The 70,320-nt window shown below is 39.9% G+C and overlaps 7 protein-coding genes across 10 annotated transcripts; 3 read left to right on the forward strand and 4 right to left on the reverse strand.

Moving 5' to 3' along the window:
- The first annotated feature begins 702 nt into the window (after positions 1-702).
- On the forward strand, positions 703-1,831 carry LOC128262284 (uncharacterized). The gene is made up of 2 exons (XM_052996451.1): positions 703-1,026; positions 1,079-1,831. Exons 1-2 carry the CDS (start codon positions 826-828, stop codon positions 1,430-1,432), a joined length of 555 nt encoding a protein of 184 aa, XP_052852411.1. The 5' UTR covers positions 703-825; the 3' UTR covers positions 1,433-1,831.
- Positions 1,832-4,301: 2,470 nt separating this feature from the next.
- LOC128262286 (uncharacterized) lies at positions 4,302-5,226 on the forward strand. Its single transcript, XM_052996454.1, has 3 exons — positions 4,302-4,591; positions 4,800-5,057; positions 5,116-5,226. The coding sequence occupies exons 1-3, from the start codon at positions 4,434-4,436 to the stop codon at positions 5,138-5,140; spliced, it is 441 nt and encodes a 146-aa protein (XP_052852414.1). The 5' UTR covers positions 4,302-4,433; the 3' UTR covers positions 5,141-5,226.
- A 1,464-nt stretch (positions 5,227-6,690) lies between these two features.
- On the forward strand, positions 6,691-41,449 carry LOC128262269 (uncharacterized). Of its 4 annotated transcripts, none has more exons than XM_052996431.1 (4): positions 6,691-7,177; positions 8,852-9,380; positions 36,381-38,354; positions 39,913-41,449. In XM_052996431.1, the coding sequence occupies exons 3-4, from the start codon at positions 36,442-36,444 to the stop codon at positions 41,108-41,110; spliced, it is 3,111 nt and encodes a 1,036-aa protein (XP_052852391.1). In that variant the 5' UTR covers positions 6,691-7,177; positions 8,852-9,380; positions 36,381-36,441; the 3' UTR covers positions 41,111-41,449. The 4 variants fall into 4 exon arrangements, with proteins under 4 accessions (XP_052852391.1, XP_052852392.1, XP_052852393.1 ...); XM_052996432.1 differs by having other exon boundaries at positions 6,691-7,084; XM_052996433.1 differs by having other exon boundaries at positions 6,691-7,079.
- Positions 41,450-64,395: 22,946 nt separating this feature from the next.
- Positions 64,396-65,364, reverse strand: LOC128262288 (seminal metalloprotease 1). The gene is given in 2 exon segments (XM_052996456.1): positions 64,396-65,329; positions 65,332-65,364. Coding segments are annotated over 2 exon segments (783 nt in total). The 5' UTR covers positions 65,353-65,364; the 3' UTR covers positions 64,396-64,567.
- Positions 65,365-66,361: 997 nt separating this feature from the next.
- LOC128262280 (seminal metalloprotease 1) lies at positions 66,362-67,312 on the reverse strand. The gene is made up of 2 exons (XM_052996448.1): positions 67,019-67,312; positions 66,362-66,966 (listed from the first exon to the last, which is right to left on the reverse strand). The coding sequence occupies exons 1-2, from the start codon at positions 67,218-67,220 to the stop codon at positions 66,413-66,415; spliced, it is 756 nt and encodes a 251-aa protein (XP_052852408.1). The 5' UTR covers positions 67,221-67,312; the 3' UTR covers positions 66,362-66,412.
- Positions 67,313-67,719: 407 nt separating this feature from the next.
- On the reverse strand, positions 67,720-68,617 carry LOC128262277 (seminal metalloprotease 1). The gene is made up of 2 exons (XM_052996445.1): positions 68,372-68,617; positions 67,720-68,309 (listed from the first exon to the last, which is right to left on the reverse strand). Exons 1-2 carry the CDS (start codon positions 68,586-68,588, stop codon positions 67,762-67,764), a joined length of 765 nt encoding a protein of 254 aa, XP_052852405.1. The 5' UTR covers positions 68,589-68,617; the 3' UTR covers positions 67,720-67,761.
- Positions 68,618-69,346: 729 nt separating this feature from the next.
- On the reverse strand, positions 69,347-70,208 carry LOC128262279 (seminal metalloprotease 1). The gene is made up of 2 exons (XM_052996447.1): positions 69,983-70,208; positions 69,347-69,918 (listed from the first exon to the last, which is right to left on the reverse strand). Exons 1-2 carry the CDS (start codon positions 70,191-70,193, stop codon positions 69,374-69,376), a joined length of 756 nt encoding a protein of 251 aa, XP_052852407.1. The 5' UTR covers positions 70,194-70,208; the 3' UTR covers positions 69,347-69,373.
- Between the last annotated feature and the right edge of the window lie 112 nt (positions 70,209-70,320).

Below are 70,320 nucleotides of genomic sequence, written 5' to 3' on the forward strand. Positions count from 1 at the left end.
AAACCGGAAATATATGGAAGTTTGGTTTTTGGCCAGGAAAAGATTGCCTATGCTAAGCATTTTCCATTTTCATTAAAAAGCCCTATGTGGGAAATTATGTATAAATAAGAAAACCCAGCTTTAATTCAGCTTAAAAAGAGTATAAATTTTAAAGTTAATATAATTAAATATTTATTTGCTAATTTAAATTGGAGTTTTAATACTTAATGATATAAAAGGAAGACAGATCTAAATAGATTTTTTTTTATGTTTAAAAAGTCTTTGAAATAAAAATATGAAAATAAAAATGTAAATACTTAGGAACCTTAAAGAGTTTTAAAATGGTTTTTAAAGTGATCTGTTAAACTTAACATTTAATCACTTAATTTTTCGCGATTTCCTTCAAAAAAAACCATCACATTAGTGGAAGCAATGAAAACCTTTTGTCGGGAGCGGGAAAGACAACATTTCCTTTTGCGGCTGGCCAAATATTTGCATTAAATTTGGCCAAGTGGCAACGTTTATTCTGCTATTATACATTTTTTCTGTTCCGCCGCTTTACTTGCTTTCAATTGCGTTTTTTCTACCCCTTTTTTTGTGCCACGGCACTTGATTTTCTCATTCTCTATTTCCTCTTCATTTTTCTTCGCTCTGCCAGTGTGTGTGGGGGTATTTTTTAGTTGTACAACAATTTCTTTGTTTGCTCTGTGCTTCGTGGCGAGTTAATTTTGCATTTCCGCTCATTTAACTGCATTTCCACTGCTTACCACCCCCCACCACCCCGTTGCCATGGGCCGGCTCAAAGTGGCGTGAAGTTGTTTTGGCCGCAGGAAGTTCATTTGGAGAATGGGCAACAGAAGCGAAAGTCATATGAATTTCCAGAGAAGAACAGGCTATGAAGTGCCACTCGGAAGAAGCAAAAAGATTTCGACTTCAGTTTATAGCACTCAACCACAGGAACAGTCAGAGAAGCGCTGGAAATATATTTTGCAAGCCAACATGGAGCAAGTTGCCAGAAAACGTAGAAGTCCGTTTACACAGGATAATGTGAGTATCATAAAAAATTCCATCCACCAAAAGCTAAGCCATATCTCCTTAGAAACCTGTGAATAAACGGACCTGCAACTTGCCAACCAAAACACCGCCCTCAACACTTGTTCAAACCGTTAAGAAACCTTTCCAGAAGTTCTCTTCAGATCTGGCTAATCTACCGCCAATTCCTGCAGTCGATGCTTTTGAACGGGGATATCAAGTGGAAACTATTTTGGATATGGTACAAAACACCTTCAAGGAGTCTTTTTTATACATAAAATTTAAGGATCTCTCTGAACCCGAACTGGTGCCCTTGGAGCTGGCCGTGGAACGTGTCCCCCATTTACTGTCCAGTTTCTACCAGGAATACGTCCAAGCCTGGCAAAAACTGGAGCAGCAGAAGCTGGATACTGTCTCATAAATTTAAGCAAGAAATCTCAGACTTAAAACTATAGATTGGAAGAGTGCGAGTTGCGAAACTGCCACGCATTTATGCCGCGCACCCTTTTATGCAGGCTCGCGTCGAGTTTTAAATAATTTTATGCCTATTTGCCTCGTGCATCTCGCAAAATTTCACACCTCAACCAACCATCAAAAGTTGAGGAGGACGTGCGTGCCAGAAGTTTCTGCCACACGCAAATAAAGGATACCGAAAAGGATACAGAAAATGCGGCTACAGGGGTGTAGAGTTCCCTTTTTAAATAGGGTCTTTGCAAGAATGTTTATGGTCTATTTCAGTTAGTATGGTGGTAAGCGTAGATTAGTATTAAAAAGTAAGTTGGTATCCTCTAAAAGTAATTTGAAATTGTGCAAGGGTAGTAATTTGAGTATAATGACATAATTTCTAAAGTTGGTATTTATTCTCTATCTATTTTACTTATTTCAAAAATAAGATAAATGCTTAAATTACAAGTCATTACAATTTTCCATTTATTAAATCATAATCCTTTACCCTCTTTGTCCACTCCACTGCCTGGCCTCATAAAAATACTATGTCAAGCGCAAAATCTCGGGCAAAGCGAGTTGGCGAGAAAAATTACTTTAAGATGCTAGATACAAAAAGCTCGGTGAATATCTGGGGGGGGAAGGGCAAACTGTTTGCATCAGGCGTGTGCTAAAGTGGTATGTGAGTGTGGAATGAATGTGCCGTGGATGTGGATGGGAGTGGAAGTGGAAGTGCGAACGTGAATTTGAAATGATGTGCATGCGAGGAATTCGATTATTTAATATGAGAATTTGATTCAGCATCTCGAGTCCTTGGCAGCAGGTGCACTTCCTCTTGCCGGGAGACTTTGCAGCGACCGACCAGCTGTTCGTCTGCATCTGCATTTTTATGGAAGTGCGGGTGCGCAGTATATTTTCTTAACTTATGTGTGTCGGATTCTGTTCATTGCACACAATGCCACCACTTTCACTGCCCCTTGCACCTAAGTCACTCGGCTCTGGCTTTGCCATTCGCCGCTCCTGTTGCAAGCCAGCTGTTGACTTTATTGTGGCTTGACATTAATTTGTTAAGTGTGCGCCACGGCTGCCTGCCCACGAAGCTGATGCAGCCTCGCACCCAGAAAACCTTGTGAAAGTCAACTGGGAGCGAGCAAAAGTTTGAGGTGAGCAACTTGACTGTCGCCGACATCTCTCCACTGAGATATAATTGTGTAAAATTAGAAAATAACAGGCTATAAGTTTAAATATTCCCCGCACAGAAAGTAAAAATAAATATAAGTAAGCCCACAAATTATTTTAATACTCATCTTATTGAGAAATTTGTTTAATAGTCTTAAATTCATGCAACAGTAGTTTAGTTTTTACGAGTTTTAGCGAACGCTTAATTTTAGATTGAAACACATATATGCTACTAAAAGTTAAAAAAATTTTAAAAAACTCCAATTAATTTCTTTTTCAATAATTTTTTTTGTGACAAATCTTTTTCTCTACGTCATTATTCTCCCGCCTTCAAGGTGAGCCGGGTTCTGCCAGAACCGAAATCGGAGCTGCACTGGTGGTCAGAAGCGGTGGTGTCGTTGATTTTAATTATGCCCAATGCACTGTGAAAATGCTTAAAAATGCAAATTATGCGCCGCAAAATGCAGTTGCATGCAAAATGCTGCCCCATAATTTATGAGCCACATGAAGACCAGACCTCCGGCACCCCGATTGCCATGCGTTCATTTTCTGCATCACTTCCGTTTCCACCCATCCCCTGCGACGGCCATCGCATTATGTTGTTCAACATTCGGTTTGGTGTCATCGACGACCCGATGTGGACTGTTGATACAAGTCGCCTGATATGCGTGAGCACGCCAAAAGATACACTCTCGGGTAAACTATTAAGATGCGATCGTGACCGCAATTGTGAGTGTGTCCTTAGATACTAAACCCTTACTAAACTAAACCCGAAAACACATTATTGTTTAGATAAAAAAGTTTTGGCGGGTGCTACAGAAACAACTAGGTTTTTTAAAGTAATATATATAAAGGTGTCGAAAAATTTGAAAATAATATTATAACGTCGTTTTTCGTTTTATATTAATCGGGCATCCAAACTAAAAATTAATTGTGTATTTCATATTTTTAAAACTCTAAATAGGTCATTTCAAAAACTAAAGAAATTAAGTTTATTTTATTTTTAATTTACATCTAGGAGGTAGTCAAAATAACTTGAGTTTTTTCAAAGCCAGTTATTAAAAAATAAACAACTATTTTTGATATCTAGCAGATGCTATCTGCCTCTATTAATTTAGATTTTTGCAAACGAAAGAAAACGTTATTGTAACTAAATCTAAACGCAACTAGAAAAAGTAATAGCTAAAAAATAATTGTCTGCTAGATATCAATATCGATAAAATATTTGTTTTGTTATGTGACTCACGCATCCATCTCCACACACAAGTCTGAGAGATTTACACCCCAACACACACCCACACACACGCACCAACACTCGCAGTCGGATGCACACAATATTTGTTTAATTAGCCCGTATTAATGTCGTTGCAAAAGCAAACAGAGGTGGCAGCTCATTATGAGCGACGCCAAAGAGCCAATCGGGCATTGTTATTGGCCATTGTAGTCGGGTTGGCCACTAAACACACCCACTCGTTTTGGCTCCTGTGCATTTCCACCGCTGACCCACTATTCGATTTTCATTTTCATCGCCTATTGATTCAGAAACCATTTGCCTCCGCCCACAATAAATCCGCTTGTGAATTCAATTGTGGCGTTTATAATATTGTGCAACGATTGCGAACAACTCTCTGGCTGTTTAATGATGTGATTTCTGTTTTTGTGCGCTGGGGATTATGGCGAGCTCAAAGGTTGAAAGGAATTCACTCTGAGAAACCTCTCAGATCGTCCAGTAGTACACTTCGTTTCGAGTGCCTGTTCACATCGTTAACTCACCTTTCCGAACACAAAACCCAGTCGAAATGGCCTGCAAAAAGAAGACCAAGCTGTGGGAATCAATGGCCAATGATGAAATGAAGACCACCACACAGGCGATGCTCGAGGAGGGCGCCAAGGGGCTAAGAACGATTTCCACGCAGCAAAAAAAGCTGGTCAACTTTCAGTCGTTCAATATGGATGAGTGAGTGGAAAATTCTCTGGTTTGGGAAAACTAAAAGGGTGCCTTCTTGTATGCGTTTTGCAAAGCAAAAAGTGCAGCTAATAAACTTTTTTTTTTACCAAATTACTACATTTTTTTAATTTAAAAAATCTTGCTGATACAGTGCTGCTTAATAAATATAATTTCTAATTTATATTAATTATAATATGACTGCTAACATTTTCCTTAGTCCCCGTTATGGAACAGCCGATGTGGATGACAACAAGGAACCTCCAATGCTATCGAGCTATACACGGCAATATTCCCAGCCATATCCAAATCGTTGTAAGCCCCTTGCTCCGAGCACAGAAACACCCGATCCGGTATTCAATCGCAAGCCCAAAAACGATTTTGAGTTCACTACGGGCCTGGATTTTAAGTTCCTGGATGACCACATGCACAATCTGTCCGAAACTCGCAAAAAAGTCAACTTCTTTAGGCAGTTAAGGTGAGAATTATATTCAGTAACAAGCCACTTAACTAAACTAGTATTTTCTGTTTCACAGAAATCAATCATTCCTTCTGTATTAGCATGCTATATGTCCAGTTACAATGTCTAAATAAAAAGTCTTGATTAATGCGCCTCGTCTACGGGGTAAACAATTTGTAACAATTTGAACCTTTTACAACAAAGTCACGCAACGTGGCTTTTATTTCAAAAGCTTTCATTTGTGCCACGATTATAAATTACCCCCCATTATGTTCCAAGAAAAGTGTGTCAACTGCACTAGCCGATGCCCCTTCGCTTTCAATAGAAATCAATTAATTTTGCATAAATAAACTCGATTTTCAGCGTGGTCATGAGAAAGCCATGTGCTTGACTATTATTAGGTTAAAGCTGGTGCACTTTTCTTGGAATAAATAGCAAACAAATTGCAATTAATAATGCAAAAGGCAGTGAGGCAAGACCGATACTTCGCCACGGGCTGCGGTATTGCTGCCAATTTGCATAAATGCTAGAAGACACGGTGTCCAGTGGGCAGTGGGCAGTGGGCAGTGGGGTGGTGTCAAACTAATGGCAGACTATGACAGCGATCTGATTTATTATGCACGGTAATTAGTTTGGCCTGCTTAGCGTCCAAATGGAAGCCAATAAACCAGGCTGACATGCCGCTGCATTGATTTTGCCGCGAGGAAAGCGCGTAAAAGCGATGGGTTTCCTTCTGCCGTTGTCGCTAGAATCGCGATGGCATGGAGTGGCCAAAACATAACACTCTCCGGCTGACAGAAGCATGAAAGTCGGAATGAATGTTCCGAGGTGACAGCCAACAGAGCAAGGAGCTGCAGTGGCTGTAGCCTGGTCATTGTGACTGCACAAAACATGGCTCGGACACGTTGTCCCAGCGCTGAAGCTCTTCATCAGGATCCCTGCGAAATGGAGCAGTTAGGGAGTAAATTGTGACTGATTGCGGCAGCCGAGCTACGATTTGTTTGGGGTCGAAAGGGATGGCTTGAATTTGGATCTTCAAAAAATGTATTGTAAATTTAGCAAATGGTCGAGAGAATTGTAAATATAAAACGGGCTTATTAAATTTAGCTTATAACCTAAATAGCAGTTTTTAATTACATTTCCGATTTAACAGCTTTTTAAAGTGTTTTTTTTTCGTATAAAGAGGGAAAAGACCTTTTTACATTTTCAACTGTTATTAAAACATATTTTATTATTGTCACTTTTTTGTGAAATTCTCGACCCCAAGTTATATTTTTTGAAGGCAACATATTTTAATACGAGTTAGACTTCTGTTTTAGCGTAAAACATTTTTAATTCAATAATTATGTTATTAGCCACATAAATATTGTTGAAACATATATAAACAAATCAAAATATCTGCAAATTCATCCTCAGAAAGGTCCTGTAACTTGACTGCTAACTTGGGAGACAGTAAAGTGACTTTCTGAAAATCATTCTGCACTCTGATGGAAAATCAGGACCCCGCACTTGCAAGTGACTTGGTCTTATCATCGGTTTTGCGGCAAACAAAAACCAGCTTGGCGACGTTGTTTGCTCGACATTTTGGCACATTCCTGCCAGACGCCTGCTCACATTCGTCAGCCCGAAGGACGAGATTCAGACGAGGCAAGGATGTGGATGTGGCGGCACGGCGGCATAGGGCCAGCAGTCTGGAGCCCGATAAGAGCTGTCCCCCCACTGCTACTACACCACGCACAACTGATAAGGGCCGACACTCACCACGGCACATGGGTCCTTTCACCAACGCGAGTTGTTAAACCAAAACTCACCACACACCAACGAAAGCCGGCTCTCTCTTGTGCGACTGCGTTGCCCTCTCGGGTTATCCTTCGGCTCTGATAAGAGCCAGCTTCGGGCGATGGCCGAGGCCCAGTTCGGGTCACCTGCTGGCGGAGCTCGTTGCCCTAAGTCAGTTCACTCGGGAGCGCGGCGGTGTTCGTTTAGCGGCGGGCCAACGGTGCGGATACTTGACTTGGGCCGGAGCTGCCAACTGAATGTGTGAGGTGCCAGTGAAGACGAGGACGAGTGCGAGTGCGAATCTCGGCAATCGGGCGGTGATACCCATCAGGCAAGCGGTCCCTACCGAAAGATCAAAAGTTCGAAACTCCCAAAAGTGTCAAGTGAAGGCGGCTTAAACACAATAAATAAATACAAAAAAAAAAAAAAAAAAAAAAAACAGGCCTAAAATCCCCAGCTCGTGTGTGCGCATGCATGTGTAATTAATTTTTGGCATTTAAATTGGCCGACATCGGGGCTTTAAATCAATTTGACAAATTTGCATTTTCTGGTGGGCGCAAGACAAAAAAAAAGGGAAGCGAAGCAAGGGCAATTTCATTTACAAATTACAAATTGATGTGGCGCCCGTGGAAGGGCCCGAAATACAGCAGCAATCAGGGGTCGTCAAAGGGGATGGAGGATAAGAGGCGAAGCCTGCCAAATGTCCTTGCAGCGGCTCCCTTATTCTGTTTCTGAAATCGTTTGTCTGATAGGCAGCAACGTGTTCGGTTCGGCGGATTAAGTGGATTATGGGGGTCGCCTTGAGGATTAGTTCCTCGGAGATGTTCGGGCTATCAATCGGTGGAGTGTCCTTGTCAAGGCAGCTTTTAAATTGGGCAGCAAGCATCGAGTTTCATGGGCGTTTTGATGCTTAACAAGTGGATCCAATCCAAAGTTCATGTTTTACATCACGACTTTGGGGCTCTTCTCTTAAGTGTTTTTCACGATCACATTATATTTTGCGGAACTTGGAAATTTCGTTCTTATTTTGGTAGTTTAGTTTTGGTTGTGCTTATTTTACATAAGTGACAACTTACTACTTCTTCCCTAACCAAAGATCAAGTGGTAGGATTGTGCTTATTCAGTTTCTGCTTCCTTAAATATAATTAACTTCGTAAAAGAATATTTTATTCGGCATCCCTGGCAATGCCAAAACTTTATAAGGGCGCACATTAAAAGTCCAGCAATTATTGTTTCCTTCTTCTTTAATTTCTTAACTTAATATTGATGTAACTTCTGTAACTTTTTTCCTGTCTTGGTTAATTTTATGTTTTATACAACAACTGGCCGACATTAAACATTTCTTAACTGAATTAAATACTTTTCTTTCGACATATTTTTACCCATTTTCTGTGTTTTCCTTAATGTGGTGCAAAGAAATCTCGCATTTACACGCGGAAAACAGAAGAAAAGAAAACCGTGGAAAGCGGAGTGGCAGCAAAGAGTAATAATAATAACAAAAGGAATGAGCCGAAGAAAAATGTCTGAAACGTGCCTCGTATGCAAATATTTGCAAAACGCAGACTAATAAGTGGAAGGAAAGCCAGGCGACAGGGTACAATGGGCCAGGTCAGGAAGGAGAAACTCAGAGAATACCGAGGTGTCAAAGTATCCTCGAGCACTACTTTTTTTTCTTTCATTCAGCTGGCGAAATATGCTACTTTTTTCATAAATTTAAGAATCATTTCTCCCTCATTTATAACAATAACAGAAGTCTGTCGACGACCTCGACAGTGCTAAAAAAAAACTCATGTGCTCTCGCCCTCAAAAGGGAAAAATGAAATAAATTTCATTGCATAATTCATGGACCACAGGGGAGCTGGGATGTTGGGGGCAAGACAGCCGCTTGCCATTTTGTATGGTCATAAATCTTTTGGCATATGGGCTGCCATTTCCCATCATCATCAGCAGCGGAAAGGAAATGCGAAATCCGAAAAAAGCACAAACAAAAATATTTTAAAAATTAAATTTTTATTGTTCTCCCTTATCGTTAGCCAAATGCCCATAAACAATTCATCAGAAAGCGAGCAAACAAACGAAAACAAACAACATATATTGTTTACAATTGCCTAAAAGGGCAGGAGACAAGCAAATAAAATAGTTTTCAAATTCATTCCATGACAAGTGGTTAAAACAATAAGCACAAAACGTTTTAAAACTCTATCTCCCGAAACACAAACAATGAACGGAAACACCAGCAATATCAACGGCAGCAACAACAGCAACACCAAGTGCATCAGCAACAGCAACAGCACGGCAGCAATATCAACATCGTCAGCAGCAGCAGCAGGTTCAGTCACTCGGTCATCAACGGCAACAACAACGCTGGCAGCAACTATGTTCTATGGCTAATACAAAAGCTTCAAACAACAAATCGCCAGCAACAACCAGGCCAAAAGTTCGCCAAAGCATTTGATGCTAAAACAACAACAAGGAAAACAACAGCAGCAGCCACATCAACATTGGCAACACTTTTACGAGTTGCAGACTACCTTGTACAACGAATTTTTATTATTGCACAAGGTAAGCCCCCGACGCTCTTTTTTTTACATTTTACTTAGACTTTACTGTGGGGGGCGTTAAATTGATGTCCTTGGTCACCTTTGGCTGGCAAATCGAGCAGCAAAATTTAATGGAAGCTGTTCCATTTTTCAGGTGCTGCCAAAACCTGACCTATCGCAATTTCAGATGAGTTGGGAGTGCAAAGAAAGTTGTTCGTTTTGGAAAACAAGTTAAGTGAAGGAGTGGGGCAGATGGGATTAGCAAAGGGTTTGACAAAACAGTGTTATGTTTTTACTTGTAAATATTAAATAGTGAATTTGGACTGGGAGCTGGCCGCTGTCATTTACATTGAACAGTTTTTACTTACTTAAAATATAACTTATGTTCGAAAGAAGACAAATATCTTTAAAAAATGCTTTCAAGGACGAGTGTCAATATCTTTATATTTACCTAATCAGAAAAAGTCTATATTTAATATCTTCTAAAATATTTTAATAACTTTTTTTCATAAGAAAATTGTACGCATTTAAAAAATTGTAAATCTGAAACCTAAATCATTTTTACACTATTATTTTGAACTCAACTGTATATCCGTTAGGTATTAATTGGTAGTGTTTCAATCATTCAGCATTTAAACTGCATAAAATATGTTATGCATTCAAAATTAGACCAATAGCGAGTATTTATATCGAATCATACTTCCAAATGTAAAACCAATTAAAGCTGTGAATATTGCATGAACATTATTTTGTTTTGCTTTTTAGACATAGAAAAGGAAGCTATGATATTTTACTTTTCTATGGTCTCTGGGGAGAAAGCGTTAAGTAATAATTAAAGTTCTTGTCCCAAAACCAGGCCAGCAGCCCTGACTTGTCGACCCCTTTATTATGTATGTGCCCCAAACTAGTGGCCAAAGAAAGTGCTTTCACCGCAGAATATTGGCCCAGGCAATTCACTCGCTCGCAGCTCAATTAGCTCCCTCATCCGGCAGTCTGTGGCTGGGATCCGGGGAAATCCCCGTAATTAAATGCAAGCCACATGCTTGGCTGACTAACCCACATCCTGCAGCAGCAGGACCACCGCATTCACCGCCACATTCCACTCGAACTCAAGCACTTGTCCGACATACATCATCTCGCAGGCGGCGAAAAATCGAAAAGAAAATGCTGACAGGCGAGCGAGTGGAAAAAGTTGTTCAAGTTACTACTGCTCAGCTGCCGCTTGGAAATCCCATTTTAATTTTTCATGGCTGCCTCGCTCAAAGTCAAAGCAAACACGAGTCTGAACTAAAAGTGGGAGGGTGGGCCATGAAATGCATATGCATACTGTAAGTCATACTTAACCCATCGCAAACACATTTCCCGGCACTCAACTTGGATTTTTGACTTCGTTCATCTTTCATCTCGTGTCCAAAATTCAAAATTCCCCTACGCTAAGCGTGAAAAATAGCTCGAGATGGGCAAGAGCATCCATCTCCGCTTCCGCCGCTGACCTGCAAGCCGCTCAAATGTTAGCATAGTAAATGGTTTTTATTATTAACTGTGTAAACGTCCATCTTGGAGGCTCCATCTTCGCAGCCGCCTTCTGTTTTTCGCTGGTGTCCAATTTTCATAAAAACGCCGTAACAAAGTTGTTAAAATATTTACCCAACTCTCTCTAAGTGGGCTGCTTAGTTGGTTTTGGTTGGTCATTGGGGCCCACACGGCGTATGCGTTGTAAACACGAATCAATTAAATCATCTGCATGCTTTTAATTAAAATTCTCGTTGAGTTACATAATTGAGTCAGCCCATTTTTGGCACTTTCATCGGGTATATTCGGTCAATGATTTGTGTCATGGCAAATAAAAATTTCACTGTAGAAGTAACTAAAAGTTGATGTGCTAAAGACATTTAAATATGAGTTTAAATCTTAAGGGTAGGTTTTTTTTTAAATAATTAAAGAAAATAATTTTTGAATTTGGCTTTTATTTTGATAGTCTTAAATTTATTTCTTTTAAATATATACTCTCTTTAAATATTTAATTTAAGTAATAAAGATAAAAAAGCTAAATTGACAAAGCTTTACCGCAAAGTTGACGACACCACATTAATTACGAACAAAAATTTTTAATTTTACATTAAAAAAGATGTATTCATTTAATCTAGATATATTTTTTTTTTAATTTATGCGAAGAATTCCTGTAACTTTATAAATATTTGGTTTCTTTTTCCAGAACTGTTTTATTTAGAATATACATAAATCACATTTTAAAGATTGTATGATTAATGGGAAGCAAAAAATCGTTCACCTTTATTTTTAAGCCATCAAAGTTAACACGCTTTTGCCCACTTGTATGCCATGCCCTTTGTGGCCAGCCGCTTTTCCCCATTTTCCCCCCCTTGCACAAAAAGCGCGAAATTTAAAGCTTGAATCTCATTAAAATGGTTTTATTGCCAAGGCAGAGTGGTAAAGGGTTTAAATGGTGAAGGAGGCCGATGCGAGATGCTTCCATTTCGTTAAACATTTATTTTTCGCCCATCCATAGTTTCATTCCAATGGAGTCGACGCTGCGGGTGTCAATTTCATTGCACGCTGCTCACTTTGAAGTTGGCCGAAAGGGGGAGAGAGTGGGGTAGGAAAATCGGGGGAGATACAGTTGCCTTAGCACAATTGAAATCGATAGCAGAGGAGTGAAAAACTACGGGGCGTGTTGGAAAAACCGCTCAAACTCAATTTGGAGACGTCCATATATTTTCCCTCGTCCTCTTTCGGTTACCCATTTTTCGCAGTCGGGGTAACCAATAATTTTCATTCCAACTTGCCATTTTTCGGCGGCTGCCAGACGCAGCACAAGCAGATGACTTCTTGCCGACTTTGGGAGGGGAATTTCCAAAGGATTTCCAGCAGCCTGCGAGTGAAAAAACCGTTTAAGTGGAAAATTACACTAAAATAGACACAAAATGCTATTTGTGGGTGACTGGCCAACGAGCAGCAGGGGTCTTTTATTTCTGCCAAGGGAAGCAGCGGGGAAAGTGCGGAAAATGGGCAAGGGAAATTCCGACCTGTTCCTGACGTCATGTGTTGGCCTTTGCCAGCCAATGCAGTTGGGTTGAGTGGTTTCGGTTAACTGGAGTGGAATCCATGAAGCAAAAGAGCCAGTCAATAAAGACATTTATGTCCACAAGAAGTTGGAAAATTTTGGGGAACTCGAAGTTTCCCTATTTTTATGTCCGTAATTTTGTTAGAAATAAGTCGTCACTACAAAATAATATCAAAAGTATATTTTTTCAGCTAGTAATAACATATGATTTTTGTATTTTTACAGATAAAAATAAAATAAATAGGAGTTTAAAAAATAAATAAGCCCTTTTTAAGTTTCAAGTATTTCTAGGGCGAAAACAATATGATATGTTATAGTTTTCAATTATTGATTCTAGTTTTTGTGTACCCATTATATATTTTCCAAGAGCTATTTGATAATCTTTGTTTCAATAAAAAATTAGTAGTTAAGAAGCAATCTTTTTCAAATATAATTTAAAAGTATTGATTGTGACATTGTTAGCCTTTTATCTCCCTTTCATATTGATCCGTATTTGGATACATTTGATCAGTTTTCTTTTGACAGTACTTCATAAAGTATTTTTCTCGACATCCCATTTCTCACATGTACTTGCAACATGAGATGGAAAGAGCCCATTAAAGCATCATTCAGTCCTTCGATTTCCTCGCTGACAGTTCATTTTGCAGTGAGTGACGTCAACGGGGAAAAATTGGCAGAAATAAAGAAAAGCGAGAATGCAAATTATAAAGGGCAAAGAAACCCGACAGTTGGCCCATGAAAAATCGCAGCCGACCCAAAATAGTTAAGGAAAATGTGGGATGCGATGGGGCATTTAATTGTTTTGGGAGTAGCGATGTAGAATAAAAGCTAAAGTGAAGTGCAATTTTAATGTTGACACTTGTCTGCAGTGAAAAAAGGAAGACAAAATGCAGCTGCAACAATCAAAAGTAAATACAAATAACAAGTTTTGTGAGGCAGCCACTTATGCATGTCCCATGTCCCCATGTCCCGTGTCCCAGACAAGATGCGACACTGAAAGAGACAGCAACTGCCGAGGAGAAAGAGACAGAGGCAGAAACAGAGGCAGTCTCGGCTTAGTACAACAAAGCAGACAGACTGTGACTGCACATAAGTTGGGTTGAGTTGAGTTGAGGCAAAGGAGCAGGCTCATCATCATCCTCATCATCTGCAGCCGGGCAAAACAAATCCTTATGCCACTACATATCCTAGTGCGCTTGTCTATGCCCTGGCTTATGACCCGTCTCGCTCGTCCTTCGTCCTCCGATCTCTTCCTGGCAAAGGGACAATGCGATTCTTCTGCACTTTTTCCTCTGCTCGCTCGTTTGTAAGTAAAATCCTTTTGGATCAGCATTTGTATGCCCTTCATAAAAAGGACAACAGGAGAAGCACCCTCGTCCCCCTGCCACTCCTCCCCTATCCCTCAGTACTGAGTAGTTATTTAGGTAAATATGAATACGTGCATGTCTCGGCGAATTGCAAAATAAACCCGGAATGCACTTCCGCCTTAATGCGTTTTGTTTTGGACAGGGGACAAGCCGAAATGGATATTAGTTTGGCTGATCCCGGGAAGTCCTGGTAATGCCAATCCCCCGTAATTGCGTGCCTGCTCCGACGACCCCTTAAACCCGGCCCTGCAAACTGGGGGGCAAATGTGAAAAACTGCTGCAAGTTGCCAGCTTTTACGGCACGTACCGACTGCTGCTCCCAATTTCCGCCAGAAATATAACACCAGCAGAACTTCGCCGGCAAATGCAAAGTGCGGGCCATGCAATATGAATGGCACTCAGCATACGGAAATGATTTCCCAAATGCTGTGGGAATCGGATCGCAACAGGATGCTCAGCTGGCTTTTGAACGTCACGCGTAACTGCTTAATTAGTAATTCGTTGCAATTGGTGATTTATGTTTTTAGTTAGATTAGGTTCTATAGTTGCCAATTCCCAAAAATTAGCCTAATCCTTAGCATTAATTTGATTGTAGACATAGATTTATTTATTTTGCTGTGCAAAGCTAAAAAATAGAATGAACATACATGTTTTTCTTAAAGTACTTAAACAAATATAATGCCTAATTCAAAGCTATATATCTCTGTCATAACACAGTACGCACTTAATCGCTATTTATGGCAGCTGCTGTCTACGCCAAGTGTCCTCTTAATTTTGAAGTTTTCCCACCACGTCAATTCTATTAAATCGCACGCAAGTTGATCAACGAAAAGTCCCGACTGCATAGTCAAGTTAACTTCTGCCGGGCCCGTTTTCATTTCGAGCACCTGCAAAATGGCATCCAGATGGGCGAAGGCTGCATGGAGCAGGGATGTCGTCCTGACTAACTACATTTTCGAGTCACACTCGCACCCACTCCACGCCCGACTAATTCAGGTTGGTCGTGCGTGTTTTAGTTTCTGTGTCAACGTTTCGTCGTAATTTTCCCTATCTAACCGCATCATGGAAATCAAGAGTGAGTGTGTGTGTGTGTGTGTGTGTGTGAGTGGGTATCCTACATCCTGCCGTCTGCTCATCGCTCTCATTTCACTGCTTCACTGCGGGCTTAGAGGCTGCTCGGCTCTCCCAATTAAGTAAAAAATATAAAACGCTGTCAAGGACAAACAAATGTGCATTTTAATTAAATTTTTAGCTTGAGCGCGTGCCATTTCTTGCCGCTCCTTCGTATCCATCCCCAATTTCTTCCTCTCGAGCCATTTAAAAATTTGCGAAAATGCGTTTTGCATGCAATGGGCAAAGGGAATATCAAGTATACGCCATGTAGCCTGTCATAAATCACTTGCGAGAAATGCTACCAAAAATGTGCGTCTGCTAGCCGGGCGCTGGGCGTTTCCAAATGTAACACTAACTGTAACTGTGCCAAATGCCCAAGCACTAAATAAAATGGCTACGTGCAAAGTTTTTGTCCACCAGCAGCAGATGTGGAAAACAGAAAATAAAAATCAAGGAAATTACAAGCAAGCAGCAAAACAAAGCGAGAGGGAAAATAAACAAACAGCAACAAAAGCATACGAAACTCGCCACGGAGTGAAATTCCATTTCCTAGCCAAGAAGTGGAGTGGCGTGAAGTGATAAAGCGTGCCGAGTAAGAGATACATATTAATTGCTCTTCTGCCACAGGAGCAGCAGCAGCAACAACTCTGTCTGTTTTTGTGTTGAAATGCTAAACAGCAAAACTCGTGTTTGCTTCTGTCGCTGGGAAATCTGTAAGCAAGCAGAGCCGGGAAAGCGATGGAAAACCCAGCAGAAAGGTTGAAGTAGACAAGTCCAGATGGCTGTCATAGGGGGCTAGTCTGTCTCAGTGTTGCCAACTGCAATAGTATCTGAAATAATAATTTAAATTGCTATAGTTTTAAATATAGATATTTGAAAGTAAGCGAAACATAAAGTAAGCGAAATATTACCCTAACCTTTGCATATTTTGCTGCTGTGTATTATAAAAGTATAAATCAGTCTTCAAATGATTGAACTCATAAAGTTAAAAAAATATTTTATGGTATACCATACCATATATGGTATAATTCAAAGTTTTTAAAAGTTTAGCCACAAAATTATTTGGCATAAGTAACCGTTGCATGTAATGACTACAATTTTAGTTTGTCATAACTTTTAGTTCAGTATTGGAAGTAAATTTGGTAATTTAAACTGTTTTTTATGTTGCCTAATTTTTATTGTGAGTAAATGTAGCTAGAAAATAGTTAAGTTGTCAGTACTGAAGACTATATTAAAAGGAGGTTTTGCTTAAGACCAAGTTTTGTGCGCTAATTTACGCAGCCCCAAAGTTGACCCTGGACGCCTGATTTATCCCTTAATCCGCGCCGTGATTCCGAGCTCCTCATTTGGCTTTATTTAAGCCCGTCTCTTTGTCGCATCAAATTCAATTCGCCTCAATCAAAACTTATTCCTGCAATGCCTGCCACAAAGCATTTGCTTTCGCACTGGCACTTGGGGCAACTCGCTCCATTGGCCATGTCATTTGCAATTGCATCGTTTGCGAATAGTGGAGCAGTTCCTTTTCGTCCTGCCGTTTGCGGTTTTCCCTCGGCGTCTATCGCTGCAATGTTGTCTTGTTGAATTATAGCGCCCTACGCACTTAATCATTTGCGTTTTCCTTGCCACATCCGAAAAGTTTTAGCATGTCTTGGGCTTAGTCCTGGCTTCAGTTGTTTCTGGCAGGATTCCTTGGCAGCCGGAGACCGCAAGGAGCAGGGCGCGACTGTTGTCCTAGTCGGAGTCTTAGTTTTAGTTTCGCTTATTTGTGTGCGTGCTGCGTGTCCTTGTCAAAAGTAAGCAAGTGTCGCGCGGTGGTTATCTCCCATCTCCGCCCCCCTTTGGGATCGCCCGTTTTTTCGAGTTTCCCGTTTGGTGGGTCAACATTTCACAGCGCCAGCAACCACAATGAGCCACTTGAGGAAAGTTTGCGAAAAACGAAAACGAATTTAACTAAGAACTTTTGACGTTTGGCGACTCCAACCGCAGAAAACATTTTCACTCCCGGGGGGAGAGTCAATAGAACGGACTTGAACGTGGGAGAATTTACACTAAGCGCTTCATGTGTTGGTCATGTGTAATCCTCTGGCAGGATGTGTCTCCATTTTGGCAAAAAGTTTAAAAGATTTACACTTTTCGAGAAAAGTATTTATCTTTGAACAAACAGATCATTTGGAAGTTGTTTATTTAGTTTCCCTGCCCAATTACTAATTTAATTTGATTGAGTTTCTGTTTCTATTTTGACTAAATGGTGTAATTGTATTTCTATTTTAAAATATATTTCTCTTATTTTTTGGAACGCAAGTATAAAAATGATTTTTTAATTTAGTTTATTTTTGTAAAAATTTCATAGCATCAGTTCCTACTTTCATTTTGCTAAAGGTGTAGACAGCTGGACGGCTTTCATGTGCAATACGGGTCGTATGATTAATATTAAAGTTTCCACCAGAAGTGAGAATTAAGCTTGGCCAGGAAAAGTCGGAAAACATAAGTTTTTGCGAAGTGGGGGAAGGGCAGGCAGGCGGCAGTCAAAGACACGCGAAAGGTTGCCCCAGAGGAAAAGCGGGAAAATGTTGCCGACTGTTGGCAACGTTTAAATCAGATAAACACTCGTTGTTTCGCCTTCGTGATGTCGTTTCTGTTTTTCTTGGCATTATGTTGTTTTTTTTATGCGGGTTGGTATGTGTTTGAGTTGGGGTTGTGGGTGTGGCAATCTTTTGCTGGTGTTACAAAGCTTGAGGCGGCAACTTAATTTCTCCTCATTCTTGCTGCCAGGCAAGAAATCCAAAATAAATAAGACATTTGCTGTATTTATTGTTATTGTTGTTACTGGCTGTTTCTGGTGCTGCAGATTTTGTATGCCAGCCCTTCAAAAATCACAAGTTTGGTGAAAGCCCTTTGCCCCAAGTTTAGTGCATGTGGGCGTATTTTTTGCCTGTGTGAGCTTATTAATTCATAAGCTTAGTTCTTTGTTTAACATTTTTTATACATTGCTCAGGAAATTTTCAAATCGAGATGGGGAAAATGCTGATGGTGATGGGATTGTGAATTGATTACAGCTGAGTTGATGCATCAGTGGGAATGAGAATACCCTTTTCAAAAGCCTGTGGGAAATAAGAATAAACATGGCTTTGACTTTGTCGGCGCTTCATTTATTGCGGTGCATTCATTTGAGCAGTTGATGAATTTTCCTGACTTTTGATTTTGAGACCTTTTACTATATTTATTAAACCTTTTCAAGTGATATATTTAAAATAAACAAGTAAAGGTGCTTGTCTTTTTATCGACTTCTCTCAAAAGTGTGCTTTCTAAAATTGTTAGCAAGCCATTTGACTAAAAGTCCAACAATTTAGTCGTTCCATCAACAACTAAGCATCGGTTGTCAAGTTATTGAAGGACATCTGTCAGAGGAGATTTTACAACATCAGTCACGGATAAACTGCTCAGATACAGATAAAGAGACACAGATACAGTCGCTGACAGAGTCGCCTGTCCCTTTCTGGCTTTCCCACACACAGGAAAAGCGATTTCAGGCTTTCCACTCATTGCGCTCACTCAATTGCAAGCCATATTTCAATTTTATTTTATTATCACGAGCGGATACAGCGATATCCTTTACTTTTATTGTATTATAAGGCAGACCTATGGGCGTCCAGGACGTCTCGTCCTTAAACCCATTTTCAACACATTTTGCAGCCATTGTTCCAGTCACCCACACATACTATAATCGAGGTCCCAGGATCTGAGGCTGGCTTTTTGGGCCAAGTTATTGATAGTTATGGCACGCCCATACGCACAGAAGGCCGCCCATTTTTTGATTTGACCAGAATTCACATTTTTCGTCCTTCTCTTCCTCTTTTGTCCATTCTTCATCTCTTTCTCTTGCCAGGCAATACAAGAGTTTTGCATAATTTATTAGGAATATTTAATAAAAAATGCCACAAGGCAAACGCTGACGGCCAGGGGTGGAGAAAAAAGGGGTCGGTTGCCGCTTGGCAAACTTTACGCTTCGTTAGCTTCTGTTTCATAGCCTCTTCTCTCTTGCTCCTTTTTGGTGAGCCACATTTATGCTTTGTTTCTCCTTTTTTACACCGATACACGCTCAAACAAACACACCCGCACACACATATTCGCTTGCATTTGCAATGTAGATTCATTTTTGCAAATTTATGGTGGAAAAACTCACACGACAATGAAAACTGGAGAGGGAAAGCTTTCCTTTCAAGTACAGAAATGTGGTAAAATAGGTGTGAGTGGCTTATATGTAAATGGTAATCGTGTATATTGAAGTAGAGCGCAATGTTCTTTTAAAAAGATAAGGTACTATACAATTTTAAATAAAAATAATATCTAAGAAACCTTTGAAAATTATTTAAATTGTCAAGGAATTGAATCAACTAAATTGAAGGCCAACGAATTTTTATGTTTGTTTTATATGCTGTTACTTAAATCAACGAATTAAAGTTGAACTGGAATGGTAATAAGTTAAAATTATTTGGATTTTCTATGTTAAACTAATTTAATTGGTAATTAAATTAAATTAAATTGTAATACAAGCGAAATAGAATTCTCACAAAAATGCCAACTTGCATTTACACCCTCATTCAGAAATTTCCCCATTCTCCCTGGTTAACTTTTACTTTGTGAATTGATTTTCTTCTGATTTTTCCATAGTTGATACGCAATCGATTTCATTGCGTTGGTAAAAGGTGTAACGCTTTCATCCCCCGCACCGCCCCCACAATCCGCGTGTTTGCAGTCCTTTTAACATAAATCATTGCCAACGAGTCGGGACTTGGTGCGGGGGAAAAATCCTTTCGCATTGATTTGATTTGGAATAGTTGAAGCATGAAGTGACAGCTGAAATATCGCTTTACATGCGCCGCCAACGATGACGATGATGGTTGAACCGCCGCGATGGCAGCCATCGGGAATGGGAATGGGAAAGAGTTGTAATGCTGACAAGCCAGCGTCCCACTGATTAGTCAGTCAGGACTGCATCTATATGTCTCACTCAACACGCCCCTCGGATCCCCCATCGTTTTCACAATCAACTGACATTGCATCATTCCATCATTCCGCTTTACACGCAACTCTGAACTTGACATTCTCCAGATGGCAGCCACACGTTGTTTCAATTGCATTTAGTTTGCCTGGTTATTCAATTCCTCGGCACCTTTGATGTTTGATTTGGTTATAATATTTGACATATTTAACCATTAAAGCATATTATTTGTGTAAAGAACATTTCTAGCTAGCCTTTCAGACAAAGTACTAGTTTAAATGAAAATGGTACTTTACTTAAGTTTTATAATATCTTAATATATGTTTATCAAAACGCATATTTTGGATAATTGGAGTTCTGCTGAATTTTCTTTTCAGTGGTTTTACTTTTGAGTCACTAATGTTTTGCTTTAAATAAAATTATTGCTGGTTTTTAAAAGCAAATATAAGTAAAAATTAAAATTATATTTTACCTTGTTGTTATAATATTTTAATATTTAATATTTGACTAAAAAAAAAGCTTTTAGTTATTTAACTTTAATTATGTTTAATATTCTTGCGATTTTTTCACCCAGCCCTACCAATGGTGTACCAGTATGGGTCAAAAATTAAAACATACCTTTGCTTTAGTTTCTTAAATTTACTTGAACACCCAATGAAAAATCCAGGCCCCATAAAGCCTTAGAAGAACAATAAAGCTTAGCCCCACCGCCGGCTAACTCTTATCTGTCCATCCCTTCTAATTTCCTGATGCGTGCCTTGTCTCGCACAAAGCCTAAGGGTTGGCTAGGGGGCACTCATTAAACCCTCCTGCGGGTATCCTTTATCCCGAACCGGAAATCAGCACGTTTTCCTCGGCAAAAACAACGGCTTTTGGGCAGTTAAAGCATATTTTTGTGGGCAACAAATCAAGCGTGAAAAGTGTATTAAACGCCGCCTTCTTTTTTTTTTTGGGCTTTAAAAATGTTCCGCTGCCTACTTTCTGGGCCATCGCATTAATACCTCGTTTGTCTTGCTCGACTCTGTCATGCCCTTCTAGGGTTTTTGGCAGCTGCTCTACAAATTGGACAAGTAAATGGGGCCAGGAGCAGGCACCACCAACAAATTGGGTATCGGTTAAAAAGAATTGAGTGCAAAAAAATGTTTGAAATTCTAATCTTTTAGTTTACGCTTGACTAGACCGCACACACCGACTCACAGACGGCCTATGCGGTCCTATAAAAATATACACAAAATATGACTAAAAGTAACCAAAACAGTTGCCATTGACTAAGTGAAACGAGGTGATTAAATACAAAAACATTGCCGTTTAAATTGCAGAAATAAAATACCTCACAAAACTGTTTAACTTTTAAAAATGAAAAAGTCAACTTATGAATATAATAAAGTAACAAAGCTTTTTTTTTGTATATTTCATTTCTACTGTATAAATCTTTTCATGCCTATGAAATTCTAGGATAGTGTTAGCCTATGGTTGTGTGCATAGACACGTGTAAAAGCCAAATATTTTGCTAGTCAATATATCAAAAAAATATTTTTTTGCGCGCTTGCGGACTGTGAAGATGAATGAACAGCCAAAATATACTGGAATAAAGAGGGGAAAAAATACACAAAAGGCAAAAAGGATATATGTAAAAGGGAATAAGCGAGCAAACCCATAAAAAAAGCACAGAGAGAATTAAAAGCCAAAGTCGTTGGGTTGAAAATGCGGGGTGCGGCGGGGGGGAAAGGATATAGCCAGAAGCAGTGCTATCTGCATCTCGCTCACACCTCCCGTTCACACTTTGTGCACTGCATTTTGTTTTAAAACAAATACATTTTACGCCGAGACAAACTAACAAACATTAATCAAAAGTTTGCGGCCCGGTCTGAAGGTTGCCTGAGAAAATGGCCAGGAAAATCGGGAAATGGCAAAAGGGGGGAGCGGAAAAGCGGAAAGGGAAGTCCAGTGGTCAGTTGGCCAGCTGTTTGGACGGCCTCGGCCTTTTCTATATTAAAGTCCCCACCGCATGACGGGCCAGCATTTGCAGGCTTTTAGATACAATGGCCAAAGGTCAGGTTGTAATATGGAGCAAACGGGCATCCATGGACGTTGCTGGGAACCGAAACTAGGCCGTCAGGTGCGGCAGGTAGTGATCGCTTTGCTTACGTGGCAACCTGGGACTTGACCTTTGTCCTCTTTTCTCGCCAACCTTTTCTGCCCCCATTCCGTGTGGTAATCTCTGGATTTCACAGGCCATGCTGCATCAAAAACTTGCACAAAATGCTAAAGTTCACAGAATCTATTGAAAATTGCCATCGCCACATTAATTTTTAATAATGGAAAACGAAAAAGTTTAATTATATTTAGATAGCAGATGGGGTCGTACCAAAATAAATTTATCTACTCAACTATTGATCATAATTTAAAATGCTGTACACCTCAAATATATCAATTTTATTGTTAAGTTTAGTCCACCATTTTTATTAAGTACGCATAAGTTTTGAAAGCTCATTTATAATAAGCCCATTTCAATGACAAGTTATTCTTTTTTAAGTTATAAAGCCAGTAATTTAAGCGCGGATAATGGACATTTTAAGAGTTATTCAAAAGTACTTTCCATTGTTTTGTTATTCCGCATCCAAGACGAGAGTGTTTCATACGCTTTCTGTGTAATCAGCGTCATGTTGGAATTGCATTTCGCTCTTTTGTGCATTGCCATGCATATTTAAAAGCCCGTCCACACACAGACGCGGGCATTTGTAGAACTGTTTGATTGTCCTGGCAAAAGCTTCAGGCTCTAGGCACCTGCCAATCCTGCACGACTTTGTGTGCGTGGCACGTGTAAAACGAAAATTGTCCTTGACTTTGCCCCCTTTACGTTCCTTGGGGGAGTTTTGTTTAATTGCTAACACACTCCCGGACACACAAATTAAATTACTAATGAATGCAAATGAATGGCGGACTACGGCAGCAACAACAAACTACTAAAATGTATTTATTATTCGGCAAAAAAAAAATAAATTTCATCACAACCAAAGTGGGTTAAAGGAAAAGCCAAGGACAGGGGTGTGTTCATGTATTCCCCTGTTTGCGCGTTTGCTTGTGCCGGTGCTTGTTTGCACTTTCAATTTAAATATTTAATTAAAATTTCGAGCGCGGATTGATTCAGACAATTAAAACTGGCAGGCTCAGCAAAGTGTATTTAATTTGGGGATGGAAAACGCGAAATGCTTTCGACTAGTTAGTTTATTCATTAGCATAGCCAGGAATGTACAATGAAAGAATGGCGAAGAAATGTTGCATACCGAAACTATACGAAACAATTTATAAATTTAGTGTAATGCGTCTTGACTTTAATAAACTTTGGAATGTCATAGTACAAATCATATCGGAAAGGCTTTATAAATTTATTTAAACGTTAAGCAAAACATAAATAAATTTTAAAAGCTTCTATTTCTTATATATATATATTTCATATCAAATAACACAAAAAACGCATATACGTTTTGCAATGTCTAAGCATTTAAATTTCTTTTGATTGATCACTTAGTTTCTTGCAATTAATAATGCAAGCGTGCAGAATAAATTGCATTTCTGAGTTTTAAATGGCTCAAATGAATTTTGAATTCGCAACCAGATTATTAATTGTTAGATTCAATTATTGTGGCTTACACTTGGGCTGGTATTTGGGCTAATCCCTGCCTTCTCTTTATACAAATTAATGCCCGAAATTGTGTGCGCCTGCCTCTGAATTTATAATTTTTTGTTTACAATTAAATCTGATCCCAGATTGTGTGTATTTGCTAGGCCATAAACATGATTAAAAATTGTTGGATGCCTATCCGCAGTTCAAATTAAACATCCAAGCCCGCAATCGCCGCAAAAAACAACAACAACATCACAAAGCACCTTGCGGCGGTCTACATGTGGGTGTGTGTGTGTGTGTTTGCCGGAGTGGGCGTACGGGTGTGTGGTGTGTGTGTGTGTGGCTTTGGTCCTGTTTGCATTAGTAGGCAAGCTGAACTGCTCCGTTTCGTTTCGCTTTTGTTTTATTTGCATTGTTCTGGGCTGCCAGGACTTTGTGGAGGGAGTTTATTTGCTCTTCGGCTTTTATGCGCGCAAATTGTTTACTCTTTTTAGTGGCTTCTATTGTGCCAGAACACGACGGGCAACAATAACGACTGTCGAATGCTCTGTAAGCTTGGAAAAGGATTAGTTCGATCACAGATAAACCTAAATGGCAAAAAAGCAATAATTTGAAACCATTTTTTAGGTGGCTTTCTGTTGGCTTTTTAACATTTTGGCAAACAAAACTAGGTTTCGAGGAACAATTATGACATAAGGACAGGTCAACAAACTCTAGTTATATAAATTAATTTCAATAAGGGCTTTCTGTGTCATTTAATTACTTTAAATTAATTTTTTATTGAGCCTAAGCCAATGTATTTTTATTATTCTAATATCCTCCTAAAATATATGTAAATTCATTTATTTTTTACCAATACACTCTTAAAAAAAATACATTTAAGCATAAAACAAATTTGTACAAGAGCGTTCAAGTATCTATCGTTCCTAGACTTAAAGAAGGAAGCAATTAAATTTATTGCCTAAATATCAATAAAGTGCTTTGATTTTATTCGATACCCTTATTGCCAACTCATTGTTGGCTTTTTAAATGTGGTTTACTTAACCAAACATCAATGATTGTAAAATTGGCATCCATCTTAATTTAAATAAACACTTGAAATGTATGTTCAAGTAATGGCAATTTTATTAAGAAAATAATGTTTTAATTACATTTTCTTTTTTTTTTTTGAACTGATCGTTCCTTAAAATCTTAAATTAAGCTTCTGCTGTGTACCGAAAAGTGGCCTATCCTGCACCACCCACTACCCACCCACCCCTGTGAACACCCACCCACCTCCTAATGGGCAAACAATGCTGTCCCGTTTTCAACACACCACCCCCACCTCGTCGAAGCTCTTTGGTCGCTCATGAGCAAAGAAAAAGCACTTAGCATCGCTCCTTCTCGCCTCTGCATAATGGCGCATAAGCGGGCCACGCCTCCCGCCCCCTCGTCCGGCCACACCCACACATATGCAGATGCAGCTATATGGAGGAACAACACTTTCGCCCTAATGTCGCAATCGCCGGCTGATGTTTGGCTAGGAAAAGCAAAAGTGCATACAAATGCGTTTCGTTTGTAGTCCCCAAACTGCATTCGCTTTTTATGGTAATGCATGTGGGTAAGGAAAATGCGATTGGAGTTTGGCACTGCGACTTGGCTGTGACTTTTATTGGCTTTTCGGAAAACGAGGGAGGCAAAAATCTCTTTACCAAAAATAAGATTCACACTCAGTTCAAATTCCGATTGAATAAGGAACTAGGATTGATGATAATAAAAATTAAATTAAATTAAATTATAAAGCTTGTGGTACAACGTATAACAACTTAAAATATCATAAGAACCGGCCAACTTTAATAATAAATATCTTATTTTAATCTAATTTCTTACAATTCAGCGGAAAAATATTTCATTAAAATCCCAAGGCTAACGACAATTTTCTAAAACTTTAATAATAAATATCCTATATTAATCTTAATATGTAATAAATACAATATTAATTTATTAACATAATGTTATTGGGTTTCTTGGCATACTCCAATAATAAGATTTATGCCTTTGAAAAGTTTTCTTCGTTTAGCAAAAGTTTTCATTCAATTAGGATATATTTATTGAAATAAAACGAAAACAAGTTTTAATAACTTTAGCATTTCCAGGGGAAAATGAATTACAGCTTGAGCAAAACTTTTCTCTCTCCATCGACGAACAGCTGTTGACCTTCGCTTTTCAGGTCTTTTTCGGGAAAGGCCTCCACTTGACCGAAAGTTAAACCATTATGGCTAATGCACAAGCACAAAAGCAAAAACTGGAGCACAGTTGAGGGAGACATCCACATAAAGATATACATATCTATACACGGAAAGTGCAGATACCCACATATCGATGCTGATGGCCAGCCTGTTTTTAACTTTTGTATGTCGTCTTTGGCATTTTTGATCCAGTGACCCGAATGCCAGTCCCTACATATTCCTGCATGCATATTGACATATGAATACGTAGAATATATGGCCGTGTGCATATACATATTTGATGACCAAATGCTTTTCAATAACAATACAACAACGACAACAGACAGGCACATCGCACAAAGGCCAACAACAATGGCAAATAAACTATATGTATCAGGGAAATCGGGGTAACTGGGAAAATGGGAGTGCTGGGTGCTCGAATGACTGAGCCTGTGTGTGTGTGTGTGTGTGTGTGTGTGTGTGTGTCTGGTCAGGTGTGGCACTCTTTTGTGCCGATGCATCCAGCAAAAAAGTATTAAAAATGCTATATTGGCAATAGCTCAGGAGGCACAGTGGTTGTTGCCAGAAAAGAGCAAGATTTTACTTAAGAATATGCTTTTGGGAGAAACAGAAGAGTTCATTTAACCACGATTTTAATTATAAACTTTTTCCTCATCCCTTAAGAAGCCTCAAATATAAATACATAAATTTTAATAAAATCTCCTCTCTTATCGCTAAGCAAAATAGTCTCACCTCCTTGGCATCAGTATCCAAATTAATTAAAACTAATTGTATTTCAACCATTTCCTTGTTTCAAGCTAATCCACTGTATAAGCCCGAGAATTGAAGTTCACTTCAACCTTTTTCTGTGTTTGCGTATGAAAGAGCAACGAATTTCTCGATTTTATTAAAGCAAATTTTAATTAAACGCAAAATTAAAAACAAATATTTATTGCATGCGTTGAATCTGAGTTGTATGTTCAGCAAGCATATAAAAGCAGACAATGCACTAACGAATTCCCTTGTAAGCCTAATCCACTGTACTAATCCCCCTTAAGCCGCCCATTTCATATGCATATTTAAATACTTTCTGAGCGGACGCTTTGTTGTTCGGCATAAATAACCAAAAATAGAGGTGGGTAAGCCCTTAAATTTATACCAAACTAATGCCAGACCCTGGGAAATGGTTTTCCCTTCGATTCCATCAGCCAGCCAGCAGCGGGCTTTGAGCGGGCTTAGTCGTTGTCCTGCAAAATGTTTTTAGCTTTATCCTGTCGATTGTCGCCGTTAAAGCCATAAAACAGACCGGTTATTATAAATTGCCGTTCGTGGACAGGCAAACAATAAAAAATACTTGTTTTTTTTTGTATTACCAGCTATCCCCCTTTTATGACCATGTTCTATGCAAATGTTTGTGTATTTATTAAAAATAGCAAAGATTTTGATATAATCCGTTGCATTTAATTGACTGCAACAAACAACTGAAAAATGCCATGTGGGTCACCCGAGAGTCCTTAACAGGGACAAAAAGGCGTAAAAAATCGAGAGGCGGCATAGATGGCTGGATTATGGGTTGGGTGGCCAATAATTCATGACAGTGCACAATAGACGGGTGGAAAATCCATTGAAAGGCTTTTAATAGGGCTAGGACCGAGAACTGTATTTATTTGCATTCCCTGATCCGTTACGATTTCAATTATGAGAAATGGACCGAGATGTGTTTGCATTTCATTTCGTCGAGTGAGCTCGATGATGATGATAATCATAAAATGTTCTTTTTTTTACTGTCACTCCCAGCAGAATAGGCAGCAAAACAATGCACGTTTACATATTTACATATTGATATGGAAACTCGCACTCTAATTCAAAGGTTTTAGTATTTGTTTTGTTATTTGAACAATCGCACTTTTGCCATGATTTTTAAAAATTATCGTAAACCTACTTTACTACATTTTTAATTTGGCGACTATTTCGTTTGATTTTAAGCATTTAAATGTATGGATTATATTTACAATTTATATTATTTAAAAAGCATAAATGCCTTTACTATAATGTAGAAGTTCGTCTAAGACTTTGATTTCATACTCTTTGAAATTTGTAACAGTTTAAAAAGCAAAAGCTTTCCAAATTTAAATGTTAATTCTTCGATTTTTCTGGAATGCATAAGGCAACGAATCCTAAAATACTTTCATACCTTGTGGCCATGCGAGAGGTAAAAGTTAAATAAAGTAAGTTTGTTTGCCAGGCAAAAAGTTTCACAATTTAGATCCGAATCCTCCCCTGGTATAAATCCCCAGCAAGGACATCGTTTTGTCAGTGGCAGCGCTAATAAACAAAGGCTTTCACTTGGCTGATTATTGCCATTGAACTGAAAACGCGACTGCCATCGAGAAAATGGGAAATGGGGAAATGGGAATCCTTGACGAGCCACTCCGTCACCAGGAGCAGCCTGCTCCGCTATCTGTTATCTGTTAGTTTAGCTGACACTACATGTTGTTTCAAAGTTTTCCCGTAGCAATCAGCTGGGGGGAGGAGCCGGGGGCTTTCCAACTGCTGATGTTGATGCTGCAATTGGAAAAGTCAACGGCTGGCTGCAATGCCACTGGCAATATTGTCTCTTCGGCTGGAAGGCGTGCTGAAATAAGGGAAATTGAAAACTGAATAGCAGACGGCAGGCAGGTGGAAGGCAAAGGAAATGCAATCAAGTCGGTTACTGTCTGAGTTTTCCTTGTTGCCATAAGAGGATTTCTCACAAGGTTTTTACAAGCTCCTTCTGGTTTAACTTTGTTTGATATCGAAACAGCTTCGATTTGGTGAGCTGTATAATTAATCAAGCGAATCACATAAACAGCTCGATGAAAGAAAGATAAAATTTATTTTTATTTTTATTATTACTATTAAAGAATTCATTTTTCCCCAATTATTGTGAAGAAAATCTTATGTATTGATAATATTATCAAATAATACATTTTTTAACCTTTCCTAAATTTATAAAAACCTCTATTCTGATATTCTTTTAAAATGTATATTTATAAATATTTGCACTTTTTATTTAAATAAGAGATTCTCAACAAAGACAAATTGTTTTTTTAAGGAAGTTTGTGCTTGGCATGCATAAAATCCGAATTCGCTATATTTGATTTGCGCATAATAGCCGTGGCTGAAATTTGTTGACTACAGAGTGCATGTGTAATTTTTACATTCAGTTTCGGTAAATATTTGCGCAACGAATGAAAGTAAATGGCAATGGAATTTGGCATCGCCATTCAGTTGAAAATATTGCAGCCTCTGCCTGTCAGCAACCGCGAACCACCGATTCAAGTGCAAATCGAATCAGCTTGGCGTGAAAACGCACCAGGAAATCGTGGCCAAATAAAAAAAAGGAAAACTGAAAAAATCAAAAAAAATATATATATATATATTATGTTATTATTGAGGTTTAGTGCACTGCGAGCCCTTTGGCATGATGCAAACTGAATTTAAAATGGCCTGCCCTTGTGCGAATTTCCAGGGAATGTTGCCACACTTAGCTGGAGGATCAAATCAAATTTCCGGACTCTGGGATTCCCTGGCCAAAATCCTTTTTCTGCCATTAAAGTTGCATCTGCTTGTCCTCGACGACGTTGCCATGGCAGTTCAATCGAACCTGGACAATTAGTTGAGCTTCTGATGTTGCTGCAGCCTTCGATACCAGATTCTGTTCCCATTTTGGTGATTTCCCAGCAGCCTCGCCTGCCACTCTATTCCATTCTCGGACCCCCACTAAATAATCAATAACTGTCACACAAAACCAATTCTGGCTCCTGGCTTCTGAAACTTTTCGGCTGACAAAAGTTTGGTGTGTCCAAAACAGAGCCAACAAATAAAGTGACGCGCTCTTTTCATTTGTTTTGATTGAGGTCTGCATCTTGTTCGAACAAATAAAGGTGGACGGTTCGATAACTGAATGAGAAATGGAATATTGAATATCAGTCAAAGCAGGTGAAAGTAAAGGAACTGTCTTAGTTAATTTGGCTTGGTGGGGCCAAGCTAATTGGATGTGAGTTGACTAACAATCCACTATTTTCACTCATTTTTAAATTGATAAACATATATTTAATCTAACTAGCTAATGTACCAGATTTATAATAATATTAAATATGCAGAAGAAGATTTTATATGTTTCAGATAGCAGTGAGTGATTAGATGCTTTGAATTGTGCTACGCAATTATCCCCACAATCGACCGGCTTTCCAAAATATCTCCACGCAACGATCTAATTTCTAAAATACATCCCAATGTCAGTTCGCCGAAATTGATGCCTGCATCCCACATTTGTATCTACGGCCATACCATTTGTATCTACGGCCTTGCTTTGCTTACCTTGCGGCAGTTGATTTCGGCTACGCCCCCTTTTGCCGACCAAGAATATGCTGATCAACTTATTCTCCTCTTTTTTGGGCTGACATTTGCACATTTTATGGTCCATGGCCACAATTTAATGTTCGATGTGCTTTGTTGGCCATCTCTTGTCGTTGTTGTTGTTGTCGTCGTCAATGCCATTCACATTTTCGTTGTGGGCTAATTTAATATTGTGCTTTGTATGATTTTCACATATTATCAAGAAGTTTTATTGCGGCAATTGAACACGTTGTCAGAGGGACTTGACTCCGTATCGTCGTAAAATTGAAGCACCCCCAGTATTTTTGGATATTTATGTTAAGGATATTGCAAACGTGTCTTGTTGTGTGTGTGTGTGTGCGTATACGTAATGCGTATACGTAATATGCGGGTGGCCCTGCGGCTCGATTTTGTTGTTGTTTGGGTTGTTTACTTTTATTGGCTTTCGGTATTATTGGTTATTGGAGAGGGATTCGGGGTATGGGGATCGGAGAAGGTGCGCGTGCCTGTCTAGCTGCCTGTTATAATTTAACTTTTATTTCTCTATTTATGGCTTAATAAGACACACGTTCACGAGGTTTGCCATCCAAAGCCAAGGATGCCAAGGATGCTTATCGGACACTAAAACCAACAACTTTTTTACGGCCCGGTAAAGATAAGATAAGATAAACGTTTATTTAATTGCCGCTCACGAAAGACGAAACTTTTACAGCGATGACAAAACACCAAAACCCCCTTAATCAATGGCAATAAATTTATATTTGCCTATGGTAATAATTAGCTCATTGAATCTGCCAGACCTGCTCAAGTGATTTATCATGCTCAATAAGTGTCTAACTCAATGAAAACTTATGTTAGAGCGCTGCTACTTGTGGGACATAAATATAAATTCTTTACCATCTTCAAGAGCCTGAAATTAAGGTGATTGGGGAAAAATTTATTACTTTTCCTAAGGGGAAATGTAAATTTATTTTTATTTATTTGGCCAGATAAGGCTGGCTTTTATTAAGTTGTTTTGCTCATATATATAGCTTCTCAACTTTTAATAGCACAAAAGAAAAGCAGTAATAAATTTCACCCAAGTGCTTTTTTACATCATATTTACTCACGTAGTTTAAACAAAACTACTTATTTTCGAAGCTATACAACATTTTATAATTAAATTTATACTTACATATTTGAAATAAATGAAATTATGTTCCCATTTTTGTTGCAGAGTCAGTTAACAGGAAAAATTATTTACTGCTACAAAAACTAACTCGATTCAGAGGATTTCAAGTAACTTTTTGGTAAAAGAAATTAATTTTGGCGTTTGCTGTTTTATAAAAATGTGTTTATGTTTTTCCAAAGCTCTAAGTTAAATACCCAAACTATAAAGGGGTCGTTAGCATTACTGTTGACCGAGCGGTTAATAAAATGCCGTGACGTTCTTTTGGCATATTTTAAGTTCCCCCTGCAGGAATGCCTCACTTAAAGTCAACAGCAAATGGCAGGACAAATGTTGACAAAGGAAAGCAACAAATAGCAAACAACAGCCGGTGAAGTGGCCCTCGACGAAAACGAGAGCGAGCTAGGGCCGGCGAGTTGAAAGGATGCAGCGTAGCAAATATCGTGGGACCAAGGACTAGGCCTAGTTTTGGATTTCGTCCTGCGAATGCAGCTGACCACAGGTCGCGGCTAAGAGAAAAAAATGCGAGGAAAAGCGTATTTCCCAGGTTGCCAGGCGCCTTCTCCCCGGGCCAAGACTCTTGAGAAATAACGCTTAGCTTCTGCTTTCTCCCTCGGCACTGCTCTTGCTTCATATTTTTCTGGCATTTTTCTGGGAGTTTCCCCACTTCATTCCCAAGTTGTTTTTTCCTCCATTTTTTTGTTTTTAGCTGGTAAAGTCTATTATGCTTGCGAAAATTGCTTTACAGCTGCAAAACAATGCGGAAAAAAAGGTTACACAGCACAAAAAGAAATACACACAAAAATGAATAATGACAGCGAACTGGAGGGAATGGTCTAGAGATTACTTTTAACTCCTTTTGCCTTTCATAGATAGTAATAAGAAACCTGAATGCCCTTCCACAAACTGAATTTGATTGAAAATAAATCAAATTTTCGGAATTTATTGTTTGAAAGCTTTTAAAAAGACTAATTTTAATAGATATAAGGCCTAAACAAGTATAACTTAATTAAATGAAGCTATACATGCAACGATTATCAAGTCTTATTGACTAAATACTAATAACCAAATGCCATAAAAGCAAGCATTTTAATAACTAGAGAGCTAAAACATAGAATACTTAGACTCGGCAAAGGATTTATGAGGAATACATTTATGCTTACGTACGTAGATTATAGTAAGCTCTGAGACATAATCACCGATCCCCGAGTAAGGGTATTAAAATAGAATTTACTATCAAAGTCTCCGAATAGCAGAAGTGAAATAATATTTGCGCCAACCTCGAAAGCGAGGAAATCGGGTAGGGAAGTGCAGCTAAAATAATTTGCGCATAATGAAGCCGGAAGTGTGAATGCAAAGAATACAAGGAAAGAGGAGGAAAGAACTTCATTATCTGCGCCAAGCAGCTCGCAGAGCAAGAAGAAGTGGAAACTCAGGCTTAGTCAAGGCATTCAAGCAGCGAAAATTACACAAAAATCTTTTCTCTAATTAAAGTTTCAGCAAACGAAACGCGGCGCCAAAGTGAAATTAATGGCGCTGCCATTTTGGCCAGACCGGGTTTTCCCATTTCTCCCTATTTGTTTGTGTGTGTATGGCTTTATGAACTCAACGATGGCAGCATTTTTGGCCACTTAATCTGTTCTCTCGCTCGAACTCAGCTCTTACCACTCCTCCGCCTCAACGCCTCGCTGTGTGCGTAATTTATTTGCAATCAATGCGGCCCGAGAGGACATTATTTTCACATTAAAGCAAGGGCTAAGAGACTACCCAAAGATGGCCAAGAAAAATCCGTGCCAAAAACCAGCTCGGCTACCATTTGGCAGCTGTCACATAATACATCTCATACCAGGCAGGCATAAATAATGCGAGAGACTTACGGACTTCTTATATGAAAAGATTGCTTTAAGTTAAATGGATTAAAGAATCTTTGGGAACTAAAGCTTTTTTATAAATAGTATCTTAATTAAATTTTAGCTTTATGAGTGATTTCATTTTGGTTTTTTTACATTTAAAAAAATCTTTAGGGAAAAATGAGTTTAAAAAAATTAAAAAAGGTCTTTTTTGTATATGATTAGAGCAAAATATTAAAATACATTTGTACACATACATACAAAACCTAATAGACTTGTTTATTTAGTCTTGTTATAGATCAAGTACATACAAAACTTTCTATTTTTTGTAAGTGTATGCTTAAACACATTTTCTCTGCAGTGCTTGGCTAAACTATTTGTGGGAATCATCTGTGACATGTGAGATCTCACATTTGTGTGTTGTCATATCCCACGTTAATGCGAGTTTCATTAGGCTGAACGTTACCACCCCCTTTGCCCTCCCTTAATGACGGCCATTGCTCCTGACTTTGTCTGCATGAGTGTGTGTGAGTGTGTGTGTGGTTGTGGCAGAAAGAACTGACTTACTCCATGGAAAGTTTCTCGAACCCCGGGCACGTATCGTATGTCATAAGCAGGGAAAGCGGCTTTCGGCTTTCGGGAGCGGCGACTGCAGCGGACACTGCAGTTGTGCAGTTGGAAATAAAATTATTAACCCCGCTGCAATGCAACATAAATAGGATTAGTGTCTGCAGCAACTGCACAAGGAGAACAAACACGACTTGGACGGCGAAGGAGACGCCGGAGAAAGGCCACAACAAAGGCAGCCAGCCAGCCAACAGCATTTGCATTTGCATGTTGCATACTTCACGGCGTAGTGCTCACATATGATAAACGGCAACGACAATGCCACAACCACAGAACCATACACACACACACACACACACACACACACACACACACACACACACACACTCGTAACTGTGTCTGCGGGTATTTCCCTTTTTCAGTGTCTGCTTCGTACTCGTTTAGTCTTTGTTTTGGCCGGGCAAAAATGCAGCTGAGTATTTTCAGCTACATGGAAAAACTTCATTTCATTTCTGCGGCTGTCGTCCAGTGTATTGACCCCTTAACGCCCTCTACCGAGTCACACACACACATAAACACACACATACATGCATTAGTGACAAAGCCATTCCATTTCACTCACACCCCCTACCATTTCGACACCATAGCGGTTTTTGCAAGCATTTTGTTTGCTTTGCGGCTTCCGGTTTCTGTTTCTGTTACTGTTACTGTTACTATAACTGTTTCTGCTTTGGTTCAAAATCCGGCTTAAACAACTCGTAACCGTATACGAAAATCAACTGCCCTGAGCTCGATTGAGTATATACCCAATCGTTCGGTTTAATTTAAATATGAATGCGGCATTAATTCATAATAATGTCGTCAATCGATCGAATTGGCCGCTGGGTATTTGCAACAGCGCCACTTGAAATCGAATTCCAGTGAAATGCCAGCGGCTACTTAACGAGGTGATTTCTCAGTGTGAAATCTGAGAGAAAGGGCCTCGTGGAAAAAAAATTGTTTCCATTCTCCATTGAACAGAACAGCAATTCGCGTTTTTGCTCTTGTTTTTAGTATTTTATTGTTGGCTTTTATAAAAGCTTGCTCTTGACAATTTTTTATTTTTAAACATATTTTTTTTGGTGTCAAGAAAAACTATTGTACTATCAATTAATAAAACTATTCGATGGCTTAGAACACTCAAGATTTTTCTAGGTTAAATTAGGTCTCAAATGATTCAATGAATATATAAATTTAAAATAATTTAAAAACTTTTAACTATCCGCTTTTTCCATAATATTATCTTTGCTTTATTAGCTTAATGTTATTATTTAAAAAATTAATTTTTAATTATATACCTCTTGTTTGACATTTTGCCGTGCCTATGCTCAAATGTTTCCTTCTTTTAAACCAACTCTTTTTAATTTTGATTTTGATCTTAAGTAACACTGCACTCGGCGAAGCAGCAGGTGCCACGCGAAAGAGCGACCGAGATAGAAACTCACCAGAAATGCGGTTTGGGCTTGAAAAATTAACGCGGAAATGCCAAAATGTTGTGCATACGCCCCGTTGCTTGCATGCAAATTTCATATATTAGGCAAAGCGGGGGACTGTGTCGTGTCGTGTAGAGGGTTTAAAAAGGGGGGAACTTGTTGTGTTTGGCTTGCATGGTCGACGGCCATAATTGCAACATGCCGCAGAAACACATACACACGCGGCGCTGTGGGTGACTTGGGTCTCCGGCCAAGTCAAACAAACCGCGGGGTACAAGCAAAAACAACAAGAAATCAGGAAAAATGCCAGAAAAGGCAGAAAACGAAGGATGGCCAAATTTCTAGTTGTGTTTCCTATTGTGGTGAGGGAAGAGCAGGGAACTCCTATGGCTGTGCGGAAACTCTTGCAAAGTGTTGTTATGACTTAATGTGGCCAACGCGAGTGGCTGTTCTGCAGATGGCACTGTTAGAAAATTTCTTTGAAAGTAGATAGTATTAATAACGAAAAATAATATAATGTTAATGTTTTATTCCAAATGCTTGAAAGACCGTCGAATATATTTTCTAATTGTATAAGTAGCCCAAAAACCTACCTTGTTTAGTTATGGTTTAATTATTGTTAGTTTAGAAATAAAAGTTCACAAAATCAATACAATTTTAAGGTCTGTTAAATTAAACATTTTTTTTTAAATAGAAAAGATTTAAAAAACAAACAAATTACTTATATATATTATATTAAGCATATCCTCAAAATTTGTGTTTTTGTTTTCCATCACAAATTTAAAGTCTCTAAAATTAAACATTTTATTAAAAATGTAAAATATTTTAAAACAACAAAATTATTTATCAATTTTATTAAAACCATATTTTCCTTAAATAAATGAAATTTAAATAGTTTTTCAGAAAAATTGGTATGCTTAATAGCTGTTTTATAAACCATATTATAGATTATATTTAATTTGGGAATATTTTTCTGGTGTCTGTTAGGGACTTTCGTTTTATACCTCATTACTTAATTAATGCAGTACTTTTATTAAGTTCCTGCATTAATTTCAACTATTTTTTTGGTGCATCAAAAAGAATATGTATATGGAGAGCTCCTTTGTATAGCCCATTAAACTGTCCGCAGTTGCGAGTTTACTACAGCCGCACTAACTGTATCCCGTATATTTCGGTCTTCTTGCAGGCCCGAGGCGGCAGGACATCGGCGGAATCCTCATCCGGAATCATTCCAGTTCGAGTATGCGATGGCCGCAGGTAGAGCCGCCGCGACGCCGAGTCCGAATCCGAATCCGAGTCCCAGTCCGAGTCCGAGTCCGGCCGGCGGTCAGGACATAGCCAGCGACAACAGTGCCCAGTGCCGCACGTTGGCCACGAAGGTGCGCCGGAAAGGGCCACGCCCCCAGCGGCGCCTGCACCCGCCCCTGCGCCCCGCCCGCCTGCCGCTGCACCTGCCACTGTGGCTGTGGCTGCTGTGCTGCTGCTGCTGCCAGCTGGGCCAGCTGCGGGCCGAGTGTCCGGCGGTGTGCGAGTGCAAGTGGAAGAGCGGCAAGGAGTCCGTGCTGTGCCTTAACGCCAACCTCACCCACATCCCGCAGCCCCTGGACGCGGGCACCCAGCTGCTGGACCTCAGCGGCAACGAGATCCAGTCGATACCCGACGACAGCTTCGCCGCGGCCCAGCTGCTCAACCTGCAGAAGGTGTACCTGGCGCGGTGTCGCCTGCGCCTGATCGAGCGGCATGCCTTCCGCAAGCTGATCAACCTGGTGGAGCTCGATCTCAGCCAGAACCAGCTCGCGGCCATTCCCTCGCTGGCCCTCTACCACGTCCCGGAGCTGAGGGAGCTGCGGCTGAGCGGCAATCCCATACTGAGGGTGCCGGACGATGCCTTCGGCCATGTGCCGCAGCTGGTCAAGTTGGAGCTGAGCGACTGCCGGCTGGCGCACATCGCGGTGCGGGCCTTTGCCGGGCTGGAGAGCAGCCTGGAGTGGCTAAAGCTGGACGGCAATCGGTTGAGTGAGGTGAGGAGCGGCACCATCACCTCGCTGGCCTCGCTGCACGGCCTGGAGCTGGCCCGCAACGAGTGGAACTGCAGCTGCTCCCTGAGACCCCTGCGAGCCTGGATGCTGCAGCAGAACATACCCAGTGGCATACCGCCCACCTGCGAATCACCGGCGCGATTGTCGGGCAGAGCCTGGGATAAGCTGGACGTGGATGACTTCGCGTGCGTGCCACAAATAGTGGCCACCGACACCACGGCCCACGGCGTGGAGGGGCGGAACATCACCATGAGCTGCTATGTGGAGGGAGTGCCGCAGCCGGCGGTCAAGTGGCTGCTCAAGAATCGCCTGATAGCCAATCTCAGCGCTGGCGGGGATGGGGACACCGGATCGGAGCCGCGAACGGCAGCAGCCACGCAGGGCAGGAAGACCTATGTGGTCAATATGCTGCGTAATGCCTCCAACCTGACCATTCTCACGGCGGACATGCAGGATGCCGGGATCTACACGTGTGCGGCGGAGAACAAGGCCGGCAAAGTGGAGGCCAGTGTGACGCTGGCCGTTTCCCGGCGGCCACCGGAAGCGCCGTGGGGCGTGAGGATTATCCTGCTGGGCGTCATAGCCGCTTTGCTTCTGGTCGGCGGCTCCTCCTTTGCGGCCATCTGTCTGTGTTCCCTGCAGAGGCGCCGAAAGCTGCGACTGTGGAACTCCGTGCCGCCCGTGAGGCGAAGCGAGAGCTACGAGAAGATCGAGATGACGTCGCGGACGAGACCGGATCTGGGGGGCGGGGCCAGCTGCGGGGGCGGCAGTGCCACGGGCGCCGGACTCTTTCACGATGCCGAAGAGCATGGCTATCTGCGGGCCGCCCACACACCGCTCAACGACAATGATGTGGGTCAGGCGGCGGCCATTGTGAATCCGAGTGCGGGAAGTGCCCAGCGGCGGAACGGGGACTACCTGCACGTGTCCACCCACTGCGACGATGAGGAGGAGGACCACCACCCACACCACCCACAGCACCAGCAGCAGCAGCAGCAGCAACAGCTGCAGCAGGCGAGGAAGAGCTCCCAGGGCCATGTTGTCTCCGCATCCGGGGCGAATAATTCAGCGCCGCTGGAGGAAACGGATCTGCACATACCGCGCCTCATCGACATCGGCGGGTGAGTTGAACTACACGGTGCGGAAAAGTGGGAGACTATAATATTAATACTTAATACGAACTCACTATAATGCTTGTCTAAAAGTATGCAACAACATATTTCATAATATTACTTAATGCATTGTCAGAAAGCGTATTAGTTTAGTTTCCATTTTTTATTTACTTAAAAATGGGCTAAGTTAAAGTACCATATTTTTGAAATCTCTTATAAAAGCTAAAAATATTACTTAATACATGGTAGAATGTTTAACAAATTAATTGCATTAAACTTAGTTATTTTAACGTCTCTTGTATATGTTTATCTAAGCCATGTAATGACTAATTAAGAGTTAATTATTTCTAAAATAAATTTAAAAGTGTCTAAAAGTATGCAAAGAACAAATTTAATACGGAATGTCAATGCAAATCATTCTGAATGACGACTTTTTTATTGCATACTTTTAGACACCTTTATAAGTGACTTATTTATCTCACTTTGGCTATAAACGTTTCTTTTCGCCAAGTGTACACCTCGGGCGCCCTTTGTTTCTGTGGTTCTCGTTACTTCGAGTGGCAATTGTCCTGCCACCGGGCGTCCGTGTTCCTGTCAAAGAGCTGTCATGCTCGAGAGCGGAACGCGCCCGGATCTCCGTATTGCGTCCGTATTATGGGCAACACTTGACACTTCCACTTTGAGCTCGAGCCCTGCCATCTCCGCCATCTCTGCCCAACCACCTCCATGCGGCCTCCGCATAAGCGAACGCGCGTGCTAATGACGCGCGAAATATGCGAGCACATCCACATCCAGCATCCAGCATCCCACATGCAACCTCCTTCCTCCAAGACCACATCCACATCCACATCCTCATCCACATCCACGGGCCAGAGAAGTGCTTTATTTTGGGCACACTGAGAACTCACTCTGCCTGATTGGCGCTTGTCACGTGAAAAGAATCCTGCCGCAGATACGACTACGAGTGCGGACAAATGGATGTGCAGCCGGTTATCTTCATGGACGAGGACACTGCCGAATAACGAGCGACTGAAAAGTCAGGCACTCAGCGAACACAGTAGGGATGCAGAAACAGAGGGGTGTAGTATAAAATATTCTGAAAAAGGAGTCTTGCGTAACGAAGAATATCTTATGACCAGAGGATTACAAATAATGTCAGATTTTACAAATAATAATAATCAGTTTTTATTCATTTATCGATTATTTGTAGAGCCGATAATGATGCCAAATTTGGCTTGTCTGTTTAAAACACTACATAAATTACAAAAAACATAATTATCAAAATGGCATATTTGAAAATATTTTGTTAATATTTTAAAGCAAATGTATATAGTATTATAAGTGGTATACAATCTATTATTATTTAATTCTGCCTAAAAATCCGTCGGTGTCACAGACTTTATACAGTTTTTGATGTTTGCCACAGAAAATTTGCTTATATTGCTTTAATTTTGTAAGAATTTTTAAAGATTTTTTTAAAGTTATATTTGATAGGGGTTTTATTTCAAAATCCTAGTTCTGCATAGCACATCAACATAATAGTAATTAATTTTTTTCTCTCCTGCAGCACCGATTCCGCCTCTAGTTCGATATCCAGCCAGGTGGATGCCGCTGCCCGCCTGGGCGGCTATGCCGGCCACACCTGGAAGACCACGCCCATTGCCACCACCAAGATCAACTCGCCGCACAGCAAACCGGCCACGTCTGTGCATCCACCCTCCTCATCCGTGAATCCCCCGGGCACGGGAACGGGTACGGCCACGCCCTACGCCCACTACGGCAATCATCCGGCGGACGAGATGGCTACCTCGGTGTTCTGCAGCGAGGGCCAGGAGAGCGACCTGTTCGACAGCAACTATCCGGACCTGCTAGACATAGCCAAGTATGCGGTGGCCCAGGCGCAGCAGCAGGAGGGTCGGGGGCAGGGCGGCTATGGCCAGGCCACGCCCACTCTGAACGGGGGGCTGTGCACGCTGCCGCGGAAGCTGAAGACCAGCGGCAAGTACTTTCGCAACTCCTCGGACAGCCAGTCGCCGCTGCTGGCGGACAACTCCAGTAAGTATGGCAGCAGCACCCTGGGCGATGGAAGTTTCCTCAACGAGGCCATGGGTCTGGGCAGGCGGTACTCGGCAGAGTCCAGTTATGCGAACTATTCGAGCACGGCCACATACACCGGTGGTGGCCAGCGGGCAAATAGTTTCCTAAACTTGGTGCAAAGTGGCGCCCACAAGGGCAGCCTGCTGCCCGGTCATTTGGGCCAAAAGCCTAGCCTGCCCTCCAGTCCGGTGCAGCATCAGCGCTCGCTATCGAGTGCGGCCACGCCCCTTCTGGACTTCACCGCCCTGGCTTCTCGAGCGGCCGGAGCGGCCAACTCCTCGGTGGCCGCCTACGATTATCATGCCGCTCAATTGGAGCGATTCCTGGAGGAGTATCGCAACCTACAGGATCAACTGTGCAAAATGAAGGAGACCTGCGACACAATCCGGAAGAAGGAGACCCCTCTGCGTGTGGCCATCGGGCAGTCGGCTGCCCAGCTGGCCGACCCCCTGATGTACAGTGCAGCCTCGCACAGCCCGAAACCGCCGGCGGCCAGCAATCTGAAGACGAAGACCCTGCTGCCGGGTCAAACGCCGGATCCACCGCCCTACTGGCTGCACCGCAACGCCATGTTGAAGCGGCTGAACGGGGACGGCAGTGGCGGTTCCAACGGGTCCGGCGGATCTCCCGCCTCTCCGCAGCCCGGACAGGATATTTTCAAGAGCTAGTCGCAAGCATGTACAGCCGGAGGATTGAGTGATGGGGCGGGAGGTAAATCGAAAGGCTTCGGTTCACCGAAGATGGCATGAGCTTGCAGGAATAACAAAGTTAAGAGAAGCTAACAGATTACTACAAGATATAAGAAACTTTATTCTATACACTATTTTTAAATGCCCTTACAGTAATAAAGTAATTTACAAGATATAAGAAACTTTCTCTTATACGTTATTTTTAAATTTCCTTTTTTCCTAAAATTAATATTTTAATTGTCTTTAAACTGTTTCAAGATCTAAATAGATAAAAAGTTTTTAACTTTTTCATAATAATTTGGTTTTATATTATATATTTTGTACAACATATCATGGACAAATCTTGAGAGTTTAACTCTTGCTTTTGATTTTATATTAATTTAATAATTAATTAATAAATAATTTGATGTTATTTTTCAGCAACCAATTAACATTTTCCTTGCTGATAAAAAGAAAACCCAACTTTCATATGCTTTAAGAATCTCATAATTTACAAAACTTCTGATAAAAATTATTTTATAAAAGACAAGTGATTATTAAGCCCATGCAAGCTCCTGCCCATCGATCTAAATGCATTTGTCTGGATAGTTAGTTAGGCCTAGGTAGCTGGAGGAGTTTCAACTGGTTCGATACCCAGCCCCTCTGTTGTATTATAGAAACACTTTTCCACTCTTTATACTCGCTACTACGCAATATTAAACACGATCCCGAAAAGCGGACGACACAGAATATAAGACATTGTAAGTGTATAGACAGAAATCCTTTAGAAATGAAAAACACTATCTCGAATACACCTATCGGAACCTAATTTTAGAATCCCCCTAAAAATAAAGCTCTCGTGTTAGTCTAACTAAAAGTGTTTTTGTACTTTAAGCGATCTCAATATAAACAAGATAATATAGATGACCTAAAAATCATAAGTATGAGTTGGCACAGACTGCAGATCGATAGATTAACGTATTGTTTGATTGTTAGATGTTTGTTTTTCTGTAACGAAGTTCAGGTCACAAATTGCAAGCCAATTAGATCCAAACTCTAAATTGTAATTTAAAACGATACAAAAAACAAAACAAAAAAACGTACTTTAGGGTGTCACTTAACTAAAACTCGAAAGCATTTCACCCAACCAACAAGAGAAAGCAAAAATAAATTAGTTGAGAATTGAAAGAAAACAAAACGAGAAGCCGAGTGAGTTTTTTGGGTTTTACTGGATCGAAGGGGTTAATCGAGGGGCGTGCAAGTGTCCACATCCGGGGTTAAAGGGCAAGTAATTGTCGCTTGTCGTGCCAACATTCGCTTTTCGCGGGGGCGTTGGTCAAGAATAAACAATAATTTCGGAGCAAAAAGTAGGTGGAAGTGGGCGTGGCAGGGACTACCCCCACATGGCGAAGCTACGCCAATTGGTTCAGCGCACATTTCTTTTATTTTTCGCCTCGCATTCCGGCTGCCAAATGAAGTTGTAAAATGCAAATGAAGCCGTCGCCGTAGTCACATGCGCGTTAAAGTTCATGTTCGATGTGATGTCGCCATAAAGCAGGATTAAAACGAATTTATGAACCTTTGGCACGACGGCAGCGACGACATGATAGCCGTTTTATACCACTCCCCACACCATATCCTTCGCACTCCACCGAACACACACACACACACTTTCACACAATGTCGCACAGGGAAAAGGACGACTTTGTCTTTGCGCCGCAGGCATTTGAATGAAAAACGTTGCCTACTTTTCCGGGATACATTGTGTAAAATGAAAATCGCCCTGGCAATCCAGAATCAGGGCCAATGCTCCTGTGGTCTCGGTCATCAATGGCTCATTTGGGCCTTGTGCTCATAAGCTCATAAATATTTAAGGCCCGGTCTTAAATGTGCGTAAGTTGTAAGTATGTTAAGGACAAAGACGATTCATAAGTTTACATGAATAAAAATATGATTTACGATACTTTTACTGATACAAATTATGTAAATATATTTTTCATATCATCATATTCTTTTTTAACATTTAATTTGACTATTTTAAAGCAAGATATAATATTTAAAATAATGCATATAAAACATAAAACAACCAGATATTTATCTTTTTTATTCCATTTTTTTATCAGACCAATTTTTGAGTTTTTATCCACTTTCAGGTTCTGCATTCTCATATACTGTAGTTTATGACTAAACAATTTTGTATGTTTATATTTTAAATAAAAACTTTGTTCTCCAAAACATTCGTTAATTACCGAAGGAAATTATTGTGAACTGAAACAGAGAGAGAGTTCTGTAATTGCATTAATACTTATTATATGACTCGATATGGCAAACATTTTATCAGCTAATTTCCCTTTGTGATCTGAATTTCGTTCCGTTCGCTCTGATTTATACGTGAATAACATGTTATTAAGCTATGGCTGGCTGATAAAACTCCCGGCTGGCTTATGAATTTTGAGCACGCAGACGTGTGAGAAGGCAAAAGTAACCGAAAGTGGTTGGCCATTTAAGCGAGCTCCATTTGCCGAAGGGCGTGTTGGTTAGTTGAAGTCACTTACTGTGGACCGGGCCCAGATCCACGTCCAGCCTTTTGTGGTTTGTCGGCTTCAAAGAGCGAAGCCATTTACATTCCCCCTTTTTATTTTGGGGGGGGGGGGGTGGGGTGGGGGGGGCACCCACCTGACCGCCTGCTGTCCGGCTAAAGCGAAAATAATGAGCCTGATGCTGGATCTCGGCGAGAAGCAGCAGAGTAAAGAGCAACAACGTCGAGAGCAGTCGAGTTCATGTCAAGCTGTCAGTCAAGGTCGATTTCTTGTTGCCACCCCCTCCCTCCCGTTGCCCCGTTATCCTGCCCTGCACCTGTCAGTGGCAGAAAGGACGAGAGAGTGGGCGGTAGAGGGTGGAAGGTCGGCAAGTGCCCTTTTGTCACTGTCTTGTGGCTGCCACTGCATTTTTTATATATGGCCAGGGCAGGGTACTAGGGATATACGTGACCTTCGAATTTTGTGAAATATTTTCAATGAGAAACTTTAAGACATCATATATTTTTATAAAAAATATTAGTAACTTAAAAGTTTTTGATTATTTTTAAACACATTTTAAGGTTGTGCAACTAGTTATTTTAAAATGCAAATGAAAATGGATAACTTTAAAATGTATTTTAAGGACTTAATACAATATATTCTTAAATAAAAACAAAAAGGTGCGTGCAAATATTAGTCTATAAAACACATTACAATTTTTAGGTTTTATTTAGCTTAAGACTTCAAAGTTTTTGATAAGTGTAAGCCTGGCGGTGTTAGCTTTATTTTCCCTGAGAGTTTTTGACAAGGCGATGTAAGAAATTTAAACTGAGTACCAACTAGTTGAGTCCCCAGGCTGATAAAGCGATGAGCGAAGCTTGCGGAGCGATGTGTGCTATGTGTATGTGCCCAGGGAATTTTTCCATCATTATCAGTGTCCTTGTAGCCGCTTCCACATGCCACTTAATGCCAACGCACCAGAAGAGGCAGCGCTCGTCCCACTTTTGCATGTCGTCGTCGTCGTCATCTTGGCGGCCTTTGTGGTGGCGTCACACAACTGCATACCGCCCACAAGCCACCACCCAACCGCCCAACCACCCACCGCTCAACCATCCTACCATCCCCATTGCCATACTTCAAGCCTCCCACAACGGCCATTATATTCAAGCATTTTCGTGGCATAAGTTGGCACTTTAGCACCAGGCAGCTGCTACCTGTTTCAGTTTCAGTTTTTCAGAAGCTCTCTTGTATCTGTATTTGGTTTTTTGCAGCTGCTTTGTTTATTCTTAGCCCCAGCATCAATTCACATTGTGGCCCATTTTTTAGAGGGGACCGACAAAATTCCTGAAATGATCGTCGTACGGATATCGATTGGTCTTTCAAACCCAAAATGCCAATTGATGGCCTTGAGACGGAGATGAATATTTCGTATTACATTGCAAGAAATTTTTTGCCAAATGCCTGTTAGATATTAAAAAGCATAGAATATTTCATGGAATAAATTATTAAATATAAAAAATGTCTTTAAAAAACTGAAATAAAAGTGAGGACTTAACTGAACAAGTAAAAATGATTTAAAAAATTAATTCTTTAATCCAGGGATTTTCAACTTTCGAGGATCAAGCAGTTTATGAAATATTTTTTTTAGTATTATTTCGGCATGCTATACTTTCCTGCCTGGCATTTATTTTTCATTCGGCCACATTGGCAATCGATATGGTAGGAGCAGGAAGGATGCGAAACAGGACCTTAATGTGCTGCTGCCTGTTCCGTTTCCCCCACACCATTTCCCCCCTCCCCGCGTCTTCACTCCTGTCGTCCTTTTTAATGGATGTTGCATTACTTTCCGAGGCAGCTGTACGAACAAAAAACTTTTCCAACGGCGAAAATTGAAAAATAGTTTCGCCCCAGCTAGCAAACGAAACACAGGCGAGCTTGGCAAAAGTTTCACCCGAAAAGTTAATGGCAATTGCATTTATTGATTAGCCCGGCAGGAACGGGATATATCAAGTTTACCCTTAACTGCCACTTGGATTTAATTTTCCTGTTTGGCTAAGCCAACAGATATTGTCCTCTCGACCGCAAGTTCAACAAGTCAACGCATCAATGTCAAAAAATCCGCTGCAGGAAAAAGAATTCGTTGGCAAGAGGGAAAATGGGATCTGGCGTTCAACGCGCCTGCGGTTAAGCGAGCGAAGGACACCGGTGACACAAAACAAACTCAAGCTGCAGTGTCACTGCCACGCCCCTATTTTCCCACGTGCCGCCCCCCTTAAGTGCTGGTAATGGGCGCACTGATAATGCATTAAACAAAGCGGTGCAAAAAGAAGACGACGGCCAAAAAAAAAAAGAATAAATTCTGAGTGCAGAAGGCTGGTGGAAAAATGTCAAGGATAATGTGCCAGTGCTCTGCTGCCGGAAATGAAATGGGAGGACGATTTCAGCTTTAATTTTTTGTTTGCCTGTCACAATCAATGGAAGGCTGCCCTAAATTCATTTAAAAACGCCAGCTAAAATCTCTCTTTGCTTTAAAATGACAGTTTGATTTAAACAATGAAAATTGCTTAAAACCCTTTTTATTTATTAAAGTTTATATTTTTATTTTGTATAATTAATATGAGTACTTCCCTCAATTTAAATGAAAATTACATTCTCAATTTTAAAATGTATATCAGATCATTCCCTTAAAAATATTTAAAACTATATACCGCTTCTTTTGCATACTTTTGCAAAGCTGTCACGAAGTTTTCAAGCAATATTGGAACTCGCAAATAAATTCCTTCAATGCTGCTTCCCAAGTATTTGCTGCTTCGGGCCAATTTAGGCCAATGTAGGCCACACCTGGGCGACTGTCACTCAGGGCCAGAAACCGAGCCAGGCTAAGCTTTCAGCGCTGCCAATTCCTCAATGCCGAGCAATTACAAAGGCAAAAATCCGGGAGCCACTTCTATGAAAACTTTTGCCGGGCGCTTTTGGTTGCAGGCTCGAGCGGATTATGGCCTTGCAGTGCACTTGAAATTTGTTGTTTGCCAGCAACAGGATAATCTGACGGTCATCCTTTTCTCTGCCCATTTTTTGTGTGCCTATCTGGCGCTGTTGTGTGTTCGTATTGGTTTCGTCGCCTCCGTTTTGTTTGAGCTCTGGCGAAAACAAAAAAGCTCAAATTGTGGCCCCAAACTTTGTGCCAGGTTTTTGTCGGCCGCAGTTGTTCGCCGCTTTTGTCCGCGGCTCAGCTGCATCGCCCGGCTTTGTTGGCCAGCTTTTCAGCGGCTTCGTTTTCATTTTCCCGGGGCCACTTTAATTAATCCAGTCGAGTTAAATGCAAGCTCTACCCAAAAAGTGTCAATCAGAGCGGTATCAAGATTGCACTCTTCACAGCACTTTTGGCCAGCGAAAAAATATCCACTCCATCCAGCTAATAACAAAAGGTGGCGGGAAGTGGAATGCAATTGTTACGCTTGAAATTCATTTGAATATTCTGCGCGGGCGTGTGTGCATTTAAATTGAATTTTATGAAATTGTTGCAAGTGCAAAACGCGAAAAACTTCCGTCCACTTCACTGAGCATGGAAAGAACACAGACTTGTGACTACTCTACTCTTGATATTAACTGCAACTAAAATAGGTATTTGACAATAATTACCCTGTTTTCCAGATCTTATCTTTTTGGAGTATAACTAACATAGTATTTTTATTATTATCGGTTATAAATCCTTTTTACTGAGAAAAATAGTTTCAACTGCTTAAAACCCATAATTATCTCTGATCAATTTACTGACAACTAAGATGAAAGCATAATTAAAACCCTTCAAACTCATATACCGAATAACTCATGTGTAAGCTGACTGAATGTTGAGAGCTGCCCACTTTTGAGGTGGGCAAATGTGTTGCGGACAGTTTGCAAATGTAGTAGAAGTTCGCTGTAGCAACCAGAATTGCCGGAAGCGCAACACTCTGCGCCAAAAGTTAGGCACCACCACCCCCACATGCAAATCTTGTTTATATGTATGGACTATATATATCCCCTGCGATACAGACACAATGCAAAGTAACCAATTTCGGAGTTGAATCGTTTAGTGAAATCACTTGAGGCGATTAAAATCAATCACAGACAATCATCGCCCGACAACTAGAGAGGGGACTACATTTTTCCCACCACTTTACGATTTTATTTAATTTGCACTCGAAGCCATGTCGAGAGCTTTCCTCCGTCTGGCCGGTGGGTAAAATTTGATTTTAAATTGGATTTGGCATCGATGAACTTGGGAGTTTGTTTGTGCCGGGCTGGATGCAAAAAAAAAATAAAAGTTCGAGAAACTAACAAAGTCCATTTCCATGCTGCTAGCAAACCACTTGCAGGTGTGAGCCAAAGTGTTCGAGTGTTTGGTCATAAAGAGCCACAGGTTATGTTTTCTTCATCACGGAGAACGAGAAAAATAATCACAACAAACCGCCAGCACTGCATATAAATAACATTTTGTGTTGGAGTGTCGATAAATATTTGCTTTGGGTTGATGAAATTGAGGCAGAATTAAACCAAACAACATTAAATAAATGAAACGAATGGATTTTTATTTGCTTTCTTTGTAACGAAATGTTCCTGCAAAATGAACATCAAGCGTAAAATGATCGAATCAGGTCGGCGTTAATTAAAGGGATGCTTATTAATGTAATAAATTGGGAAGTATTTAAATGAAAAGAAATAATATGTGGCATTTTATATTCAAAAAATTATTTGAGTCATAAAGAAAAATACTAAATTGCATCATAACCGATTCAAAAAACCTATTGCGAGTACAAACAAACTTCATCACTCCATCATTCGCTATGTCATTCATTTATTCAGTTACCCGTCTATTTGTTAATGTCGCTGCGGTCCTACTCGACCAACTTCATTTCAAACTTTACCCATTTTTCACGCTGCCACAATAAATTGTTGCACCCACTTCCCCGCAGCAAAAACTCCGTTTCGTGAACTTTGCATATTTTTTGGTTGACTTTCCAGACATCAAAGAAGCTTTTCGTGGAGTTCGCCGAGCTAAAATGATTTTTAATTATGCTTGGCAATAAAATAGCGCATTTATTTAGCAAAATGTTCCAGAGGAGAGTTTTTTAATGTGAGATATAATTTATATTATGAATCTTTTATAAGAACAATAGCAATGTGGTATAATTTGGACTTTTTGGCAGCTCTCTCTGGGAATAGTTGTATAATTTGCAATTAATCTTATCTAATTTATTGACACAGTGTGGGTTTATATGTTTTGCTGGCTTACCGTCGAGTTTTGCATAATTTATGCAAATTTCGCTAAATCAATTTTTAATTAAAATCCCCACACTAATACTCCCCGTCCCAAGTGCACAAACACTCTCATTCGAGTATCTGTAGCAGCCTTGCCAAAACAAATAATTGAAATGGCTGCACCGAGGGGAATATATATGGCTGGCAAACAAATCAATATGTAGAGCCATCAATCTATCCAACTGTCCATTCAAGCATTTTAGCCATTTCATTCAACGGGTCCAAAGTGTCGGGCGAAACGATAATTTTATTTGCATAACACTAAACATAAAACTAATTTGTTGTCTCGATTTAAATGCCTCAAATGGCCAACACAAAACTGCCGAGAATCTGTATAAATTTACGGATTTGGCTTTCAATTGCCTGACGGCTTGGGTCAGAAAGCGATGCGGACTAAATTGGACGGCTGACAGGTCAACTGGCAATTAATCTCAATTAAAGTGCATTATCTTAATGTAAGCTGCATTCATAATGGCATCTTGAAAAAGCAGCATTTCATTTTCATTTCTAAGCATTTCTGTATGTACATTCCAAATTGGTATGAGAATTGAATGGATAATAAGAATACTCACCAAAGAAAATTTAGTGCTCTGCGCATTAAAACTAACGGTTAGAGATTGATTTAGTACCACCCAAAAGTAAATATAAACTAGTGGTACATCTATTTTAGCTATTTTACCATCAATATTCGCACTCAAATTTTTTTTTTAATTTTAGTTATGGAAAACCAAATAATGACTTTTCAATTTTTTATTATCGGGTATTTTCTAAAGGATTTGTTTAAGAAGTAGGTGAATTGAGGTAAAAATTAGACCGCTTTATATGTTTAAATTTTTATTTCAAATGATTGGCTCAAACTAGAACAAATACAATATGTTTAACAATAATCAGTAGTATACAGTAAAGGTTTAAACGTAAGTAGACAATATTATAAAGATACATTTTAAATTTAAGTTGACAAATCCGAAATAAAGTTGCAGCTTAATTTTAAGCTGACACTATGTTATGAGCCTTTCTTTATTTATTTATATATGTATTTTTCAGTTATACTTCATAAATAAGTCGTGCTATCGATTTTTTAAGCTGTATGACCGGAGGCAATAAAATGTCCCAATTATGGAAATTAATTAGCTGTAAAAATGTACTGCCATTATATTAAACATATGCAGCACATTCATCTTACAAAATATAGACAGAAAAATACGTTTTCTCCACTGACATGTCACTTTCCCTTTGCTGTTGCCTGCAAGTATCCATTTCACTACCTCTCCATTGCATTTCCGTTGACACGTTGACATTTCCGTTTCCGCCAGTCGATCAGTTACTGCAGTTTTTATAGTTTTTATTTAGTTGCAGCTTAGCAATTTTTCGCGCTCAATTTAACTGGCAACCTAATGGGGCGGGCAAAGCACTTTCACTGCCCTTTCGCTAGTCTACGCTTCTGGTTCTGGCAGAATAAATCTCAATAAAATTGAATTAAACTCACAGCCGCCTTATCGCCGAGGTCCCAGCAGCTTTTGGCTTCCATGCTGGGCAATCGGCCATTGGCAATCGCCAGTCGAGAGGTCTGGGCCATGTCGATGGCAGTTATAATTAATTTGTACGGAAATCAGATGCCTGTCGACAATGCAATCTCGGCGACAAATCTGTTTTCAATTAATGGCAAATTGTCGAGAACGTAAAGCTGCTCAGCCAGCCAAGTCTGGTAGCAGAATGGAGAGCTCAAACGAAAAATTCCCCGAAAATAGTATGCACAGTAAAGTTTTAATTTAAAAACAAAAACCATGAACGAGGTTTTGCCCCTCCGATTATTTTCTAACTTTTGCATAACTTACATTCAATGGAGAAAGTAGTCGGCAGGAAATTGATTATCTTAGCAACCCAGATCAAAGTTTAAATGGTTAAACCACCTCAAAACTAACATAAATCAATTGCTGGCTAATTTAAGCAACTTTCCACAAAAATACCAAAACACGACTATTCTGCACAGAGAAAATATTTTGATGATATTTTTTATTTTTAATTTTCATTGGAATAACTAAACTAAACTATGAAATTAAATTAAAAATTAAATTTTGGAATGTTGTTTGTAAGTATGTAATGTAAGTATAAACTTTTATTATTATAATTTATATCTTTATAAAAGGGTACTTGTGCTAAGTGATATTAATTTATGTTTGGATGGTATTAAAAGTGAATTTGAAATGCTTTTATTTTCAGTGTAAAGAATTTCGGATCAAAAATTTTACAGAGTCAGGCTGTGAATCTCAGCCCAAAATGGCCTAGAAAATGGAAAATGTGCAAATGCAAACATTGAAAATTTTGGGGACACAGAGCAGGAGCAGGGGCATTCCGACAGGACATAAGTAAAATACTTAAGATAAGCAAAAGTGATGGGGCGAGTCTGTTTGCCAGTCTGTCCGTCTGCCTGCCTGTGTGGTCATAACCATAAGCAAGGGCCCAGCATACTCGCACTCAAGGGCCCTATTATCGAAAGGGTTACGCAATTACATGATTTCCAGCACCACCCGGAACGAGGGTGAAGGGGGTCGGAGCTAACAAAACAAAGCCAGAGGACACTTCTGACCAGATTTTCAATGTGTTCGGCTCAGTTCGGTTGCTTACATAAATTGTTTACCAATCTGGTCGAAAATCGGAATTTCAAATTTTGCCTACGAAAATTTATGCGCACATTTATACAATTTACATGCGCACACACAGCGGCGATACAAGGATAGCAGCCGAAAAAAAGGATATGCATCTACATTTCATTTCATTTGATTTCGTTTCGTTTCACAGCAAAAACCAGCCCTCAAAAATAAAGCCAACTAGCCAGTCGTCGCCGAAGGCGTTATGAGGGTACAAATGGGCTTTTCTGATACAGGATTTCGTCCTTGGGGGCGGATGGATGATAGGTATTGCCGGAACGAAAATGCCCCGCCAATTTAAGCAGGGAATGTCCGAGCATTGCACCTGAAAGTCTGATTTAAATTGCAAAACTAAACAGCAATCAGCAGGGGAGTCCGTGCAGGACTCTCGAGTGCGTAGGCAAGCAAGATTTGGTCCGGCTGCTTGTCAACAGCGGCGCTGACTGCAGAGATTAAGATGCAAATTCGGGGAGCTGGACAACATCAACATCAACGAAAGCCCCTCGCCGTCCCACCACCCTCCTGTCCCGAGGGCAGTCTGCGAAAACACCTGTATCCCAAATCCTTGCCCAAGCCAATGCGCCCGCAAAGTGCAAAGTGAATATTCATGTTGCATGTCAGGACGTAATACAACATTTGTGCGACATGCAGGATGAACATGGCACAAGGCACAAGGAGCAGGACCAGGCATCAGTACGAGCACCAGATCCAGACAGCTGGTCACGGGGTGGACTTTGAGTTGCCGAAGCAGAAGGCAAAATTAGCCCAGAAACAGAGGCGAATTAGCACCAGATTTGGAATCGAAATCCTGTTCAATTAGCTAAATAAAACACAAAAGAAATATTTTAAGTTTATGAGACATCTTCAACAATATTCTTTTAAAAATGAATGTAACAAAATGTTGTTTTACAGATATGCAAATCAAAAATCCCGGACTTATTGATTTAAAAAGAGTAACTAAAAATATAAATGAAATATTTAAGGTAAATTATTTTATCATTTCTGCAATTTGTGGTTCATCGCTGGTTTCTAGTTACATTTTAAATCAGTCATTAAAAGGTATGACAGATATAATTCAATTTATTGTGCAGTCAGCAAAATGTATCACTCATACCATTGCTGTCTGAGGCGCAATCAAGTCATCAGACAATCTAATCAAGCTAATTTCCGTTCACACATCACAACTCAGTCTTCAAAAGGCTTCCAGGAACGTGTCATGCTAAGGCAAATGTTCGTACCTAAGGGAATAATTTTTTCTTACCCCACTACATGTGATATTTTGGCAATTTCCTTTGAGGACTTGCCGAGATATACATTTTTCCAATTTCAATTTTTATTTTGTATTTTTTTGTTTCACAAAAATCAATACCTAGCCAAGCAATTAAACAAGTCAACAAGGGCAAAAGGGAAATATATCACAACATATTTCCTGGCAAATGGCCACTCATAATTGGCCAGATAAGGGTTGTCCAAGCTGGTTTCTGCTTTCCCTTTTGGATATTTTGCAGGTGATTTAATTGGCATAGAGCTGCTGGTAATTGAAAAGTAAGATTGGATGAAAATGGTCGGAAGCAAACAGAGACAGATTAAACTTTTAATAATGAAAGCTGAGCCCCAAGCATCGTTTCTGCTGCTACTCCAACCAGAATGTGTTACTTTTAAGCCATGTGCATTAAATCATTTTTCACTTTTAAATAATCTCTTCATTGCAATTAATTTAAAGGACATCTAAAAGACATTTCGCCCCAATCCCTCGCCCCCGCCCCGTTGCTTTTCCACTTAATGTCAATGATTGCTGCTGCACTCTGGGCCTGGGCTATCTGCATAAATGTTTTATCATCTCACACCGCCGAGCAACAGCATTTCGCCCGGAGACAAGGACGAGAAGCCTGAACCGCCGGAGGTTGAGTGAACAGCAGTCGGCGAGAAATGGCCAACTCGTGTCAACTGACTTTTAAGCCATATTTAATCCGGCTTGTAAGGGAAATGCGCCCCAGTTACCCGTGCCGACCGATTCACCACAGGCAACAAAACAGCAAAAGTATAAATAACTAAGAGTGAGTGCGAAGGAAACCGAGTAAAAGACTTGTAGATACTCAGCTGCCATTATTAAACTAGCATTCAAGAAAATATAACGAGCAATACAAAGTGTATGCAGACAAAACGGGCTTTAATAGTAATAGTATGTTTTAAGCCCTACCCAAAAATTTAGAAAATTGACCCCTAAAAATTGAATGATAAATAATGTTTGTCTCTATACAAATTTGCATTTGCTATATGTTAGTTAAACTATTTTAAATAGTTTCCAAAAACATTTTAATTATTTTCTAATTTCACCATGTTTATATTAGATTTAAGATTTTCTATCGTTTAAAGAATCGAATTTATATACCAAAGTATATAGTTCGTATATTGATTGTTTTGCAACCATATAGTTACAACCTACTGACTCGCCCAATCAATCCCAATATACCCCAAAATCCCCAATGATGGAGCTACCAAAAAAATAGCAATAACAAGCTGGGTCGGCGGACATTCAAGTTGGACTTGAATAGCTGGATCTGCCTCGAGTCCCCTTTATACTCCAATGTTTGTCCATACATAAACTGTTGCGACAATGTCAACATGCGAAGCTCTTCCTACCGCAAAGATGACAGATGACCACTTCATGAACCCATGCATTTTAATCCTCAGGCGGCAGCTCGGGCATTTTTGGCCTGGCCAAAAAACAATGCAAGTGCGGCCCAAAGGGTTGGACTTCTGCGTCTGCATCCGGTCAGGCTTCAGCTGTGATCCTGGAATCCTTGAGTCCTGGAGGCCGGGTGGATAATGATGGAAGTGCACTCTGTAAATGCAAAATATATATTTTGCCATGTGCAAGTTAAATGTGCGACACATAAATAATTTCACTGCCATGGGCCGGGCTGGGCGCACGGTCAATGTATCAAGGATGCACTCACACACACTCACCCGAGCACTCATACACACTCACCCATCCACTCACACAGTCAACTCACGTGGCATAAAGTTTTGCCTTGGACACCGACGAGAAACGAGAAACAGTCCCATGCATTACGTTTTAATTTTGCAAAAATTATTTAAATGCGAGTATAATGTAATGTAAATTTCCATTCGGTTGGGGAGTCGGCGAGGGGTGTGGCGATATAAGTAGCTTTACATGGTTGCCGCTACTCAAATTAATGGATTTTTAATTGTCTCTTTCTCACTTACAGGCTTCAGCAGCGAGTCCTTTTTGTCTTTCGCTTTTATGTCCGAGGCAAATTACCTCAATGGCTGGGGCAAACAAAAAAAAGGAAAAGCGTCCGGTAAGAAAGATCCCTTTTCCGAGGGTCCTGCTTTAAGGCCATGGAAAGTAAAACGTACAATGCGTATTCTGCGGCAAGGGGAAACTTTTTAAGCTGGTTTAATACAAAAAATGGGTCTGCATAATGCAAGAAAATGGTCGCCATAATGGGATGATCATGCATTGTTAAGACAACAGAATGGGATGATTGCTGGCATATCTTGTCAGTTATTTGGTTACTAAGCCATTTCTTTGTCTTTGGAAGGTGTCAGTGTTTTTTTTAAATAAAATTAAAGCCAAATTGTTTACAATGCATTGGTTAACAGAAGGTTAATTTCTAAGGAAAGTTAAGTTACAATACCAGCTACATGTGCAATTTGTAGGCAAATAATTTTATTCATCCGCTCTAACAAGCTAATAATATTACTTATAAGTAATTTGATTATAAGTTTTAAGATTAGTTTTTCGTTTCAACAGTATTTCAAGCTTAACTTTTCCGCGCATCATTCATCCATGAGAGGTACTAAAATATTACGCATACGCATACGCCCAGAATTCATGGGCAATTTATGGTAAGGAACGACTCTCTCTTTTGCTCAAAAATCCATAAGCTTAACCAAGCTGAAGGCAAAATCTTGTGCAAATTTCCATACGACTCGTTTCAGCCGAATTGGTTGAGGAAAATTGCCGAACCTAAGCCGCCAGTGCAATAAAAATATCAACGGCAGCGGAAAAGCGAAGATATGCCCCGAGAATGGCAACGCCCCCCCATTATTGGCTGCCTGCTTGGCCTTTTTCCTATTTTTTAATATTTTTATGTACTCGAGCAGCCGCAGCAACAGCACAAACAAGCTACACTTTATGGCTTAAACTTTTTGCGTTGGCTTAAATAAATTTCCACTTAATAGATTCGTTACAATAAATGGTTGGCCAAGGGGTGTGAGAGGGCTGAGAGGATGGCATCATGCTGTTTTCGGGGTTGTCTAGAAGAAGAAGCCTCATTGAATTTTATGGCATATTAAAAAGCAAAAGCGTGCAAAAAGCTCTCGACTGCCGCTTCTGGGAATTCCGTTTACCCTTTTCTCGTTTCTGGCAGCAATTTGATTGGCGGCAATTGTGCCAAAATTATAAATGACAACATTTCAGCAGGCTTTAATTTAATCTAAAGGCATTTCAGTTTTCAACGAGTGCTTAAATCCGAACACACAAAAATTAATTTCATCATATTTTTCATTTTCTTGGAAACAACAACAACGCCGGCAGGAAAACTCAATCGCAAGCCCTAGGAAGTCGCATCCTTGTTGGGTCCACGCTTCGTTGGCTTTTGTTGAGTATGGGGATCCATGGCAGGATAATATGCTGTTAATGTTATTCTCTATCCTGCTCCGGCCAGGATGTTTTGGTCTGTTAGCCAGCCAGCGTGTGCTGCTGCTCTGGCTGCAAGTAAAAAAAAGATTCCAGCAGCCGCAGATAGCTGGAATTGTTGTCATTTATTATTCCGCACAAGACCGGCTTAGACTACGCTTTAGCAATAATTAGTGAAAGATATCAAAGCAAATGACTTTATCTGCTCGCAAGCTCCCCCGCACACCCACACACACCCACACACATACACACATGCCTCAACATTCACTGATATGCCCATATCCTTGTTCTCGCACTCATATTCGCACAGCAGCATCCAAGGACAATGGATATGCTTTAATGTGTTGCTGACGACATGACTTGTTGGGCGGAGGAGAGCGGCAATCCTGTGCGGATGCGCTTCCCTGTTTTGTTTGATTCCTAAACACATTTTCCAGGGCATTAGAACTTTGACAAGGAGCTTGCCGAGCTCAAAAAGGATCTATCTCTAAGCACACTGGATTTCAAAGCATTTGCTACATTTTTAATTGGAAGCAATGCGTTTTTTGGAAGCATATTTTTCTTTATATACTATACTTATAATTCCTTGTCCTTTCCTTCGATTTGCTAATGTCAAAATAATAAATACAAAAAATAGATTAATTAAGAGGTCTCAGGTGCTGGAACATTTCTGTTCCTATACTAATTATCGTGACTGTTTAATATTATATAAATAAAATATATCATTTAAATATAAAAATAGTTCATTTTTAAAATGAATAACCATAAACTTACATAATATTTTAAGTACACTTACACAATAGTTTGTTCGGTCGCAACAAAAATGTTGGTCACTTTAAGCGGCCATTAATATCAATTCAATCAACTTGATTATGCTCACCAAGAAAACCAAGAATCATAATAATTCATTTAAAGGAAGTGTATTGGAGCTTCTTTCCTTTTCATTCTGCCGACTTCACCTTTCACAAATAACTTAAGTAGAATTTTCCTCGCCGCTTTTTGTTTAAAATTTCAACCGCACAACACAGGCTTCTAAAATATGGCAGTCAACAGCTCAATGTGTGTCCGTGCTTATCCCTTACATCTTGAGCTTGTCTTTGCCATTTTGCCTGTTGGCCAGGATATGGAGTTGTCTCTGTTGCTGCTGCTGCTGCTGCTGCCGTTGTCACTTGGAGCTTTGGATGCGTTTGCTAGAGCCGGGCTAATAATTTATAACTAGTTTATATTTTGGCAATTATTTCCTGTGTGAGCACATGAACAGGGGCGAATTTGGGGATCACAAATGAGGAAGGAAGCGGGAGGGGGACATTTTGCGTATGGCCATAATAAGCTTAATATGCGATATAAGCCAAAAGTCAGGGCACGCAAATCAAAGCGGCCAACAAGAGGCCCAGGCGTCGTGATAAGAGAAGTTAATTCACGGATAACAATAAGCATGCTCTTGGGGAAAGCAGCACCAGCAACAACTTGTACATGCATTACAACAACTCATGAATATAAATTGCCGAAAGGAGCCGCCAACTGTTCCCTGAGATTGTTCACAAAAGTTGAAGTCGCCGCGGGTGGTTGGCAATTATAACACACAGCAAACTGTATACATATCGTGCGTATATATGTATGTATAAAAAAAGAGCAGACGTAGCAGGTGAATCGGGATTTAAGGACCCCAGCAATGCCAGCATTTATTAATGTAGCTCAAGGCTGCGGATCCCAGGGGTTCTCATATATCAAATAAACTGGATGGAAATTCAGTTGGTTGAAGCTGAGATGCCCTAAAAGTATTTGCTTCTGATACAATTCACTTTTATTGCTTGCTCATTTGTGTATTTATTTTAAAATATATTTAAAGCTAAGGTATGACCACTACTTATTAATATATATATTTAAAAACATGTTTTGAGTTGATATATTGCAAATTTAATATCCCTAAAGAATTGGGAATTTTGGGAATTGGTTTTTTGTCAAATAAAAATTAGGTATATAGATTTTTTTTTTTATTACATTTATATATAGTAAACATGTCTTTAATTTATTTTAATCATTTATTTGTATATGTATTACCTTACAACCAAAAGATAATGTTAATTTATGTTTACTTGTAAATTAATTTTATAAATTTTACAAATTTGTTGGACTTCCATAAAAGTGTACAACATCAAGCCTCAGCATAAAATGTCTCAATAAATCCCCTAAACGCTGCGTAGCGAAACCGCTGGTCAAGTCCCCTCGCCATGGGTAGCTGGTAATCTATCTGCGGGTGGTCGGAAAATCACCCAAACCACCCACTCAAATACCTCTTGAAGCGTAGCAGCCTTGACTTTTTGTTGGTTATTGCGCATACGCCCCGTTCAACGCAACGTGTAATTTAAATGCAATTAAAATAATAATTTATCTTGCTCCGAGCGGCTTGTCAACCTGAGCGATGTTGAAGTTGGGAGGATCACACACGGTCTACCCTCCTAAGCCGACTCCACGGAGAGGTATAAATAAATACCAACGCGAGACATTTGGCGGTGATAAATGAGTTGTAACTGACAACTCAAATGAAGGTATAAAAAAGGTGCTGCTGGAATTTTTAAGTAAGTTGTTAGGGGAGTGAGACTGAAAACCGCATCATTTGTTTTGAGTTTCAACAAATGTAGTTAGCCATTAGCTGTGAAAAGAGTCTTGGTAAATAATACAATAAAGTTACTCAACAGGGTTGAGTAATAATACAAAGAATAAAATCTGAAGTGTTGATCCCATATGCCCAAACTCAAACATAAAAGAAAAAGTAAGTTATAATATGAAACAAAATTATACATTTTATCACGTCTGCCATAGATGTTTTAATTAATTATAAAAATAAATGCTGCACAATAAATCAAACGAAGGGCTGAGCTCAAAAATATTCGCATCGAGACACGCCAGCACCGTAATCAGAAAACAATAAACAAATAAAATAACAATTAATTGGATTTTTACTACCCTTTTGTTATTGTCACCTCTACCCCAGACTGGAGCATTTAAATTTTCATAATAAAATGTAATTTATTGCATTTGCATAAACCGTGTGCGTGCGTGTGCGTGCAATTGAATCAACACCAAGCAGCAAAGTAGCCAAAGAACAAAAAGTTGAGAAAATAAAGAACAGCGGCGGCAACAACTCGACCAGCCAACGGCAGCAACATAGCCAGAATCCTGGCAATAAAACGGCCACCAAACTGTTGGCAATAGCCACCGGCTGCCACAATAAAAATCCCTTTTTGATTTATTCGCCAGGCTGTCATATGGGCGAAGATCGAGCGGCATGAACGCGAATTAATCGCTTAATTGCTTTGCAAGCGGGACTAAAGGAATTTTAAACACGGTAGTTGATCAAGTAAATTAAGTGCATGCCCAGATCAAGATATTCATAAAGAAAGTGGATTATAAGAGGAAAACTTGCGGCAGGTGGAGTAATTAAATTCAGTGTCGTGCATGAGGTGTCATAACGCAATTCGCAAAATAATATTTTTAATTAGGCAGTTAACCCACTAACACAGTCAGTAATGCTCACTAGGGGTTTATAAAGCCAAATAGTTTATAGGGTGTTTAATTTTCTTATAACTGGATATCATATTATTTTTATTTACCTACTAATGGTGTTAGTGACTAAATAAATGTACATAAATAGAAAGTACTTTTTTATAATAATTTGCAAGATATTTGTATAGATCTATATTTTATATAATATATATGAATATTATTTGGAGACAATTTTCAGCTAAGTCTTTTCAGCTTCCATTTAGTCCACTCAAAAGTAAATGTCTGTTAATAAAAACTGAGTTCATGTAGCCATTTTTATAATAATATTTTCTTCAATAATAAGCGATTTTAAGGGCATTTAAATAAAATAAATAGATGAGCCAGTTCTCCTCGCTAATGGCTAAACAAGCGCCATCTGATACCCATCCCAAGGATCCTACACCAGTGACATGGTTGTGCGTGGTTGCGTGGCGCACACTCTTTGGTGGTTGAGGTGCCAGCTAGGCCCCTGCCCCATGCCCCCTGACCCCAGTCCCGTGGCCCCGCATGGTGCCCCACCTGCCCCTCTGCTGATGCATATAAAAACACTTGTGGCTGATGGGCGGCTGCTGGATGGCGGATAGTGCAGCATGTCATCGCACGGCCAACGCAAATGCAATTTAAAGCAAACAATTTTTTGAAATGACCTACATCCTGGGCAGGACATGGCACACACGCACCCAGATAGCAACAAAATGGGAACTGTTTTCACTACACCGCACACAACATCATTAAAAATTAATTCACGCTCGATGTCCTGCGCCTGCTAAAAAATAAAGGGAGTGCAAGTGGAGTAAACTAAAGTGCAGTCCGACCGCTACTGCACGGAAAATAATAAAAATAAGTTACTATGGGCTATAAAAATGTAAATTAAATTCTTTATAATTATTTATCTAAAACAATTGTTTAAATAAATGATTTATTTTTGTGTTCACTTGTATATGAGCTTTTTATAACAAATGTCTGGCTTTTATAATTTAGTAAAATTGCTGAATATATTACCACCACACCGGTTTTTTTAACAATTTTTTTTGGAATAAAATTGCTTTCTTGATTGTACTATTATATTTTAAGATCCTTTGAAAATGGTTGACTTTTATTATTTAATAACGATTTTTAAGTTTAAAATTTTGTATTTACCAATATATTATTTATGTTTGAAAAGTACTAAAATACTATTTTTAAATTAATTAAATATAAAATTTTGTTGTAAAAAAATTTAAAGAGTATATACTCTATTTCAAAGAATGGTTTGGGATTTTACAGTGGATGAAAGGTGAACTGAGCTTAACAACAGCAGCAAATGAGTGCACACGTTTTGCGGTCGCCGTGCACTTTATAATGTTGTCCTGGCCCGGGAGTAGGGTCCTCACCCGAAACAGGACCAGGAACAGGTTCTGGACCAACTCATTTCGGCTGCCGACTGATGACTTAATGAGCATAATAAGCTCAGCGCCGAAATTACCTTTTTAAATGAACATGATGCCACCCGTCTGACACCCAAACTGTCTAGTTTCAGGTGTGCCGAAAACAATCTAACAGCCCTACACAAGCGAATGGTCCTACAGGACGAAAGGGACACACAGGTGGGGAGTGTGCCAAAAGGGGATTAAGAGTGGCATAGACAAGCGGTTACATATTCAAATTAAGATTTTAATGTTCACAAAAGGCGGCCATGCCAAAATAGCCATTTTATATGTGTACATGTGTGCTTGGGTCCTGACAATGGAGTGTACGTGTGTGTGTGTGTGTGTGTGGGTGCGCTTTAAGGGATACCAAAGAAATGCAAATGCAAATTAATTAGTCCGCTGTTTGATTGAGTTACATTTAAGTAGCTTACCGAAATCATTTGTCCCGATAAGGTTTTTGAAAATGGATAATGACCCTGTTAATGGCAAAGACACACATTAGACACACATTTGTTAGATAATTCGCAGCTCAATCCCTTTTATAGGGCTTTCGTAGGCAGAGAAAATTGATTTGAAACTCATGTTCTTATTCCATTAGAATGGAAAAGCCATTGGCTTAAATTGAATTTAAATCAGGAAAAGACTAACCTTTGACTTCGTATAATTAGGTATAAGGCCCAGATTATTGTTGATAAGAGATTGTTTGTAAAAAAAGAATTTAATGGGTTTTAACTAAAAAATGGTTGTTATAATTTCAAAACTGTTGTTATTGACCAACTACGTTATAGCGTGATTAAACAGTCTAATAACTGTGGTTATTTTTTTTGACACTCTCTCTCTAAAAATCCAAAAAGAACACTTAAATATGTTTTTTTTTAATTTCCTTTATTTTGAAAAGTAAACATTTTTCTTTTCCTACATCCCAAACGAAGCTTAAAATCAAATGTGCTGACAGAGGAAAAACTATAGAACTGAAAGTCATCTTTGAAAGTCTTAGTGATACGTTAAGATACTCTAAAAACTCAATTGCAAGTATGAGTCAACCATGCGTTGACCCAATAACCTTTGGCGAATTTATATCCTGGTACATTGCGTATACGCCACGTTTGCCACACACACTTTGCAGCATCATAATCAAATTAAATCATAATTTTTTACGACGTCATAGTCATAAATGTGAACGATGAGAAATTGTGCCCAAAACATGGCTCGTAAAAGGAAGTCGAAGAGGAAAGAAGGATGCAGGTCCTTGCAAGTGATTTCACATTTCCGCTAAGCGGCTGGGCGAGAAATATAAAATTAAATGTATAAATCATTTCGGCGTTGCCTTAAAATTGAATACGCATTCGTCAGCAATAAATCGCAGAGGCCAAAGGACACGGCTTCTGTAGTTCAGTGGCCCATCTTGAAGCCGGAATCTCCTCGCTTCGAACTTAGTCACATATGCGCTTGTGCGCCTTTTGGGAAATTGCTACAATTCGTTACATATTTCATGTGGCTTCGGATTTTGGGTTTTGGCTTCCGCTTCTGTTTGCGGCCACGCTTTTTTCCGCCATGAGTTATTATTGGCAAACGTGCATTCCCCGAAGAGGCCGCATTTGCATATTGAATGCAATAGAAAATGCTGCTTTTTTGTGACTTGGCTTTCTTTTGGGCTGATCGCAATTAGTCTGCTCTTAGTGGCCATAAAAATAAGGCATACTTTTGCGGGACGGACAGGTTAAGTCAATTAGGGCAATCTTGTGAAATTTGGTATTGGCAGTGAGTCAGCTTTCTAAAAGGTATATCCCCTATATTAATTATGAAATTTTGGGCTGTAAATCCTATAAACTCTTAACTCTGTATTGATAGTGTTAGCTGGTCAATGTCTGAAATATTAAATATTTTAAATGACTAATTTTTGCTACTTTCACACATAGTTTTATGAACGTTTAAGCATGCACATTTTGTTTATTTTATTTATGTCAATTAATTTTGATTTAAACCTTAACATTTAATTTAAGCGCTTATTGAATGTCATGCTACCAAAAAAACGATTAAATGATAGTTGTAAAAGATATGAATGACATGTTTCTTTTTTTTAACGCTTTCAGTGTAGACTTCCTTAAGTTGTTGATCAAAGTAATTACCGCCTGTAAAAATTTTTTCATTACGTCTTACCACTGATAATTATGGCAATAACAACAAAATCAACTGATAAGAAATAATGCAGCTGTGGTTTTCATACTCGAAAAATTGCCTCATCCCCGAGATAAAAAAATGATTCAAAATACTAACTTCCTAAATGATTTTACAAAGAGAGCCATGTTTACTTAGACGTACAAATACTTGTGTTCTTTCATACAATCTTTGCTGTAGGAAATTTCTTTTTAAGACCTATCGAAGGCCTTAACATAATCTTAATAGCTTTTAATCGCCAATTGAAATTAAAACCGTTCGTATTTATGGTCAACACTTGATACTAGGCATAAACTTAATTTTCATTTTGATATCAACAGTGAATAGCTAATTACAAAAATGCTAATAAGAGCTTAACAAAATGTTATGCAATTTATGTCGAACTAAAAATAAGTTGTATTCCTATAGAAAGCATTACAAAAACAGAGAGAAACAAGAGGAATATTAGTTTGAGCATCATCTGCCTAAAAGTGCTTCGATCACCCATTTTCAGCCCTGGGCAATCTCATTTTGCCATGTGAAATGGCATTGTAGAATTTTTCGCTGCTCCTCGGTGTATGGAAATTTTCGCCAAACATGCTCGCACACCGCCATAGAGGTCCTTTCTTAATTTCGGATGAAACAATGCGCAAGGAAAGACATTTTCCAGGATATTCGGGGTGAGGGGACGTACGGCGGAGGGCAAGCCGTGTCGTCGAAACGAACGAGAATCGAATTTATGGTCTAACAAGCGCTGTCAAAATGTGAGAATTGAGTGCCTGTGACTGTGCCTGTGCCTGTGCCGGGGTTCTGGCACTCCAAGGTGCTGGCCTCCTTGCGTTCCCTGGGCCCAGATGCTCCCCAAACATTTGCATCTCGCATATAAATCGCATTAGCAGCACGCAATTACTAGACCCCGACACATGGCCCCTGGAATTGTGGCTTGTGGCTGAATTTCTGCGAGGTGGAAGACTGAAACACTGATAGTTCTTGGATTTTGTACTCTACCGATACGAAGTTATCAGAGACGATGTCATAAAGAGATATATAGCTTTAATTTACACTTCTTTATAAATAGTACAGACCGCACTGACAATGACAGCGTAGATCAATAAAACCGATCTAATCGCTTCAGTCGGTGGCTGAAAAATATACATATTTGTATATATATCACAATTGACTAGGTACACAGTCCAACCGATTTTGGATCACAGCAGAATCGGGCACTTGTACATAATGTTGATCTTATCGATATCCTTGGCGCTAAGGCCAACGCGCTGACCAATTTGAGCGCTGGCATCCAGGGGCACTATGGTGTCCTCACCGTTGATGGAAAAGGCTCCCGGTCGATAGTGCAGGCAGCTGTCGTAGTCGTAGCCCACTTCGAAATCGGTCACAACAGTGTCGGCGTATTTCTGGAAATTAAACTCCTTGCCGGGCACTATATTGTCGTAGATCACGTTTACATAACCATCACGGAGGGCCGAGCTCTGCTCATGATAAAATCCTAGGGCGTGCATGAACTCGTGTAGGATGGTTCCCGGCCGGAAGCATCCCTCACCCAGAGGGAAAACCTCCAGATTCATTTCCTGTTGCGATCCCTGGTAGCCCACTGCGGTGTAGCAACCTCCGGACTTGGCTGTTACAGTAAGATAGGCCGTATCCGCGTCGGTGGCTTCCCTGAACCTTACACAGGTGTTTGACTCCAAGGTGTTGATGCCAGTCTGGATGGCTCTCTTGTGCGCTGCATCAAAGTCATCGGATATCTTGTAGACCACCACATTGCTGGGCCATCTCTTTTCGGTGTTGATAAGGCCATTGCGAGCCTTGGGACCTTGCTCCAGACTCCTCTGCTGCTCCGCCGTCAGCATCATGTCGCCCTCCACAAAGCCAGCCGCCTCTTCCGGATCGTAGACACTTGCAGGCAGCGGTTTGCCAGAATTCAGCACCACTTGCAACAGCAACAGTAGGTTATTATTCCAAGCCGCGACATCTTGCCAGTTGGATTCCTCGAACTGGACTAGTTCACTGGCCACGGAACACGGCCACCTAAATATAAAACACACACTGCTAGGCTGGTCATACAACAACTCAGATTAGATACAAGCGGTCAAAAACTTTTTTCGCAAATTGATAATGACAATCGGAACGGGCAATTAGATCAAGGTTTACGGCATGTCACCTTTGGCAGAGGCACCCAACTAAAAACCTTCCCTCAGTCATGTAAGTTTATGATACATACACTCAGAAAATTAAGGAAAACATGGCCTAATTTTAGGAAAAAGGGCCCTAATTTTTCATACAAAATTTGGGAAAACATGACCTAAAACGACGCCCATGGCTGTAATGGCCTTACACTTAGTTTTAGGTCATATTCTCCCAAATGTTGTATGTAAAGCACAATTTTAAGGCAATTATTCCTAAAATTAGGCCATGCTTTCCTTAATACAAGGAATCTAGCTTTCTGATTGTATATCTAGCATACGTCATGTTTTGATTCTTGGATTGTCGTCGTTAACTGTTAGTGATATGTAGAAGCCCATAGAAATTTAAGTGCAGCTGTGATTGAATTTTCAAGTGCTCACCAAAATACCAAAAACATATATAAAATTAAAACGCCTGCTTCCCAAATATGAGTAATTCCTTCAAAATCGTCCATTGATTACTGATAACTGCCCAACAACCGCGACACGCGTAATCGTTGCGCTAAATACAAGTGTTCGTTGGATTGTCTATTGGGTGTTCGAAATCAGGGTCTTATCGCAGAGTTATCATTTGTTATAAAAAACTATGGACTACGTGATAGCCCATTCAAGGCACTAGGTACGGCAATTTCACGAAGTATAGCCGAAGCAGTAGTCATGATGAAAATAGTTTTTAATAAACAGAACGCTTTGTTCGTAATAATGGTTTTTAAAATTGGTTAATATATATTTTTAAGTTTTAACGATACATTTTAAAACATTTTATTTACACAAACAGAATTTTATTTTACAGGAAAATGAAGTGTGATACAATATAGTGTTTTAATTAAAAAAAACTTTTATTAATTCTTAAACATAGCCGGGGCAGTTGTACATTTTGTTAAGCTTGCGAATATCCTTGACGCTCATGTTGAATCGCTGACCCATATTGGAGGAGCCTTTCTTTAAGGCCACAATTGTTGGTTCACCGTTTTTGGAGAACGCCTTGGGAACATAGTGCATAACACTTTGATAATCGTAGCCCTCGCCGAAGTCATGCCACGCGGTGGTATTGTCGGTGTTTACAAAATTAATTTTGAATTCCGGATTGATATTATCCCATTTGATGCTGACGTACTTGTCTCGAATTTGGGAGACATGCTGATGCTCGAAGCCCAATACATGCAGAAGCTCGTGGAGTATGGAACCGATGCGAAAGCAACCTTCGCCAAGAGGAAATATCTGGAGGTTCACTTGATGCGTCTTATTCCTGAAGCCCAAATAAGAACAATTACAGCCGACGCCTTTAGACGTAATTATAAGAGCTTGGGGTAACTCTTCTTGGCTGGCATTCCTGAAGACAACACACGAGTTTGCCTCAATGATGGAAATGGCCCTCAGAATTTCCTTATAATGAATGTCGTCTTCGATTTTCAGATCAGAACAGTGTTGTTTTCTCTTTGTTTGCATACATACCAAAGTCATTTTGCTGTATATGGTAATTGACTACCCCGTTTGGCCAGTGAAGAATCTTATTGGCAATACCGTTTCGGGACTGAATCGGTCGAACTGAGATGTCTCCTTGAAAATACTGCTCAAGCAATTCCGGATCCTGCGCCGGTTCATTAAAACCTTCCCTAACGAGAATGACAATTAGAGCCAGTGTCAGTGCAAACATTGTTTAGAGTAAAACCTAACTGAACGGTTAATCGTGAAAGTCGTTATATCTTATATATTTAATGAAACAATCCTAAAAGTTAAATAGCTTGATCTAAATCAAAGCTGATATTGATATAAGAATCTTAATATTCGTATTTGCCATTGTATTAGGCATAAGAAATGGATTGGTAAGGCTTCATTTTCCACAATTAGTTATACTATGGTTGTTGACCCTTCTGAGTATGTTGTTTTTAATTTTAAGCAATGCCCAAAAGCATACTATTTAAGGGACAACAATAAGTTTAGCCTACTTTAAGTTTAATCAAATGAAATCAATATCAATTATATTAAATTATCTTTAAAGCAACTATTTGTAGATACTTGTCCAGTTGGTTGAGTTAAGCTCAATATCCATATTTCTAAATATATAAAAAAATTATAGAAAACATTTGTTAATTATGACGTCCATATTTTTTAATGGTTATTTTTATAGGATCAAATAATGAATAATAGTTGGCTCTAGCTAATAATAATTGGTATTTAATAACTTTTACTTCGTATTACACCTGCCTGGGGCACTTATACATGACATTTAGTTTGTTAATATCGGACTGGGTCATTTGCAAACGTTGTCCCATAAGCTCTTCGGCACCTTCCTGCAGTGGCACAATGGTCATTTCACCGTTTTTAGAGAACGCATACGCCTGGTAGTGCAGCACACTGGAGTAATCGTAGGGTTCTCCGTAGTCCTCGACGGTTTCGTTGTCATACTTGTTGAAGTTGCCCTCGGTTCCCTCTGTTATGTTCTCCTCGGCAATTCGGACGTACTCATCACGATTCCACGTGCTTTGCTGGTGATAGAAGCCCAGAGCGTGCAGGAACTCGTGGACAATTGTTCCCAGCCGGAAACAACCCGTGTCCAGAGCATAATTCTGCAGATTCAACTGTTGGGACCTATTGCGGAAGCCCACATAGGAGAAACAGCCGCCCGAAAAGGATGTAACGTTGATAAAGTAATCCTGATCAGAGGTGGCCTCCTTGAAAACAATACAAGAACTGCGTTCAATGATACGAATACCACGAATTATGTGATTGCGGTGTTCGGTATCTAGAGCAAAATTTAAGTTAAGTTTAAGAAATGGTTTGGAATTTGTTTTTAAAACAGCCTACCTATGTCCGAATTTATATAGTAGTACACAGTGCGATCGGGCCATCTGAAAGACTCGTTGCGCATTCCATTCCTTCCGTCTGGACCAAGCACGATGTCCCCCTCAAAATAGCCAGCTGTCAGCTCAGGATCGGTTTCAATTCTCTGCTGGGTAGCAGGAGCAGCCAGGCAGCAACTGGCCAGGAGGGGAATCACCAATATCAAGGCCCAGGTCTTCATGTTGATGGCTCCACGTTCGGCAACTTACTGTTTGCGGATCCAACTCTAAGGCAACCAAGCAATATACTTTTGCAATGGATAATTTATGGTAGTGGCCATAGTTAAGCATTTATGGCCAGCTTAATTGACCAATGGTCACCGCCTAGATGTTATCTAATCGATAGAGGTTACCTGCATAACATACGCTCGTTTAATCTTAATTCGGAGTAGTTTAATTTCAGGAATTCCCCTGCCTTTGCGATATACGTTTAAAGTTAGGCTGATGGGGCAATTTTGTTTTGTTTTTTGGTAAAACACAACAATAATTAAGTTTGCCATCAAAAAGGGTATATAAGTTTTTTGATATAATTAAAACCAAATCAAACACATATTCATATAAATTCTTTTATTTAGTACAAGCAACGGAATGGACCCATATGGCCCATAATTTATCTTATTTTACTTGGAATTATTTCAGCAACACACTTATTTCCTCCTCAGACTTTCTCCTTTCCATCGAAGCCAGTATAACAAAGCCCAACCGACCATGACCTTATCCGTTTCGTCACCTTATTTTGCAACAATCAAAATTACAAAAGCTTTCATCCCCAAAAAAAAAAAAAAAAAACAGTGTCAAAATTAATCTGAAAGCAAATGACAGCGACGAACATTCGCCTAATTGCATTTGTCAACACAATAAACAGATTATATTGTGCGCGAGAAATAAGAAAACGAAATTTATCATCATTACGTTGCCAAAGCCGGAAGAAAATTGTGAATGGCGGTGCGATAAAAAATATTTATTTCTAAACAGTAGGACATTTATACATGGCGTTTAGCTTTTTGATATCTGTTTCACTCAGCTCCAGTCGTTGGCCGATGACATCTTCTTTGCCTTCCTCCAGTGCCACAATTGTTCTTTCGCCGTTTTTGGAAAATGCATAAGGGCCGTAATGCATAACGCTGCCATAGTCATATTTCTGGCCAAAATCGTTGACTCTTTCCTCGGTGTATTTATCGAAATTGAACTCCATGCCTTCGGTTATATTTTCCTCAACAATTTGGACAAAATCATCCCGATCGGCGGCACTCTGCTGATGGAAAAATCCTAGGGCGTGCAGAAACTCGTGAACAATCGTATAGAGTCGGAAGCATCCGACTCCTATCTCATTGTTTTGCAGATTCAATTGTTGAACTCGGTTCAGATAGCCGATGTAGGAGAAACAACCGCCCTCCTCAGAGGTCACATTTACATAATACTTCTGATCGGTGGTGGCCTCTTTGAAGGTCAGGCAGGAAATAGATTCGATTTTGTGGATGGCGCTAACAATATGGTTCCGATGCTCCTCATCTGTTGTTCAAATATATAGTATTATTTTAAAAATATTTTTTTTAGGGAATGCCTTAGTACACACCTATATAGCTATTGATATGATAGTAAACAATTCTGTTGGGCCAGCGATAGGTCTCGTTGCGCCAAATATTCCTCAACGATCCACTGGGTACCATATCACCCTCGATATATCCAGCTGTTAGCTCCGGATCTGTTTCAATCCGCTCAGCTGGGGCTGCACAACCGCCGCTGATCAGTACCAAAATCAGAGATAATATAATGTAATAATACATGTTTTTAGTTAAACGCTCCATTCAATACTGTCTAGCCGTTTTAATACACGAGCGGTGAACAAATTCGCTATAAAAGTTAATCTTTTGAATTTACGATTTCTAAATTAGTAGTGCCGATTTGAAGCGA

Source organism: Drosophila gunungcola, unplaced genomic scaffold, assembly GCF_025200985.1.
Source record: "Drosophila gunungcola strain Sukarami unplaced genomic scaffold, Dgunungcola_SK_2 000001F, whole genome shotgun sequence".
NCBI lineage: Eukaryota > Metazoa > Arthropoda > Insecta > Diptera > Drosophilidae > Drosophila > Drosophila gunungcola.

Coding starts and splice junctions, on each gene's coding strand:
- LOC128262284 (XM_052996451.1), top strand. CDS start 826: ATGGGCAACAGAAGCGAAAGTCATATGAATTTCCAGAGAAGAACAGGC. Junction 1,027..1,078: donor GTCCGTTTACACAGGATAAT/GTGAGTATCATA, acceptor ATATCTCCTTAG/AAACCTGTGAATAAACGGAC.
- LOC128262286 (XM_052996454.1), top strand. CDS start 4,434: ATGGCCTGCAAAAAGAAGACCAAGCTGTGGGAATCAATGGCCAATGAT. Junction 4,592..4,799: donor CAGTCGTTCAATATGGATGA/GTGAGTGGAAAA, acceptor CATTTTCCTTAG/TCCCCGTTATGGAACAGCCG. Junction 5,058..5,115: donor AACTTCTTTAGGCAGTTAAG/GTGAGAATTATA, acceptor TCTGTTTCACAG/AAATCAATCATTCCTTCTGT.
- LOC128262269 (XM_052996431.1), top strand. CDS start 36,442: ATGGCCGCAGGTAGAGCCGCCGCGACGCCGAGTCCGAATCCGAATCCG. Junction 38,355..39,912: donor CGCCTCATCGACATCGGCGG/GTGAGTTGAACT, acceptor TCTCTCCTGCAG/CACCGATTCCGCCTCTAGTT.
- LOC128262280 (XM_052996448.1), bottom strand. CDS start 67,220: ATGTTTGCACTGACACTGGCTCTAATTGTCATTCTCGTTAGGGAAGGT. Junction 66,967..67,018: donor TATACAGCAAAATGACTTTG/GTATGTATGCAA, acceptor TGAAAATCGAAG/ACGACATTCATTATAAGGAA.
- LOC128262277 (XM_052996445.1), bottom strand. CDS start 68,588: ATGAAGACCTGGGCCTTGATATTGGTGATTCCCCTCCTGGCCAGTTGC. Junction 68,310..68,371: donor CTATATAAATTCGGACATAG/GTAGGCTGTTTT, acceptor ATTTTGCTCTAG/ATACCGAACACCGCAATCAC.
- LOC128262279 (XM_052996447.1), bottom strand. CDS start 70,193: ATGTATTATTACATTATATTATCTCTGATTTTGGTACTGATCAGCGGC. Junction 69,919..69,982: donor TCATATCAATAGCTATATAG/GTGTGTACTAAG, acceptor TTTGAACAACAG/ATGAGGAGCATCGGAACCAT.